Source organism: Salmo salar, chromosome ssa15, assembly GCF_905237065.1.
Source record: "Salmo salar chromosome ssa15, Ssal_v3.1, whole genome shotgun sequence".
Lineage (NCBI taxonomy): Eukaryota > Metazoa > Chordata > Actinopteri > Salmoniformes > Salmonidae > Salmo > Salmo salar.
Window position 1 is genome coordinate 98,806,980 of NC_059456.1, and position 52,306 is coordinate 98,859,285.

Consider the following 52,306-nt stretch of genomic DNA (forward strand, 5'->3'; position numbering starts at 1 on the left):
CTGCCAGAGCTCCAGAGTTCCTCTGTGGAGATGGGAAAACCTTCCAGAAGGACAACCATCTCTGCACCAATCAGGCCTTTATGGTAGAGTGGCCAGACAGAAGCCACTCCTCAGTAAAAGGCACATGACAGCCTGTTTGGAGTTTGCCTAAAGGATTCTCAGACCATGAGAAACAAGATTCTCTGGTCTGGATGAAACCAAGATTGAACTCTTAGGCCAGAATGCCAAGCGTCACGTCTGGAGGAAACCTGGCACCATCCCTACGGTGAAGCATGGTGGTGGCAGCATCATGCTGTGGGGATGTTTTTCAGTGGCAGGGACTGGGAGACTAGTCAGGATTGAGGGAAAGATAAACAGAGCAAAGTACAGAGAGATCCTTGATGAAAACCTGCTCCAGAGTGCTCAGGACCTCGGACTGGGGCAAAGGTTCACCTTCCATCAGGACAACGACAGGGGCGGAAATCGCGGGGAGGGACGGGGGGACACGACCCCCCCATCCTGGGAAAAATATGATTTGTCCCCCCCAATATATCACTGAAACATAACTATGTAATTTAAATAATATTAATAATACGCAATGAAAGCAATTGTGCTGATTATAGATACTTAATAGCGCGTTTTTAAGTTTCAAAAGATTGCGACCCCCCCCACCCTTTTCCTCACAATGGTTTGATCCACTGGCAAGGTAACAGAGGGGTCGTATCTACTGTCTGAAAGGCACTCAATGAACGTAACTGACGTGAGGTTAATCCAGTCAATCGCGCACACACACTAGCTGAATATGCAGAGCTAGCGCGCAAATATGAACTATTAAGCTAGCTAGTACCTATTCCATTTATGTGGCGTCGTCAAAGATGGAATCTTTGCTATCGTCAATTTATTCCGAGATCAGCATGCAGATGATGTAAGTTAGTGCTTCCACGTCCCTGTGATAAGGTTAGCGATAAACTGAAGTCCAAACTGAACAGAACTACACTCTCTTCTACCATTGTCTTAAATATATTTAATGGTCTCGTTGCAAAAGCTAAATTATTTATTTATTTTATTTAACCCAGGTAGCAAAGATTATAGCAAACACCACTGAAACTGAATTGGTGCTCGCTAGCTTTGCAAATTCAGCTATTGTTGGAAGCCAGCCAATATGAAACAAACTATTAAAATTACAAAAGGTTGCAGCATATGTTGTGTAAATGGTGAACTCATACAGCTGTCAACTCTTGTCATTTTAATCCGTTTCACATTTGCTAGCTACCTTTTAGATCGAAGCCCAAATAGAATGATAAAAGATAAGATGATAGAAGCCTACTGTAAATAACCTACACACTGTGTGTGTGTGTAGCCAGCCAGCCAGGTAGAAAAATGGCAGAAAAATAAAAGACGGACATCAGAGTATTTTTCAGTACACCAAAACGCAAAGTAAGAACCCTAGTAGCCTAATATCTCAAAGACTAGTTGATAAAATGTTCATAAGAAAGAAATGAAATTCTAATGGAAATGTTTCACAATGATGTCATTAGGCAGAGCAGGCAACAGATGGCACACAGACAGCAGAGTTGGGGACAGATATGCAGGGACAGACTGGCAGAGACAGGGAGTCTCAGGTAAGTTTGTTGAGTCTTTGTTTGGCAACATTATGAAAGGTTCTCCATTTTTTTTACTTGTAAAATAGGAAAATAATTGGAAAATGCCATGGATACCCCCACTCTCAACTTAAACTGGTGACTGAACTAAGATTTGTTAAAGGCAATGGTATTGCTGTTGAGAGTAGTTGTGTAGTTTTGGGTACCGGTAGTAAGGACTACGGCAAACACCTTATTTCTTTGGTTCCTCAATATACATTTACCATATTACAATGTAGGCTATGTGTTACAGCACTACTTTTGGTGTCCCCCTCAGGAATTGCTCTTGAGAAAATTTCATGTAATTGTCCCCCCCAAAGTTGATATCAGATTTTCGCCCCTGGACAACGACCCTAAGCATACAGCCAAGACAACGCAGGAGTGGCTTCGGGACAAGTATCTGATTATCCTTGAGTGGCCCAGCCAGAGCCCGGACTTGAACCCGATCTAACATCTCTGAAGAGACCTGAAAATAGCTGTGCAGCGAGGCTCCCCATCCAATCTGACAGAGCTTGAGAGGATCTGCAGAGAAAAGTGGGAGAAACTCCCCAAATACAGGTGGGCCAAGCTTGTAGTGTCATTCCCAAGAAGACTCAAGGCTGTAATCGCTTCCAAAGGTGCTTCAACATAGTACTGGGTCTGAATACTTTTGTAAATATGATATTTCCGTTTTTTATTTGTAATACATTTGCAAAAATGTCTTAAGAACTGTGTGGATTGGTGAGGGAAAAATACATTAAATACATTTTAGAATAAGGCTGTGACGTAACAAATGTGGAAAAGTCAAGGTGTCTCTATAGTTTACGAACACACTTTAAATGGGAATCTTTCAACCAGGACAGATTAGCCATAGGTCCAGGGAAGATAGTACAGCTCAATGACATGAGAGAAGGTCCTGAGATTGCTACTAGATTGAATGTCTCAGTGCACACAAATGTTCTTTCAGTGAAATAGTTAAAGCACCAAGGTGCTGACTATCGCCTTAGCTTGATCGTATGTGTTGAAGTAATCATCGACGTGCCATTGTTTTACAAAATCAAGTACATTGTTGTGAAAGATGAGCGACTTCAATTGGTTGGCTCACCACTTGAAACTCTTTGTTTTGATGACCATTTCCATGCATTCAAAGTTGTATGGAAGCGAAGTGGGCTGTGTACTTGATGTCAATGTCACACCCTGATCTGTTTCACCTGTCCTTGTGATTGTGTCCACCCCCTCCAGGTGTCGCTTATTTTCCCTGGTGTATTTATCCCTGTGTTTCCTGTCTCTCTGTGCCAGTTCGTCTTGTATGTTCAAGTCAATCAGCGTGTTTTTCCCTGTGCGCCTGATTTTCTATTCTCTTCTACTAGTCCTCCCAGTTTTGACCTTTGCCTGTTTTCTGGACTCCATTCCCATCTGCATCTGGGTCTCGCCTTGTGCCCTTATAGTCAATGACATTTTGTACTATAAACCATTTGATTTACCGATTGCTTATGGATCAAATCATTTTTGGTACGTGGTTCCATACTGTCACCTATTGCAACTTTGAATAGGTTGCTTTATCCTCTTAAGGATGTAAACATGGTGTACAGTACATTTGTAGTTGAACTGAAGATGTCCAACTCATATGCAACTTTGCTTGTTTTTTGTTAAATTCAGTCTTACTTTGCTTATTGCTGAAATTAAACCATGTCCTGGGCTTGTTTTATTCATCAATGTCTTATTTGTCCAGTGCTTGTTATTTGATTTTTGATTTACTGTTTATTTTATGAAATATAAACATGTTTAGTTCATAAGGTAACTGCCCAGTATTTACGGATTAATGAATTTGAGTAAAATAGTTTCCAAAACCTGGTAATTAAGAATGTTAAAAGCAGCTTTTCAATGTTGGAATGTTGGGTACATACCGGTCATTACAACTATTAATGGAAGTGAACTGCTGATTGACTGGAGCGCATCCTCAGTAACAGTCCATCCATCATAGCAAGTGTTTTGTCACGTCCTGACCAGCATAAGGGGTATTTGTTATTGTAGTTTGGTCAGGGCGTGGCAGGGGGTGTTTGGTTTGTGTGTTTTGGGTTTTTTGGGTTATGTTCTATGTTAGTATATTTCTATGTTTATTCTAGGTTGTCTATGTCTAGGTTGGGAGTGTTTGGGATTGGTCTCTAATTGGAGGCAGCTGTATCTCATTGCCTCTGATTAGAGACTATATTTAAGTAGGGTTTTTTTCTTCATTGTGTTTGTGGGTGGTTATTTTCTGTTCAGTGTTTCATGTACCTGACAGTACTGTTTGGCTGTCGTGTTTTTTCTTGTTTTGTTTAGTGTTCTAATAAAGTAAATTATGAGCACTCAACCCGTATACCAGTCTACTCCCTTCGAAGGCCTTTACAGTTTTATGTTTTTCTCTCCAATTTATGCTTTGGCCACATACCAGTTTGGATAAGTCAACATCATTATTTTGGTGTGAGTTAACAGAATATGAACCTTTAAAAGTAAAATTTTCACTGGGCAGTTACTTTAAGTGAGCCATTCCAGAATCCATGTCTCTTGACATGACAGAATGCCTTTGTTGTTATAGTATGTGCTAACATTGTAACACATGCCTAATTTGATATTTGAAGCAGTAAGTAAATATTTTTGGGACATGATGCATCATTATTTTGTAATTCCAGAAAATCATTGTTTTTACACTGGACAGAGTAACCAGAAGTGTAAATGTTAACACTAATAAAGAGTTAACTCTAGATTAACTAGAGGTGTTGAATAGAAATTACACTGTGAGTGTTAATTCCTCCCAAGTGTACATTTGAATGACACTGTAACGGCTGTCGTAGAGAGGGGACCAAAGCACAGCGTGTTGAGTGCTCATGATGAAATTTATTATAACTCAAAAACACTAAAGAAAAAACAACAAAGAGAAAAACGACAGCGCACAGTTCTGTCAGGTACATAGACTAAACAGAAATACAACTACCCACAAACACAGGTGGAAAAAAAACCCTACTTACTATGATCTCCAATTAGAGACAACGAGGACCAGCTGCCTCTAATTGGAGATCATCCCAAAAAAACAACAACATAGAAATAGAAAAACTAGAACTTAAACATAGAAATACAAAACATAGAAAAACACAAAACACCCCCTGTCACGCCCTGACCTACTCTACCATAGAAAATAACATCTTACTATGGTCAGGACGTGACATACACTAGGAACTGTAATGCAGTGTTCGTTTTTTACACTACTGAGTTTCACATTAACACAAAAAATGTAACACTATAATCAGAGTACTTTTTAAACTCTGTAGAGTGGGACTATATGTTATCCGGGGTAGTATTAAAATGAACTGATTTAGTGCAGTGTTGTTTTAACACTGCAAAATGTATTGTGTAGAGCGAGCTTGTCAATACCAGAATGGGCACATTCTCTATAGGCTACCTATGCTATGTGACAAAACTATCAGTAGGCCTGGAGTTGAAAATGCTATGGAAATACATTTTACTTGTGTTTTTTATTCGGTACATGGGAATGTAACCTCTAATTTATTCACAGACTTTTATCTGCAACAAGTCGACTTGATGGAAACACAACTCTGATGGCAATTGCCAGCTTTTGGCCAATTAAAACATTTAAAGCCGATAAATAAAATTGTAGCAGGCCATATTATCCAGGAGAGGCTGTCTATCATGGCCTACACCCCGAATTCACGATTCATGCCTTGCGCTCATGTGCGCCTGATGCTGGGGAGAGAGAGAGCGAATCAGGGGACTTGACCTAGGCTATCTACCATTGAATGCGAAGATGGAGGCCTTTTTCATTGAAGTAAAACAAAACGTAATAAAAAGTTAGAATAAAAGAGTATGGCTGTAGTGAAAAGCACACAAGGGGAATTTAATATAAGTTGTAATATTGTAATAGACTAAGATGAGAAGAATGTTGGCACGACCAAACGCAGGCTACTGTACAACTCTATTCAGGAAGGATGCATTTTTGGAACTTAAATTAATTTCGATCTGTCTTTTTAATTGTGTGGTCCATATTTAGTTTAAGATATTCTGTTGTAAAATAAATAACATTAGCCTATTTCTGCCATTTGTTGGGTACAGTAGGCACTTGCCTTTGTTGGTAATTGCTTCAATATAGTCTGTTTGAAACATTCGTGAATGTTTAAACTAGTTCGCAAGTGTTTTGTTTCATTCTGTTGAGACGTTTTCTTTAGCAAAATTAAGTTCCAACTGTAATGCTGTGTTTGCCGCATTATAATAGCCTGCTCTTATTTTCCCTATAAACAATGACTTGACATACTTTTGATATTACCCTAATAAAGTTTATAAAACGTTTGTGAAGCTTTGGTCTGGTGTGGCTATTATTTAGCTTTAGCTACTGCAGGCCTATGATATGAAGGCAGTGCGCACCAGCGCTCCAACTGACTCCGACAGTTGAACTTGAGATGAAGAAGAATGTTCCAGGCCTGCCAGAGTTACTCCTGAAAAATGAGGTGGACAACTATTGTTTTAGGAAAGTAGCCTCAAAACCAATAAAAGCAAAGGCTGTAAAGTTTTGCATAAGCTTAGGGTAGGTTGCATGCATGTCGGTGCTGATGGAGGACGATAACACCCAGCAACAGTCAACAAAGAGCTATTTGAAAGTTTAATGCTTAAAACCAGCAAATCAAATTGTTTGCCACTCCCCCACCTTTGGAAGATCTGTCTTGCCAAAAAAGTTTATAGAAAGGTTAACATCAGTATTTAAAACATTCTATCTTAACCACGTCTCAGTAATGACCAACACATCTGGATTGGAGCTGTGAACCCACACTTTCAATTGATCCATTTTAGGTAATAAGCTTCTAGTGTTAATTTGCAGAAAACCCAGGCTTTTATGAGAGCTGAAATCAGTGAACCAAATATCAGAGCACAAGTCAGAATTGGGGCAAGCAACAGTAGATGGGCCAGGGTGTACATGCACATTTCCAGATATCATCAACATTTATACAGTCAAGGCACGGCAGAGGACAGGGAGAGCTCTGCAGTGCTGATTTATGACATCTGAATGTGCATTAGATGGCAACAAATTCATATTATACAGCAATTTCATCAGGTAACATGAATACAAAGTGGGTGAGAGGTGGTTAGAATAGGATGAGAGGCCAAAAGTCTGTGTAACTTTGATTATGCCTGATCATCATGAGCCACCAGCCAAAAAAGCTTGCAAGAATTTTACTTCAACTCCCCCTAGAGGATAAGCATTTTTTCATCTGTAGCTCTGTAATGTGCCTGTATCTATGTAATTGTATGTGTACATTAGGAAATTGTCAAGGCAAGCATTCGGTACTGGGTAAGCCTACAAGGTAGGAAGGGATGTATTTTCTCTTTGTTGAGATTGACATAGTCTATTTATTGGTGAAAACGTAAACCATGATATTGAAGTGCCCAAAGTAGGTATGCTTTGTTTATTGGTTGTGTGTTGCATTGGCACAGAAACCTGTTGGTGGAAAATGTGTTGCATATATTTTATATATTTACAAATATGGCATCAAAATGTTGAAAATCTGATTTCCCCCAGTGGCATATATTCATGGCTGCCAAGGGAAGCCAGGCTTCCCCAAACAATGGAATGCCCCAAAAATGTAATAATTTATATTTTGTCTCTCTGTGTTTCATAATTTTCCTTCAATTCACAAGAGGCTGAATGTAGCTCACCGGGAAAGCATCTGAGTGAGCGAAACTGCACCTCTGTCTCAGTTACGTGTAGCCCATCTATCTGATGCTGTTGGGTCAAAATAAGTATGACATTGTTGCCGCCCGTAGCATTGAATGCAAGGGAAGCCAGTGAGCATTTGGCTAGCAAAAAAGTATAAAATAATAGCCAATCAGCGTTGACCTAAACTGACTGAGCTCAACTGTGAATGGTTCTGGTGCACCCAAAACAATTGTCAAGGGAAGCCAGTTTGGATTTGGCTTCAACTGAAAATAAATCTTGTCTTTGTCCTCCGGTGGCTAGCTAGCTAGCTAAAATCGGCCCTTTCCTAAATTAGTCATGGATGGAGATAAGGATTTAGACTTGTGGTTTTACTTAATTCTCCGTAATGGCCAATGATTATAACTGTGATTCTGATCCAACCATTAATTCATACACTGTTTCTCTGGCCTGAGAGGATGGAAGATGTAGTAGTCTATACCCACCTAGCAAAATGTAGTTGAAAAGACGACTACGCCCGACGTCCAATCTCTGTTTGGTTTTGGTTGAAAGTTTCAACGACATGAAAACAACTTCATTTCAACGTACTTGCAGCCTATACACATGAACGCAGTATAAGAAAAATTGGTCTATGGACATTTTATTAACAATCATACATCACTCCAGTATTTACACACAGTATTTCTGTACAACATTTGTTCTAATTGTCTTTATTCCACCACTGACTCGAATCATCACCTGCTCATATTTCAAACATCCATTATTCCATGCCTTAACATTAAGTGAATTATTGCCATTACATTTTAACAAAGGCGATTCAATTCGGTTTTGATATTTCTTGTAACATTTCATGTAACATTTAGTAATCGTCATTATTTATGCAACCAACTGACTTTTGTTTTTTACAATTATATTGCTTACAAACAATGGAGTAAAACAAGTTTACATTTTGGGTTGGATATTGCATCATATTCTTACTCTTTTAATCAATGGCAACAATATATTGCAAAACTAATGAACCCAATGATCGACCAATCAACACTCTTGCAAGACTAATGAACAAATATCTGCAAAAGCTACGTACATCTTGGTCCATCTTAGAATGAAAAACGGTACAAATTCAGTATATCTTCCACTATGTCAAAATTGTGCGTGGTATATAAGTTTAGTATCACCTTTTAACCAATCCATTGCATTTTTGTTGAAAATGTTTTTTTTTTGTAAATCAACAATATGTCAAAGGATTCAACTACTGAAAACTGAAACAAACAAATGGATCAAACAGATCAATCCCACTTTTCAAGCCTGTTGAAGGCGTTTGGTGGTGGTGTGGTAAACACCATCCCACAGCTCTGCGTGACATGTTCTGTGGCCTTGCTGTTCCATTTCTTGACTGCCCCTGCAACACAGAAATAAACACATTTAGTCATGTTATGTATGTATATAAAACACAGTACTGGACATGGAGCATCAGTTACACCCGACACTTATAGGTGACTTTTGTCATCCGATCACTCAAAGCTGCATTAGATCTGGATGCACGAAAGTCACATTGTGCTCGCATTAGGTTCAGATCTGTCAGGATGGGCATTGTGTTCAGAATTTGACATAGTCTGGATGCAATCAGGCCACCAAATATGTACAAGCAATGTAAAGAGATGGGGTGAATGAGTGGTGAAAAGTACACTCTACACAAATCACTTTCAGAATAACAAAGAACAAACGTGAGTGCCTGAGAGGAAATAAACTGTGAAAAGGGGAGAGAAACTACGTTAATATCGGTGGACCCTTTTCCACTAATGTAAATCAACATAGATGATCGAACATATTCCCTATTGCTTACGTGATATACATATTTACCATCTAAACCATGTGACCTCTCACCTCTCTGGCTGTAGAAGTGTCTCACTGTGCTCCACCCTCGCTGGGTCCTCAGAAGAGATGAAGGCTGGGATGGGATGGAAGGATGAATGGATCAATCATTCAACAAGTCAATAAAATAAAGGGAGTGTTGATTAGCTTAAATATCCATCTCCCACCCATGGAGAGACCTACCTGTGACATAACAGGGGGTGAGGAAATAATCACTGGTTCATACACACATAGGACAGGGACAATGAGCCTATTTAATACAACACTACTATAGAAAGAAATAGCAATGGCGTCTTTTTGTAGGCACTAATTCCACCATGGTTCGTTGGACAAAGCCTATGGGGAAATGAATGGCTTTTTGGTAGGGTTTTTTAATGAATCTAGAAAATAAGGTCTGTGTCACGTCCTGACCAGTAGAGGGAGTATTAGTTATTGTAGTTTGGTCAGGACGTGGCAGAGGGTATTTGTTTTATGTGTTTCGGGGGTTATGTGTATTGTAGAGGGGTGTTTTATTTATGTGTTCCGTGGTTTTGGTGTATGTTCTGGTTTTTGTATTCTAGGGTTTTTCTAGTGGTTATATTTCTTTGTGGTCTGTGTGGCTCTCGATCAGGAACAGCTGTTCATCGTTGTTCCTGATTGAGAGTCATATTTAAAGAGCTTGTTTTCACTTGTTTGTTTGTGGGTAGTTGTTTTAGCACTGCTTTTAGTTAGCCTGCTAAACTGTTCCTGTCGTTCTTTGTTTATTGTTTTTTCGTGTTCACTTTAATAAATAAGTATGAGTATTCACGTACCCGCTGTGCCTTGGTCTCATCTATACGACAGCTGTGACAGAACTACCCACCAAACACGGACCAAGCAGCGGAGGAAGGAGCAACGGGTGGACTGTTGTGAGTCATGGACTTGGGAGGAGATTCTGGCCGGAGAGGGCCCATGGAGGAAGTCTGGTGAGGACCGGCAACGCTACTGGGGACCACGGCTGGCGAGGAAGCCGGAGAGGCACCCCCAATAAAAAAAATTGGGGGGCACATGGGTAGTTTGGCTAGGCCAAGGGTGAGTCCTAAGCCAGCTCCCCGTGGTTATTATGGGGAACGTATGAAGTGGAGAGCGCCGAGGTATGCTGAAGTGCACACGATCTCGCCCATACGCACGCACAGTCCGGTGCGAGTGATCCCAGCCCCTTGCAAATGCTGTGCTAGAGTGGGCATCCAGCCTGGTAGGAGGATGCCTGCGCAGCGCATCTGGTCACCGGTGCACCTCCTAGGTCCAGGCTACCCTACGCCCGCTCTACGCACAGCAACCATCAGGCCCCTGCACAGCCCAGCTCGCCCTGTACCAGCACTCCGCTCGTACAGGGCTACTAGTTCCATCCAGCCAGGACGGGTTGTGCAGGAGGTGCGATCGAGACCGCCTGTGAGTCTTCACGGCCCGGTATATCCACAGCCAGCATCACGCACCAGGCCTCCAGTGCGTCAGCTCAGTCCAACTCAGCCTTTTCCCGCTCCCCGCACTAGCCCTGAGGTGCGTGTCCCCAAACTGGCACTTCCAGCACCATGCATCAGGCTTCCAGTGCGGCAGCCCAGTCCAACTCAGCCTGTTCCCGCACTAGTCCTGAGGTGCGTGTCCCCAGGCTGGTACCTCCACTACCATCCCACGCATCAGGCTTCCAGTGCGTCAGCCCAGTCCCGAGCTGCCGACGACAGCGCCCTGTCCAGAGTGTACGGCGACAGTACCCCGTCCAGAGTGTCCGGCGACAGTACCCTGTCCAGAGTGTCCGGCGACAGTACCCCGTCCAGAGTGTCCGGCGACAGTACCCCATGCAGAGTGTCCGGCAACAGTACCCCGTCCAGAGTGTCCGGCGACAGTACCCCGTCCAGAGTGTCCGGCGACAGTGCCCCATCCAGAGTGTCCGGCGACAGTGCCCCGTCCAGAGTGTCCGGCGACAGTGCCCCGTCCAGAGTGTCCGACGACAGTGCCCCGTCCAGAGTGTCCGACGACAGTGCCCCGTCCAGAGTGTCCGGTGACAGTGCCCCGTCCAGAGTGTCCGGCGACAGTGCCCCGTCCAGAGTGTCCGACGACAGTGCCCCGTCCAGAGTGTTCGGCAACAGTACCCCGTCCAGAGTATCCGGTAATAGCGTATAGCCCGGAACCGAGTGAGACGGCCTACAGTTCGGAACCAAGAGAGACGGCCCACTGTTCAGAGTCGAGTGAGACGGCCCACTGTTCAGAACGGAGTGAGAGGGTCTACAGTCCAGAACCGAGTAAGACGGCCTACAGTCCGGAACCAAGTGAGACAGCCTACAGTCCGGAACCAAGTGAGAGGGCTTACAGCTCAGAACCGAGTGAGTCTGCCTACAGCTCAGAACCGAGTGAGTCTGCCTACAGCTCAGAACCGAGTGAGTCTGCCTACAGCTCAGAGCCGAGCTCGTCTGCCTACGGTCCGGAGCCGAGCTCGTCTGCCTACGGTCCGGAGCCGAGCTCGTCTGCCTACGGTCCGGAGCCGAGAAAGTCTGCCTACAGTCCGGAGCCGAGCGAGTTTGCCTACGGTCCGGAACAGAGTGAGTCTGCCTACAGTCTGGAGCTTCCAGAGTCGGCCTACAGTCCGGAGCCCCCAGAAACGCTATACAGCCCTGAGTATTCTGCAGGGGTGGACAGGTTGGGTGGGGGTTGTAGACCGGAACCTGAGCCACCTCCAGTATAGGTGGGTTGGGGAGGGGGGTGTAGCACAGGAGCCGTCGTTGACGGCAGCCACCCTCCCTTCCCTCCCTTTAGTTAGGGGTTTATTATTATTTATTTTTTGTTTAGGTGCATACGGGGTCTGCACCTTTGGGGGGGGGGGTAATGTCACATCCTGACCAGTAGAGGGAGTATTAGTTATTGTAGTTTGGTCAGGACGTGGCAGAGGGTATTTGTTTTATGTGGTTCGGGGGTTATGTGTATTGTGGAGGGGTGTTTTATTTATGTGTTCTGGGGTTTTGGTGTATGTTCTGGTTTTTGTATTCTAGGGTTTTTCTAGTGGTTATATTTCTTTGTGGTCTGTGTGGCTCTCGATCAGGAACAGCTGTTCATCGTTGTTCCTGATTGAGAGTCATATTTAAAGAGCTTGTTTTCACTTGTTTGTTTGTGGGTAGTTGTTTTAGCACTGCTTTTAGTTAGCCTGCTAAACTGTTCCTGTCATTTATTGTTTTTTGGTGTTCACTTTAATAAATAAGTATGAGTATTCACGTACCCGCTGTGCCTTGGTCTCATGTATATGACAGTCTGTGGTAAAACAGGCTTAGGAGTTTTGTTCTATGAGATAATCATCAGCTAACATCACTTTTTGTGAATTTCAAAGCATTTATGTAATCATAAAAAGCACATAAATGCTTCATAATTCATCAATGTGATGTTAACTGACTGATATTATCTCATAGAACAAAACATATATTTCCTAAGCCTGTTTTAACCTCAGACCTAATTTTCAGCATTTATCCTAAAACCCTATTCTTTCACCATAGGAATGTCTGAACAAACCAGAGGTAACTCATTTCCGTTTTTTAGGACTACAATCTGGTAAGCTCTATAACATGCCTTCTTAACTGCCCATGGTCAGCTGAATTAAGTTGTGATGATTTTAATTAAATATAAAACTTCAGTCTCACAGACAACATCATGTTAATAAATGTAGTGTATAACAAGAGGTGGTCCAGCTCTGAGTCTGGGTTTGATTATGATAATGCTATCTCTTACCTATCCAGCTCTGAGTCTGGGTTTTATTATGAGACTACTATCTCTTACCTATCCAGCTCTGAGTCTGGGTTTGCTCATGATTTCTGGGCCACTGAAGCAGACTGGGATGTTACTGCCTGAGAGGTTAGTCTGCCCTTTGACCTCTTGAGGAAGATCCAATGTCATCAAGCGGCTCTGTTTCTTCATCAGACAGTGGAGTCATACGTGAGAGGAGCTCCTTAGTCTGCCATTCCTGAGGGAGAGAAACACAGGACTGATTACAAGGCAGCCATAGAGTACTGTAGAGGTACATCTCAATAGTCTACAGTGGCTTCCTCTATCTGCTTTCTTTCATTGTCACTGATCTGAACAGGAGACAGGTGAAATCATTATGTTGTTTGCTTTCACCCATCCAGTTCTTTCAGATCAGGAGGGCAGGAAGGCATGGTGGGACAGGGGGAGCAGGATCTGCCTTTGTCATATGACTAGGAAAGTCCCTGCAGTTTTTTTATGAAACGTGTTAGGCAAAGAATGGAAAGTACACTATGCTTGCAGGCTTAGATTTACATTCTGTTTACCATCTGTCTAAGTAGTCTGACAAATTCATCATAATAATACTGCTAAACTGCAAATAGTTGTTAGATTAATTTAACTGTAAATACATTTGCCCATTGATTGTAGAGATAGAAAACAGGAAGGGGGGGAGTTTTATGAGGAAGGAAACCTTGACCTATAGCTCAGAGTGAAACCAACATGTACAGTTGTATAACAGGAAATGTTAGGGACGTTTTAAAAGTCTATTGCTCTTTTATTTGTTCAGTTCGATAATTTGCATCTAGTCGTATGTTATGACTATGTGTTTTGTGGGGGATTGTAAAAGACTGTCAACTGTAAATGATATGTCTACAGTCATTCAGTAAAAAGGTGCTTTTGGGTGAATGTGTTTCCCACAGAACTGTGGATAGAAGTGTATTTACTTGCTGGTAGAAGAACCGGTTTCACAAGGGGGAAAAAATAAGTGATACTATCTAGGCTACATTTTCTAGGGCCAACTCAGCATTTTTGAATTCATGCATATTGTGCAGTTGAAGGTCATGCTGACAACCACCTTAATGATTAGTACAACTTGTATTCTAATGTTGTATCGTACAGGAACCACGTGTGGGTTCAGTGTATCGTACAGGCGCCACGTGTGGGTTCAGTGTATCGTACAGGCACCAAGTGTGGGTTCAGTGTATCGTACAGGCACCCCGTGTGGGTTCAGTGTATCGTACAGGCACCACATGTGGGTTCAGTGTATCGTACAGGCGCCACGTGTGGGTTCAGTGTATCGTACAGGCGCCACATGTGGGTTCAGTGTATCGTACAGGCACCACGTGTGGGTTCAGTGTATCGTACAGGCACCACGTGTGGGTTCAGTGTATCGTACAGGCACCACGTGTGGGTTCAGTGTATCGTACAGGCACCACATGTGGGTTCAGTGTATCGTACAGGCATCACGTGTGGGTTCAGTGTATCGTACAGGGTCCACGTGTGGGTTCAGTGTATCGTACAGGCGCCACGTGTGGGTTCAGTGTATCGTGCAGGCACCACGTGTGGGTTTAGTGGCCTTTTAGTGTTCCTTGTCCTTTCCCCAGAGTTCCCAGTTTTCCACAAGTTTACTTGTTTAACAAACACAATCACTGAGATGTCTTATGTTTAAAAGCAGGACTTGAAGTGAGGGGGGTATGTGAGGATATAGGCCTAACTCCTTATAGAGAAGGGCAAAAAGCATATGCTACCCCTTGTTTGCTTAGCCTTAGTAAAAACAACAGTCCAGATTATGTAAAGCGATATAGTCTATAACAATGATGAATTACACGATTCTTTCTGCATAGTCCACTAGACTATCGAAGGTCTTGCTCACCCTCAACATGGGTTCTTGGTAGGCCTAAGTCTCCGCAATTTAGAATATTATTATGATTATACCTTTATTTCAACTAGGAACATAGACTGAGACCAAGGTCTGTTTTACAGCTGGGCCCTGCGTATATATGTTTACACATACAGTTTAGGTACAATGACTAAAAAACTAAACAAGATAAAGAAAACGATCACAGATAACACAAAAAAAAATACAGCAACAGATTACATTTACACATAGGTTATTCTACTAACAGCACAAGAACTTGCATTACCCGAAACAGTTACAAGCAATACAAGAATAAAAATGCTCCAATAAATATTTAAAATGAGCAAGGGGGACAAGAGCCTCAAGTTTAAGTTTAGTCTGCAGGCTATTCCATAGGCAAGGAGCGTAACAGGAAAAGGCAGCCATACCCAACTCTGTGGAAATCACATGGGCATCAAGTGTAATCCATGCTTGAGACCTGGTTTTAGGAATTATAATTCTAATACTGATGAGTGATGATAAATAAGAAGGTATCTTATTCAGAAGTGCTTTATAGACAAACACGAGAGCATGTTGTTCTGGTCTCACGGACAGCGAAGTCCAACCCACATTTTGATATAAGACACAGTGGTGAGTTCTGTAGCTAGCACCCGTAATTGTCACGTCCTTACCAGTAAAGGGGTCGATTTGTTATTGTAGTTTGGTAAGGACGTGGCAGAGGGTATTTGTTTTCAGGGTTTTGTGTATGGGTTTAGATAGAGGGATATTTTGTGTAGAGTGTTTCTGGGGTTTATTGGTGTAAGTGTCGATGTAGAGGGGTAGTTGATTTAGGTGGTTCGGGGTGTGTGTGTATTGTAGAGGGGTATTTGATTTATGTGTTCCGGGGTGTTGGGTATGTTCTTGTGGTTGTATTTCTAAGGGGCTGTTCTAGTTTTAGTATTTCTGTGTTGGCCTGGTATGACTCTCAATCAGGAACAGCTGTACATCGTTGTTGCTTATTGAGAGTCATACTTAGGGAGCCTGTTTTCACCTGTCACTTTGTGGGAGGTTATTTCCGTGTTTAGCGTTATGCCTTACAGGACTGTCTATCGTCGTTGTGTTTTTGGTTTCCCTTCTTTGTCCAAATAAAAGAAGGTGAGTGTACATATACCCGCTGCGTTTTGGTTTCAATCCTACGACTACCGTGACAGTAATAAACCTAAGTGCGCAATGATGAGTAGCATCCAGCGATTTAAGTGTTGATGCCGTAGCATGCATGTAAATAATATCCCCATAATCTATAACAGACATAAAAGTAGCTTGCTCAATTTGTCTTCTATTTGTAGAGGACAAACATGTCCTGTTTCTATAGAGGAAGCCTGGCTTGATTTTTAGCCGTTTACAAAGTTGGTCAATATGCATTTTAAAAGACAGTTTATCATCCAACCATTTCCCTAAGTATTTATATGCAGAGACTTGACTAATTTGAGAACCATCTAAGCTCGTAAGTGCAAGTGTATTTTCAACCAACTTTTTGAACCTATTAAAAATCATAAAATGTGTTTTCTTTGCATTTAAAACAAGTTTTAGCTGTATAAAAGACCCTTGTAATATCTTAAAATCTGTCTCCAATAGTGATAATGCTTGGTCAGATGTTGAAGCGATAAAGTACATGACAATGTCATCAGCATATAAATGAATTTGACACTTTCTTATCTCATCACCGATATTGTTTATGTAGAGAGTGAACAGTAATGGACCAAGTATAGAACCTTGTGGGACCCCTTCAACCAACTCCAATGGCTCTGACTGGATGCCGTCGACTCCAAAAGCCTGACTTCTATCCTTTAGATAGTAATGAAACCAACGACAGGCATCCAATCCCAGTCCTATTGACGACAGCTTACCCAAAAGTATCGCCTGGTCTACAGTGTCAAAAGCTTTAGATAAATCTATGAACAAGGCGGCACAGTACTTTCTATTATCTAGGGCATTAGTAATATCATTTACAACACGTACAGTGGCCGTAATAGTACTGTGTTTAGGTCTAAAGCCAGATTGATTACTAGAAAGAGTATTGTTAACAATTAAAAAAGATTGTAGTTGCCTATTCACCAATGACTCAAGAATTTTAGCCAAACAGGAGAGCTTAGAGATGGACCGATATATTAGTGGTAGGCTATGCCTGTAGAAAAAGACCAAAAAGATAGAAGTGGTATTTATAGACTAAACAGTTTAACATATTTTTATTCAGGAGAATCAGGCTATTGAATCAGGCTATTCATTTCAGTGCAGCTGCGTTCTTATACATAACCATAGCCTAAACAGAACCGAAAACACTCCCGCCTATTTTGATCATGACAAAGCCTGCACATTTCAGCTATATTTCTCATTGATATAGCCAACTATTGCCTACAGATTTGATACACATGAAGCCCTATATTTAATCTGGATTTCACAAAAAAATAGCCTGACTAGGACCCTTTGACTTCTCCCCACCCCATATGTGTTCCCAATTACGCTAAATGTAGTCCTATTAATAAGCTTTGAATGTTTTCCTACTCATTTGCATTGGTTAAAAGGTGTCAGAGGAAGGCCCTAAAAACTGTCAAGGACTCCAGCCACCCTAGTAATAGACTGTTCTCTCTTCTACCGCATGGCAAGCAGTACCGGAGCGCGAAGTCTAGGTCCAAAAGGCTTATTAACAGCTTCTACACCCAAGCCATAAGACTCCTGAACAACTAATCAAATAGCTACCCGGACTATTTGCATTGTCAACACAATATTATTAATCAACCAGGTTGTCACCGAAATAATTATAATATAATAGTAGCCTTACCTTTTCATTTCATTGCTGCCAATACTGTTTTCTATGTTTGTTTTCACTTAATACACTGCTCCAAAAAATAAAGGGAACACTTAAACAACACAATGTAACTCCAAGTCAATCACACTTCTGTGAAATCAAACTGTCCACTTAGGAAGCAACACTGATTGTTATGCAAATGGTATAGACAACAGGTGGAAATTATAGGCAATTAGCAAGACACCCTCAATAAAGGAGTGGTTCTGCAGGTGGGGACCACAGATCACTTCTCAGTTCCTATGCTTCCTGGCTGATGTTTTGGTCACTTTTGAATGCTGCCGGTGCTTTCACTCTAGTAGTAGCATGAGACGGAGTCTACAACCCACACAAGTGGCTCAGGTAGTGCAGCTCATCCAGGATGGCACATCAATGCGAGCTGTGGCAAGAAGGTTTGCTGTGTCTGTCAGCGTAGTGTCCAGAGCATGGAGGCGCTACCAGGAGACAGGCCAGTACATCAGGAGACGTGGAGGAGGCCGTAGGAGGGCAACAACCCAGCAGCAGGACCGCTACCTCCGCCTTTGTGCAAGGAGGAGCAGGAGAAGCACTGCCAGAGCCCTGCAAAATGACCTCCAGCAGGCCACAAATGTGCATGTGTCTGCTCAAACGGTCAGAAACAGACTCCATGAGGGTGGTATGAGGGCCCGACGTCCACAGGTGGGGGTTTTGCTTACAGCCCGACACCGTGCAGGACGTTTGGCATGTGCCAGTGAACACCAAGATTGGTAAATTCGCCAGTGGCCTGTGCTCTTCACAGATGAAAGCAGGTTCACACTGAGCACATGTGACAGACGTGACAGAGTCTGGAGACGCCGTGGAGAACGTTCTGCTGCCTGCAACATCCTCCAGCATGACCGGTTTGGCGGTGGGTCAGTCATGGTGTGGGGTGGCATTTCTTTGGGGGGCCGCACAGCCCTCCTTGTGCTCGCCAGAGGTAGCCTGACTGCCATTAGGTACCGAGATGAGATCCTCAGACCCCTTGTGAGACCATATGCTGGTGCGGTTGGCCCTGTGTTCCTCCTAATGCAAGACAATGCTAGACCTCATGTGGCTGGAGTGTGTCAGCAGTTCCTGCAAGAGGAAGGCATTGATGCTATGGACTGGCCCGCCCGTTCCCCAGACCTGAATCCAATTGAGTACATCTGGGACATCATGTCTCGCTCCATCCACCAACGCCACGTTGCACCACAGACTGTCCAGGAGTTGGCGGATGCTTTAGTCCAGGTCTGGGAGGAGATCCCTCAGGAGACCATCCGCCACCTCATCAGGAGCATGCCCAGGCGTTGTAGGGAGGTCATACAGGCACGTGGAGGCCACACACACTACTGAGCCTAATTTTGACTTGTTTTAAGGACATTACATCAAAGTTGGATCAGCCTGTAGTGTGGTTTTCCACTTTAATTTTGAGTGTGACTCCAAATCCAGACCTCCATGGGTTGATAAATTGGATTTCCATTGATTATTTTTGTGTGATTTTGTTGTCAGCAAATTCAATTATGTAAAGAAAAAAGTATTTAATAAGATTATTTATTTCATTCAGATCTAGGATGTGTTGTTTAAGTGTTCCCTTTATTTTTTTGAGCAGTATACTTTGGGATACTAGTGCACAAAAAACATTGACAAATACAGTGTTTTACTCCACTTTGGCAACCCTTATAAAATCCTACTTAGCAACAGTAATATGCCAGAAACCAACTTTAAGAAACATTTGAATGTAGATAACATTTACCACAGTGTACAGACTCTGGACGTACCTCAGGTAGCATTTGTAATGATGAGTGCGGTCAGAGCTTGAATCTGTGGGAGAATAAACCAGTAATGAACAAGGACCGTGTGAAAGTGAAGATATAGTTTCATAGTACTTTGACCATATCTTAGTTGTCATCATTGCATTGATAAGGTGAAGTAATAGAGCATACACCTTTAGTCATACGGCTGAAGTTCTTGACAACTCACCATTTACAAAACCAGCACCTGCAAGATGCTGTACTTTCTTCTGTTTCATTGTACTACATTGCTTGGTGTTTCCTCTAAATCTGATGATGCCTAATAGAAGGAAACATATTAGTCAATAAAACATTTCTAGTTGATCCCAGAGTAAGTAGAACAATAATAATATCTGCTCAGCTAACCTTAGAACAGTGACTGTTCAACATGTAGATTATATCAACATACCTCTACAGCATTTACTGTCACTGGAGAAAAAGTCACTGTTGTTGGACTTTTTATCCTCCTTAGAATTATATATCCTCTTCTTCTTCTTCTTCTTCTTATTATTATTATTGCAGGAGCTATTAGGACTGATGCCACAACAACACCAATGATGATTCCAGTTTCTATTTGTGAGGATTGTGGTCCACATTCAGAATTGGACAAATTAGTTCCTGGTCTAAGTTCTTGAAGACCTAAGGATTTACACCTGTAACACATAATATAACAGTCTGAGACAGCAGTTTGATCATTCAACTTTCCGTTTTGTTGTAGATTTGTAGTTTAGTATATTGTATTATTTATCTTACACTTTTGATGTATGTAAACATATGTGAACTTACTGTGTGTATGTCTGGCAGGCTGTTAATGATCCATCTGAATAGGTATCACCAGTACCGTCAGAACACACAGTATCTGTAGATGTTGTTCCTGCATAAATACATGTTGAAATCTTAATGAAAAGTTGCATTTCGTTTTTCACCTACTAATTTAATTCCATGAACTGTTAATGATTATTCACACTGAAGTTACCAACTTGACTAAATTGACAGCATAATTAGCATTATGACTGAGAGAAGACCAACCTGTGTGGCTGATGTATTGACCAGGTTTACAGCTGCTGTGTCTCTGGGCTGCTCTACAACCATCCTTAGTTGGGTCTAGACAGTAGAACCCCTCCAGTGTTCCACAGACAGTGTCTGATGAAGGTCTACATGGCTGCTTTACCATCAAACCCAAACCTATAGAGAAAACATGTCACCTGGTATCTGAAGCTAAATGTAAAGTATGTTGTATTTCATTAAAACAACAGATGATATAGTAAAGTAGCTCAGTGATTATGCCCAGAACACAGAATTCTCACCTGGTATCTGAAGCTAAATGTAAAGTCTGTTGTATTTCATTAAAACAACAGCTGATATAGTAAAGTAGCTCAGTGTTTATGCCCAGAACACAGAATTCTCACCTGGTATCTGAAGCTAAATGTAAAGTCTGTTGTATTTCATTAAAACAACAGATGATATAGTAAAGTAGCTCAGTGTTTATGCCCAGAACACAGAATTCTCACCTGGATCACATGTGGTACAGTTGTTGCATGTTGTTTTACCACTGGGCTCATCAAGGAAGGTGGAGTCAATACAGGCCACACAGAAAGGTGTATGTTTAGATTTAGTACAATGACTATGTACACGATTTCCTGTTGAAAAGAGAACCAGAAAATAATGCAGTTTTGGTATTATTATTATAATTATTATTATTGCTGTTATTATAATTAACCCTTCATAAATATACACAAGGTCCTTACCAGGCCTACACATTATGCAATCTCTATCACCTATTTTATAGATGGCTGGATCATATGTGGAACAGGGCTCAATGTTTAGAAGTATAAAATGTATCTGCAAATAGAGAAGAAATAAAATATCACCATCAGCATACATTACATTTAAAGATGTGACACCAAACCCAAGATAACCTGTTATCTGAAAATTTAGTCAATAAATGTTAATGAAATGCATTTCTCTCCTCCATGTTTTTTCTATAAGGTTCTCAGTCAAATTGAAACTAAGACTATATAGTAGGCTAATAATAACTCTGATTCATATTTCATGGAGGAAATATTTACATTGATCATTTGTTTTGTGAAACATGCCAAACCACAAAATGTGCAAATCAGAAATGTTTCACTTACAGTCCATATCAAGCTTTCAAACTGTGCCATAGTTCCTCAATCCTCACCAACTCACTGGAAGACCCACACACTGGATTTGTGACGATCTTAGGAGTTTTGAAGTATCGAGATGAACAGACCTGTAGACTTAATGTATTTTAGTACATGTATAGTAAGAATAGCGCTATTATATTCTGCATAAATATTGCATACACTGCACCGTTAATAAATATAATATAGTAATATACTTTGGCTGGCCACCCCTGAGTTAACAGTCACCACCATCAATGTGAATAAAAGTGAACTGAATCATAATAAAATGTAATAACCTTTCAATTTGTATATTATGATATCTTGCTGAATTCAATCACAGGAAGAAAAAAAAATGAACAAGCTAGTTATCAACTTTGAGAAGTATGAAACAGAAATTGGCAAATAGTTATTAGAGAATGGTGCTCTCTTGTGGTGAAGTAGCCTTGTACATTGAGCAAAGTCCATTCTCCCAAAGACAGTATAGTATGAAGACAGACTAAAACTGATTCACCAATAGAAATCCTCGATCACACTTGTAGGTGATGTCATGGCGAAGTTGGCTAGCTCAACTCATGCGTAGAAACACGTCAATGGTCGTCTCGAGATAAAATGCGCATGTGCAAACCGTAAACTCAAAGGCACTTCAATATAGGTTGTTTTTGACGAAAATGAAAACGTGTCAATTTGTCACTATCAGGTAGGAATAATAACATGTTCAACTACATAAGACATTGGCTCCAATCTAGGTTGTGCCTTTAGATTTCGAGAAAACTTCATTTCTTTTTCAAACCCTGGCCTGGGGCCTCATTTATAAACCGTGCATATGTACAAAATGGACCCTAAAACATGTGTGAGACAGTTTTCAAGCAAAAGTTGGCATTTATAAAAACTGAACTTGACATGAAAATGTGCTCACCTTCCCACAAACTTTAGACCATGCCTATGGACAGTTTCTAGTGGCTGAAGTTTAGCATTGAAAACAGACTAGTATTTTGTACAAATGGGGGATATGATGGACAGGCTTATTCACAACAATAAACAGGTTAATAACATGATGCAATCATTTGCCATTAGTGAGAAGAGAGAATCTATTTTCTATAAATCTATAAATCTATTAGGTTGATTTTAGTGTTTGCTTTTCATGCATTGTGTAATTGATGTGTGTATATAGTGTAGTTGCTGTTTATTGATGTTTATGCAGGGCTCATCTGCGAAAGAGACCATGGTCTCAGCATGACTCCCTGCTTAAAGAAACGTTAAATAAGTGTTCTTATTGATTTTCATGATCATTGCATGATAAATTCCTCACCTTTTCAGTGATCTTTTAATACTCTCGAGGTAGCATAGGGCCTACAACAAGGAAGCCATTCATCCAATCTCTCATTTAATTTGACCAACTTCACAGTAGTAAACAGACAAGCTTTAACAAGTATTTTGCTCTATGCAATTGATCCTGTGGAACAGAAGGTTACTTCTGTAGCTTACGTCTGAATACAGTAATGTAACATTTATTTAGTAGACAATATTACATTTATACACAATCCATATTTTCATAATTATTGCAGAATACATAGCATATCTAATATGTCCAATTAAACGAGAGATGCGCATGGTAATTTGTTGTAATCTATGGCTACTTTGGGAGTATGAACCCATCATGGCTGGAAAAGGGGACGAATTGATGCTGCAATGATTATGGAAATGTAATAAATAATAGCCTTGGAAATAGATGCCTATTGATAATTATTTTCAAATGCAAAGAAACTAAATAGATTTTCTCACCTTTCACTAAAAGCAAATGATTAACCTGTTTATTGTTATGAATAAACCTGTCTAGACATTACATAATAATTCACCAAGATGAAAGTATGTCATTCTTAAAGTTAGGCTACATTCACAGAACATATAAAGTTGGCTATTTCTACGTAAACACGTAATATTTATATTACCCCAGCCTTGATCCCAGTAGTGTAGGGCCCTGGACAAATTTTACTTACTTTATGATCAGCGTCTTTGGGACTAATTAGTTGTTTCCATCGTTCCTAGATCAAGCACAGCTGAAGTCCTTTAATATATACTGTGACTTCTCTGTAAGTTGCCTTTATTTTCCGTTCTCCTACACGTGACGGTATGAGGAACTCATGATAATGCTGGAGGAGGAGAAGGACACCCTGATGCATGTTGGGACATGCCTTTCCTGTTACTTCATCAGATAACTTCAAATCAAATTTTATTGGTCACATACACATGTTTAGCAGATGTTATTGCGAGTGTAGTGAAATGCTTGTGCTTCTAGTTCCGACAGTGCAGCAATGTCTAACAAGTAATATCTAACAAGTTCACAACAAATACCTAATACACACAAATCTAAGTAAAGGAATGGAATATATAAAGAATATAAGAACATATAAATATATGGACGATCAATGTCAGAGCGGCATAGGCTAAGTTGCAATAGATAGTATAGAATACAGTATATACATATGAGATGAATAATGCAAGATATGTAAACATTATTAAAGTGACATTATTAAAGTGGCCATTGATTTCAAGTCTGTATGTAGACAGCAGCCTCTCTGTGCTAGTGATGGATATTTAACAGTCTGATAGCCTTGAAATAGAAGCTGTTTTTCAGTCTGTCTGTCCCAGCTTTGATGCACCTGTACTGACCCCGCCTTCTGGATGGTAGCGGGGTGAACAGGTAGTGGCCCGGGTGGTTATTGTCCTTGATGATCTTTTTTGCCTTCCTGTGACATCTGGTGTTGTAGGTGTCCTAGAGGGCAGGAAGTTTGCCACCGGTGATATGTTGTGCCGACTGCACCACCCTCTGGGGAGCCCTGCGGTTGTGGGCGGTGCAGTTGCCGTACCAGGCGGTGATGCAGCCAGACAGGATGCTCTCAATTGTGCACCTGTAAAAGTTTGTGAGGGTTTTCGGTGACAAGACACATTTTTTCAGCCTCCTGAGGTTAAATAAAAACCCCTATTACGTATTCCTGCGCCTGTTTCCAATCATTAGACAACATGACACTAGGGCAAGTGCATTGATTATGTCAAGCAATGCTTCAATGAGAAACCTCAAAGATTGATAAGTAATGTAAAAGAAAGGGTTTAGATAATGTATATTTTTTATTTTATTTAATCTTTATTTAACTAGGCAAGTGCCCCCCCCCAAAGTATTGGTCACTGATTATGATCCTCCAGGTTGTAGTCCAGCTGCAGGAGGAGGTATCCCAGAGGAAACAGGAAGTAGCTGATGTCAAAGGTTAGACTAGGCAGCTCTGCTTTTGCTCATGGATGTCTAAGTGCATTCATTTTGTCAATTGAGGAATGCTTCATTAAGGAACGTAAAGATTGACGAGTAAAATAAAGGGTGTATATGTACCTCCTGCAACACAGGGTTAACTGAAATGTAAAGGAAAGCATTGTGATCATTATCAAAAAGTGACCATCAACAAAATCAAATATGATTGGTTCATTAGACCTTATAGATGTATGGAGGTGCTGAATCCCTGCTTCTCCAGGAAGAGTAACTTGCATGATTAATCGCTCGTGGACAGACTACTTAAACATAGATGGTAGGGTTGGTCTATCATGATACAACAGGATGCGTGAGACAGCAGCCTTAGTTCCGGTGCTTTGGACAAATCACCATTTGTTTGGACCCCAGGAAGAGTCAGCAGCTAATGGGGATCCCTACTAAATACATTTCACAGGTGTTAATATCTTTCGGATTTCGGAAGGGGAAGGGACATTTGGCCCATAGACTTGCCGTAACTTGAAAAGAGGGAGGGTGGAGCTCTTTGTTCCGGTTCCGATTGTCATTCTCTTGACACGTATGTACCTAGAACTTAATCCAGCATCTGACCAATGACGCAAGATTTGAGTTCTGGGTTAACCTTGATTACTGCATGAGGAACGGCTAATGGGGATCATAATAAACTCATAATAAACTTCAATGAGAACCTGAAAGTGGTTGAGTAAAGCGAAGTGAGTCATAATAACCTCCCAACTTGTCCTATATTCCGACAGATTCCCCAAAAATATAATAATAATAATACATGGGATTTAAAGCGCCTTTCAAATTAAAAACAAGGACACTGTACAGCAAAGAGAATAAAACAAAGAACAAAACAATATAATTAAAACAGAAACAAAGCTACTTATGCTTGCTACATCTCCAGTCGAGTCATAATGTCCTCCAGAACAACATGAACATGTGTCACAATTAGTGATATTGTCAGCTGACTTTATCCATATCATCATGTCATCATGTGCTAGAATATAATATATCATCTGTTTTGATGAGTCAGAGCATACATCTGGTCACCGGCTAGGTTGTACTCTCTTGTCATTCCTAGTTGTTATCTTCTTCATGCTTCAAATTCATCTTCAAATGCAATGATGTAGTTAGCCAGGTGAATCATAACACCTTACATTAAGGCATACTTTAAGAAGAATTTATTCATAGAATTATACGTTATGAATCAGTAGTAAACATGGTTACCAATGAATCTCATTCCAGTTTAGTTTAGGCCTTGGGTTAGTTTCTAAGGTGAGGTTACACTGACTATACTGACAAACTGCACTGAATGGTAAACAATTTAAAACTCTTAATAAATGGTTGAACTTCATAAAAGCTATTGGCACCTTTAGAAAGCTGTGTGGATAAACCTGGTTCCAAGTCTTCCAGCATGAGAGGCTGACATTGAAGATCATCTAGGCTGTGTTCTCTTCTCCTGGAGCCAAACACCCCCAGACTGAAGTCAGTGATCAGGCTCTTCTCCCCATCATGCAGGTACCTCTATGGAGTAGTTTGATTGACATTTGATAAAGCTTCATCCAGGTCAATGTTTTGTACCTCACAGATAACAGATTCTCAAACAGAATAAACACGTAAATCAACTGGATACTACCCATGTAGTCAAGGTTGAATAAGTAAAAGACCAAATTGTCAAGTAATGCTAAAGTTTACCAATACATTACACCCATGACAATTTGGAAGATTTAAAACATAGCATAAAATACTGAATGTTTGTTTGTTTTAGAAAATCATTGATGACAGTTCAAAGTTCTACCAGAAACTGCAGCAGAAAGGAGAGAAAATCCCACCTGTTACTCTCATTGATGTACAGGGAGCTAAAGCTGAGTCTGGGGCAGTATAAGAAGCAGCTCCAACACCACAGAAGAAGATCTAATAGTGAAAGCAGTAGCTCCAACACCACAGAAGAAGACTTAATGTCACACACAAGTGGAGTAACTCCTGACAGCTGACAGCTATGGCGGTTCCGGACATGCGGGCGGCTCTGGCGGATCCGGACAGGCGGGCGGCTCTGGACAGGCGGGCGGCTCTGGCGGCTCCGGACAGGCGGGCGGCTCCGGACAGGCGGCTCCGGACTGGCGGGCGGCTCTGGCGGCTCCGGACTGGCGGGCGGCTCTGGCGGCTCCGGACTGGCGGGCGGCTCTGGCGGCTCCGGTCTGGCGGGCCGCTCTGGCGGCTCCGGACTGGCGGGCGGCTCTGGCGGCTCCGGACTGGCGGACGGCTCTGGCGGCTCCAGACTGGCGGGGGGCTCTGGCGGCTCCAGACTGGCGGGGGGCTCTGGCGGCTCCGGACTGGCGAGACCCACTGGAGGCCTGGTCCTAGGAGGAGGCACAGGACGGACCAGGATGGGGAGACCCACTGGAGGCCTGGACTGAGGAGGAGGCACAGGATAAAGTGGGCTGTGGGGGACCACTAGAGTTCTGGTACTTAGGCTATTTACCCACACTCCAGGCTGAATGCCCACTTTGGCCCGGCACGGGCGGAGCGCAGGCATTGGGCGAACTGGACCCTCCCAGCGCCCTGGAGACACAGTGCGCAGAGCTCCCTTGCCTCATACCAGCGCCTCTCCGCTCTCGCTGCCTCGATCTCCCACTGCGGGCGGCGATACTCCCCAGCTTGAGCCCATGGTCCTTTACCGTCCAGTATCTCCTCCCATGTCCACGAGTCCTGAACGCTCTTCTCCTGGTGCTGCTCCTTCCTCCGCTGCTTGGTCCTTTTCTGGTGGAGGATTCTGTAACGGCTGTCTGAAGAGAGAGTAGACCAAGGTGCAGCGGAGTTAGTGTTCATCTTCAGGAATTTATTAACCGTAAGAACACTATACAAAAACAAGAAAACCGACAGCCAAACAGTACTGTCAGGTGCAAACACGAACGAGACAGAAAACAATCCCCCAGAGTAAGTAGAACAATAATAACATCTGCTCAGCTAACCTTAGAACAGAGACTGTTCAACATGTAGATTATATCAACATACCTCTACAGCATTTACTGTCACTGGAGAAAAAGTCACTGTTGGACTTCTTATCCTCCTTAGAATTACAATTCTTATTATTATTATTACAGGAGCTATTAGGACTGACGCCACAACAACACCAATGATGATTCCAGTTTCTGTTTTTGAGGATTGTGGTCCACATTCAGAATTGGACAAATTAGTTCCTGGTCTAAGTTCTTGAAGACCTAATGATTTACACCTGTAACACATAATATAACAGTCTGAGACAACAATTTTATCATTTAACTTTCCGTTTTGTTTTAGATTTGTACTTTAGTATATTGTATTATTTATCTTACACTTTTGATGTATGTAAACATATGTGAACTCACTCGGTGTGTGACTGGCAGGATGTAAATGATCCATTTGAATAGGTATCACCAGTACAGTCAGAACACACAGTATCTGTAGATGTTGTTCCTGCATAAATACATAATTGCATTTATTTTTTCACCCACTAATTCAATTACATTAACTGTTAATGATTATTCACACTGAAGTTACCAACTTGACTAAATTGAATTATGACAACACAATTAAAATTATGAGTGATACAGAAGACCAACCTGTGTGGCTGATGTATTGACCAGGTTTACAGCTGCTGTGTCTCTGGGCTGCTCTACAACCATCCTTAGTTGGGTCTAGACAGTAGAACCCCTCCAGTGTCCCACAGACAGTGTCTGATGAAGGTCTACATGACTGCTTTACCATCAAACCCAAATCTACGGAGAAAACATGGCCTGTACTATCTGATGCAGATACAACTGACATATCATCATAGCATAACAACATAGACTAACATATCAGTGTTTGTGTCTGGGTTTCAGTACAGACACACAGCACCACTCTTACCTGCATCACAGTTGGTACACACTTTGCATTTTATGAGACCATTGGGCTCATCAAGAAATGTAGAATCAACACAGGGCACACAGTTGGTGCTGGTAAATTCAGTACAATGCTTATGTACATGATTTCCTGGGGAAGAGAGAATCACAATGTCATGTTTTTCTGTTAGTGTTGATGATGTATTAACGTCTGGTGATTCATATGATGTAAAGAGAGTGTCCTTACCTGGTGAACACATGGGACAACATTCATCCCAAATTCTGTACTCAGCTCTACCACATGCAATACAGCATCCAATGCTTACAAGCACCAATATAATAGGTATCTGGAAGTAGAGAAAATGTGAGAAAACAAATCACAAAAATCTAAACTCATGGTGTGTATTCATAAAACTTACAGAAGTAGTTAACAAAATTCTAACCCAAATATTCACATTTCAAATAAAATTATAGTAATTATGTGGGACCATTTTAAACAGTATTTTGTGAGTGTGGTGGCACCCCCTGGTGTGTTTTTATTTTGTCTTTAAAGGTGTGACACCAAACCCAAGATAATCTAGGTCAGCAATTCCCTAACTCGGTCTTGGGGATCCCAAGGGGTGAAAGTTTTGATTGTCGCCCTAGCACTTCATAGCTGACTCAAATAATCAAAGCTTGATGAGTTCATAATCTGAATCAGCTGTTTAGTGCTAGGGCAAAAAACTACATGTGCACCCCTTAGGGTCCCCAGGACCGAGTTTGGGAAACGCTGACCTAGTGAAAATGTACATCTCTCCACCACGTTTTTTCTAAAAGGTTTCATTAAAGACAGAACTAGTAGGCTAATAATAACTCTGATTTATATTTCATAGGGGAAATATTTAAATTGATAATTGTTTTTTAAACATGCCAAGCAAATCAGAAATGTTTCACTCACAGTCCATATCAAGCTTTCAAACTGTGCCATGGTTCCTCATTCCTCTCCAACTCACTGGAAGACCCACGTACTGGATTTGTGAAGTTCTTAGGAGTTTTGAAGTATCGAGATGAACTGACCTGTTGAATTCATGTGTTTCAGTAAATGTAAATCTAATCTTTTAAATTTGTAAATGATGATATCTTACTGAATTGAATCACTGAAGAAAAAATGAATTAGCTTGTAATCAACTTTGAGAAGTATGAAACAGAATTAGGCATGTAGTTATTAGAGAATGTTGCCCTCTTTGACACTTGATACAGCTACGACCGGAAGTGATTTTTGTAGTAGGTTAGGAGAGCATTTCCGCTAACCCTAACCCCTTTCCTAACCTTAACCTAACTCTCCTAACCTGCGGTGTATAACATCAGTAGTACACTATAGTACAGAGATTCCCAACCTTTACTGTACCAGTGAGTGAAGAAACATGGTCTTCCTCCTTTTTTAACCAGCTCTTTTTAACCAGCTCATGTTTAAAACAAATACATGTTAAAACACCACTGGAGTCTGGAGATACAACTCACCACTATAACTGGGCCTCTGAGTCTGTTTTATCCCTGTTGTGCTGTCTGTCTCTGCTTCTCTGCTGTCACTGTCCCTCTGTCTGTGATTCTCCTTGTTCTGATCTGTCACTCTGTCTGTAACTCTGTCTGTAACTTTGTTGTCAGTCTGTCAGTCTGTCTGTCTATGTTTCTTCTTGTTCTCCTCTGCTGTCACTCTGCCCTCCCTACCCTTTTGTCAGCAGGTGTCACAGCAGTTCTTCTGTCACCCTGTCAATGACATCATCTGTATCCAGGACCATAAGGATTTCCTTTTAAGTTTCCATCAGCATAATGCTTCCAAGTGATCGTATGATAGAATGCTCCTGAGTCGATGTTTTGTGAATTTGAGAGTTGAGAAGCTCCTCTCACAGGCTACCTGGGTGACAGAAAGGGTGAATAGGAACTTGTACCCCAGGCCTATAACATGGTAAGCCTCTGTCAACAAGATGTACCACCGTAAACGTTGATAACAACATACACAGTTCTTACATGCTGAACAACTTGTATTCATTATCTCCATTTATTCTTCATCATGTCCTTCTGCAGGATTCTCACTCAGTCCTGGTTGTGTACTTCTCCACTGCTGATATTTTCAGTCTCTCCCATTGACCGGCAAGACTAGTCAACTCACACTGCAAAGTGCTGACAGCTGCTCGGCTGTCAAACTCAAGCAAGAGTTCGCTTAGTTTCGCAAGTGATGTCTGGGGCAATCCATTATATTGTATCTCTGAGAACCTGCTGGAGTCCAGATGAGTAAGGTCTGTGTACAATGTGCCTTGTGTCAGCAAGAGCTGACAGATGCTCTCAGTGACTGTATCCATGATGACAGAGTGCACCTTAGTCTTGTAGACCCTCTCTGCATCCCTATCATGGTATCATGGCATGGTCTTCCTTTTTTTTGTTCTCTTCTGAGGCATCTCAGCTTGCACTTCCAGTTCGTTGTCTTCATCCTGTTCTTGCAGCTTGTCAGTGGACAAAGCTGTTTGCAGCCCTCTCCACAGCAAGTCCCTCACATTCTTTTGCAGAGCCTCGTGTTCCCAATACCATCCCGCTGTCAGGATGTCCATGCCACTGGTTTGTAGGTACTTGGAGAGAGGGGACATTTTCTCAAATATAGACAGACCTGTTTGGGCAGTGAAGATTGTGTTGTACCTTGAGCAGATGATGCCTCACAATTGACTAGGTCAATAAGAGGCTTGTAGTTTTGGACGTCAGAGTAAGAAGGGAACCTCTGCCTCCAGACTGATGCAGACTCATGCCATGGTGCCTGTAGAGTCGGCCAGCAGCGGAGAATATGCTAAACACCCTTTTGGCCACTCTTGTCAGGCTGGGCAGAGATGCAGAGTTATTTTTCAAAACATTTCTATAAGTTGGCCTAAAGGTTTTATGCAAAATAACACAATCAAGATGGAAAGCTCCTTGAAAGTGGGAATATGCCAGGCCTATTGGGCCAAAATCAATTATGGCCTATTGTATAGATAATAGAACGAATATGAATGAAACGTTTAAGAGATCTGATTTTTAGTTTATAAATACTTTGCTACAATGGCACACTTAGTTATCTACCCACCTCGATTCTTTCTTTTAGCATGTGCACGTAGCAAGTACACCATCATACTTTTGGAATAAGTGTCTTTTCAGATTTATTTTCAGATAAAGGATCATTGGATGCTTTAGTTGTGGATGTTTCATGTAGCCAGCCTGTAACAACGTCCATATCCTGCAACTAGAACTATGGCATCCGGTCTGTAACTTAACAGTTTAGCACCATACCAGCAGGTGGCATGCAAGCCTTAAACATACCAGTGGACACTACATCACCGCACTCCCTCTCTTGACCAAGAAGGAGAGTGATGATTGATTTAGTACCTGTGTTTTTTATCAGTTTCTTTATGAAAATGTATGAAAATATTTTGCGAACTCCATGACAGTAGCAAAAGCAAGGGACAGTAGCAGCACACACGTAGACTACATGCTGGGGAGGGCATGCCCCGAGCTCCTGAAGTGAGCACTGCTGGAGCGCTACTGGAGAGAAAATGGAGCGGGCAAGAAGATCAACGCTCCAGCCTTTAGGAATCTCTCTCCAGTCAAATTGGGCACGCTCTGCTCCGCTCACATACTCTGATCTGATCAAAAGAATATGACATGTCATACTTTTTCTGGCCAGACAATCAGCTATAATCAGCTACATGGGAAACAGAGGGGCGCTGTTTCGCTCGCTAGTTTCAGCACAGAGGGAAAGGTGAAGCAAGAGGACCCACTCTCGCCAAAATCTGTCCTGAAAAAGCCCAATGTGTTTCTATGTGCATAATATGCTTGTCATCTGCATTCCCAGCGTTGGGGGTGTAAAAAAATAAAATAAATAAGTGTTAAACAAATCAAAATGTAGCTTTGCACACTCTTGGCATTCTCTCAACAAGCTGCACCTGGAATGCTTTTTCAACAGTCTTGAAGAAGTTCCCACATATGGTGAGCACTTGTTGGCTGCTTTTCCTTCACTCTGCAGTCCAACTCATCCCAAACCATATCAATTGGGTTGAGGTTGGAGATTGTGGAGGCCAGGTCCTCTGATGCAGCACTCCATCACTCCCCTTCTTGGTCAAATAGCCCTTACACAGTCTGGAGGTGTGTTGGGTCATTGTTCTGTTGAAAAAACAAATGATAGTCCCACTAAGCACACACCAGATGGGATGGCTGGCATATCGTTGCAGAATGCTGTTTCAGCCATGTTGGTTAAGTGTACCTTGAGTTCTAAATAAATCACAGACAGTGTCACCAGCAAAGCACCCCCACACCATTACACCACCACCTCCAACCATTACGGTGGGAACCACACATGCAGAGATTGTCCGTTCACCTTCTATGCATCTCACAAAGACACGGCGGTTGGAACCAAAAATCGCAAGTTTGGACTCATCAAACCAAAGGACAGATTTCCACCGGTCTAATGTCCATTGCTCATGTTTCTTGGCCCAGGCAAGTCTCTTCTTATTATTGGTGTCCTTAAGTAGTGGTTTCTTTGCAGCAATTCGACCATGAAGGCCTGATTCACGTAGTCTCCTCTGAACAGTTGATGTTGAGATGTGTCTGTTATTTGAACTCAGTGAAGCATTTATTTGGGCTGCAATTTCTGAGGTTGGTAACTCTAAATTCTCCTCTGCAGCAGAGGTAACCCTGGGTCTTCCTTTCCTGTGGCGGTCCTCATGAGAGCCAGCTTCATCATAGTGCTTGATGGTTTTGAATAAGACTGCACTTGAAGAAACTTTCAAAGTTCTTGAAATATTCTGGATTGACTGACCTTCATGTCTTAAAGTAATGATGGACTGTCGTTTCTCTTTGCTTATTTGAGATTTTCTTGACATAATATGGACTTAGTCTTTTACCAAATAGGGCTTTCTTCTGTATACCACCCCTACCTTGTCACAACACAACTGATTGGCTCAAACGCATTAAGAAAGAAAGAAATTCCACAAATTAACTTTTAAAAAGGCACTCCTGTTCATTTAAAAGCATTTGTGACTACCTCATGGAGCTGGTTGAGAGAATTCCAAGAATGTGCCAAGCTGTCATCAAGACAATGGGTGGCAACTTTGAAGAACCTCAATTATGAAATATATTTTGATTTGTTTAACTTCTCTAGGGCCAGTGGGACGATTTCGTCCCACCTACGTAACAGCCAGTGGAATCCCGTGGCGCGTTATTCAAATACCTTAGAAATGCTATTACTTCAATTTCTCAAACATATGACTATTTTACACCATTTTAAAGACAAGACTCTCGTTAATCTAACCACACTGTCCGATTTCAAAAAGGCTTTACAACAAAAACAAAACATTAGATTATGTCAGCAGAGTACCCAGCCAGAAATAATCAGACACCCATTTTTCAAGCTAGCATATAATGTCACATAAACCCAAACCACAGCTAAATGCAGCACTAACCTTTGATGATCTTCATCAGATGACATTCTTAGGACATTATGTTATACAATACATGCATGTTTTGTTCAATCAAGTTCATATTTATATCAAAAACCAGCTTTTTAAATTAGCATGTGACGTTCAGAACTAGCATACCCACCGCAAACTTCCGGTGAATTTACTAAATTACTCACGATAAACGTTCACAAAAAACATAACAATTATTTTAAGAATTATAGATACAGAACTCCTCTATGCACTCGCTATGTCCAATTTTAAAATAGCTTTTCGGTGAAAGCACATTTTGCAATATTCTAAGTAGATAGCCCGGCATCACAGGGCTAGCTATTTAGACACCCACCAAGTTTAGCCCTAACCAAAGTCAGATTTACTATAAGAAAAATGTTATTACCTTTGCTGTTCTTCGTCAGAATGCACTCCCAGGACTTCTACTTCAATAACAAATGTTGGTTTGGTTCCAAAAAATCCATAGTTATATCCAAATAGCGGCTTTATGTTCGTGCGTTCAAGACACTATCTGAAAGGCTAAAGAAGGGTGACGCCCCCGATGCGTTTCGTGACAAAAAAAATCTAAATATTCCATTACCGTACTTCGAAGCATGTCAACCGCTGTTTAAAATCAATTTTTCTCGTAAAAAAGCGATAATATTCCGACCGGGAATCTGTGTTTTAGTACAAACAGAGAGAAAATAAAAACATGGGGTCGCCTCGTGCACGTGCCTCAGTCTCATTGTCCTCTGATAGACCACTTCAGCCAGGGGCTGGAATTACATCATTCAGCTTTTTCCCGGGCTCTGAGAGCCTATGGGAGCCGTAGGAAGTGTCACGTTACAGCAAAGATCCTCAGTTTTCAATAAAGAGAATCAAGAAGAACAAGAACTTGTCAGACAGGCCACTTCCTGTAAGGAATCTTAGCCCCTAGTCCTAACAGGTTAACACTTTTTTGGTTACTACATGATTCCACATGTGTTATTTCATAGTTGTGATATCTTCACTGTTATTTACAATGTAGAAAATAGTAAAAATAAAGAACAACCCTGGAATAAGTAGGTGTGTACTTTTGCCACGTACTGTATGTATCACTCTTTTTGTTACCCGTTTGACTTTGAATGTGTGCCACTTCAGCTCAGCTAATCAGAAAACCGGGCTGGACCATTTTGGGAGGGTGGGGCGGCCTTGCCTACTGGTCAGCCAAGTGCTCAATAACAGAGAAATTGAGAGAAATTGTACAAAAGTCATCGAAAACAGGCCCATGATCCACCCGGCATGTTTTTTGTAGAAATAAAACATTATTAAATGTTTTTAATTTTTCACCAACCCACCCCAATAAAAAAGGTTTGGCCTTTCTGCCATTTGCCAGAATTGTCAGACGTCCAATTTGCCCATGCATGGAGCAATGTCCTACACCTGGCAGCAGGCCAAAATAACGATGAACGCCTACACTCCAAAAATTAGCATTCCAACAAGCGTTCTTCTAAGATCCTAAAAGTTCCTCAGGGTTCTTGGCTCTGAAAAATGCCTCCAAAATGTTCTTCCAAGAACCCCAAAGGAGGTGGGGTCAGTCGAAGGAACCTCCTTAGTTGGTGGGGGTTCTTGCAGGAACTGCCCAACTGAAACATTTGGATTTGAATTTGAGATGACAGCAGGTGCAGGCACTTAACTAAAAATGTAAAGATTTCCTCAATATAAGGTAAGGTTTCTCCCTTGTAGGATCTAAATTGATATTGTTTGATGATCATACCCTCTATCTTTTCACATTTGTAGAAATGGCGGTGTTGTTTAACACTTTCTCCCTTTTAAAATTATGGATATCAAATCAACAAAGAGGTAAGAACATGTTGAAGGCTATAGCTGTATTGGGTGCAGATGACTATACCTCTCACTTGTGTGTGTGTGTCTGAGTCAGCAGGTATACTAACCAGGAGGTACACCAAGGTATGTACTATTGGTATGTTGTGCAGATCACATGTATCATCTACAGTTAATTTTGGTTTCTCAGTCACAGCAGCCTCCCTTACCTCTTCAATGATAATCCCAGAGGCCTCTACATTATGGACAAGGTATTTGTATAAAAACCATAATCAAAAGTGAACAGGTTTTTTTCATTCACATTTACCACAAAAACCAAGGTATGAATACTGCCATGCGCACGTTTTTTTATCATCTGTATAATTGCAATTTTTGGGATTTACACACTTCACCCTCCCTACACCTCTGATGAATAATACAACAGGAAACCTGTTCGATCACCACCATTCTGGCTGTGGATACAGAGAACATCAACACGACAGAGGACAAATCCATTGGACTTGGGGCTCGGCTGGGAATTTTCCTCATCTTTTAATTTTTTAATTCTGCTTCGCCACTAAATTCATAATAAACACTGACAACTAAAATATTGTGTTATTGTTGTTATTATTATGCGTATTATTATTAATAATATTGGAGGGGATTGTTCAAAAATGTACCCCAAAAGGTTATCCGAGGACGGATTAAAAGGGGTTCTTCGAAGAATTTATAGAGGTTCTCCACAGTTTCAATTTGAAGAACCTCTAAAGGATACTCCAGCAATCTTTTTTGTTTTTGTTTGAGTGTACAGCCAGGCCAAGTCAGGGCTTCTGACGTTCACTATATTATTTGGTCCGTTTTTTTGTTGTTGCAAATAAGAAAAATTGTAATTATATTTCTTTAAAAATGAGAAGGCCAAAACTTTTCATTTTTCAAGGACAGGGACAATTCGATTGAGTTTAGCACCACACTTTCAAATCAAAAACCAGTTGAGTCACACCATAAGCAGAACAGACATTGAAAACACAAGGAAGAGATCAGTCTTGTCGTAAAATTACAAATACAGCCATTAATCACGATTAAAATATGTCATTCTTTTTCAGTTACTTAACGGTACATGTTAAGTAGGCTATTTATACATATACACACATAATCTGAATCTTACCCCGTCTTGGTTCGCAGTTGAACTATTTTACTTTCACGTTGACTTTCCAAATAACGTTTGCGAAAGGTGGGAGGCAAATTAATGATAATCCACTATACCGTTTTAATTGATAATCCACCCCAGAAATACAAATCAATTTGGTGAAAGCCTATGTTCTATCAATTGGTAAAGTACATTTCCCCCCATGATTTAACTTGTAAATGGTCCGCCTGTGAAAATCTGGACATCGTGAATGAACGTATCATAGCTAGGCTATAGAATTATTGTCACTGGAGATACAGGATTGCACGCTGTCACATTTCATAACGCTTTCAAATCAATGACCTACACCCCAGACCGCCAAATCAGCCAATAGATGGTTTGGTTTCACATCCATCCGTTTATAATGTCATGACAAAGTATAGATTTCACTTAGATGTGCTCAATCTAAACAGTGTACCAATTTATTAACCTCCGTTTCCTCTTCAAGTACCATGTCACAATGTGCCGTGTCTGTAGGATAACCGAACACACTAAACTAATAATGGATGTAAATACCCATAAAGGTCATCAAAAGGCATAATGTTTATTCTGAGTGGATATTAGCACCATTTTAAATCCATATTACATGTATGTTTTCTTGTTTTTAAAGAACATTTAGCCTGCAATTTAATTTGATGATTTTGTTTTTGTAATCCCCACTGTTTTTACTACTTGTAACTCTAATAAAACATTTTTTTAAAACGAAATACAAACATTAACGAAGCAGTAAGGCATACACGGTTAAGGGCTGTTCTTAGAATGATGCAAAGCATGCTCATTCTCATTCATTCTGATTGTGTCCCTCAAATGCCATTGTTTAGATTGACATAATTTAATAGGATCTCTGCGGTAGGCTAACAACCATATAAATAGAATGAATATAATTGGCTTGGAACCTCTAATCCTGGCAATGAATTCTATTTCTATGTAACAACCACTCTATGACATCAGCAGCCATAGAGATAGAACTTGTTTCATCTCTATGATGGCAGTCTCATAGAAAAACTGTATTCTTTGAGATGTAACGTTTAAACCTTCTATGTAATAACCATAGAGATATGAAGAGGTGAAGAGGTGAAGAAAGACCAAGAGATCTGTGTGCTTCAGTAGGAGCTGACAGAACTGACCATTTCTCATTATGAGGATGTGGTCAGAGGTCAGGTAGGAAGTAGGAACTTCTCTGTACTGTATATTTCAGAGTTCTGTGAGAGTATTGTAGCTCATGTACTGAACAACAACGTGTGACCTTTGGTTTAATGGGTATATAGACATATACTGATTACTACAGCAGTGCTATAACTTTAACAGTGTCATCTATCCCTCTATCTCTGACCCTAACTACAGTATAAAAGTGATCTAACTATAACTGTGTCTTCTATCCCTCTTTCCCTGACCCTAACTACAGTATAAAAGTGATCTAACTATAACAGTGTCATCTATCCCTCTGCATTTGAACCGTAAAGGTTGACTAACATTTCAACTAAAACAAAATTAAAAAGAAACAAAAAAGAAGGTAAAACCTTGAAACTTCAGGTCACAAGACTGATACCAGAAACAACAGAGATCTAGAATTAGACTGTTGAAACTAAAACTGATACCAGAAACAACAGAGATCTAGAATTAGACTGTTGAAACTAAAACTGATACCAGAACCAACAGAGATCTAGAATTAGACTGTTGAAACTAAAACTGATACCAGAACCAACAGAGATCTAGAATTAGACTGTTGAAACTAAAACTGATACCAGAACCAACAGAGATCTAGAATTAGACTGTTGAAACTAAAACTGATACCAGAAACAACAGAGATCTAGAATTAGACTGTTGAAACTAAAACTGATACCAGAACCAACAGAGATCTAGAATTAGACTGTTGAAACTAAAACTGATACCAGAAACAACAGAGATCTAGAATTAGACTGTTGAAACTAAAACTGATACCAGAACCAACAGAGATCTAGAATTAGACTGTTGAAACTAAAACTGATACCAGAACCAACAGAGATCTAGAATTAGACTGTTGAAACTAAAACTGATACCAGAACCAACAGAGATCTAGAATTAGACTGTTGAAACTAAAACTGATACCAGAAACAACAGAGATCTAGAATTAGACTGTTGAAACTAAAACTGATACCAGAACCAACAGAGATCTAGAATTAGACTGTTGAAACTAAAACTGATACCAGAAACAACAGAGATCTAGAATTAGACTGTTGAAACTAAAACTGATACCAGAACCAACAGAGATCTAGAATTAGACTGTTGAAACTAAAACTGATACCAGAACCAACAGAGATTTAGAATTAGACTGTTGAAACTAAAACTGATACCAGAAACAACAGAGATCTAGAATTAGACTGTTGAAACTAAAACTGATACCAGAACCAACAGAGATCTAGAATTAGACTGTTGAAACTAAAACTGATACCAGAACCAACAGAGATCTAGAATTAGACTGTTGAAACTAAAACTGATACCAGAACCAACAGAGATCTAGAATTAGACTGTTGAAACTAAAACTGATACCAGAACCAACAGAGATCTAGAATTAGACTGTTGAAACTAAAACTGATACCAGAAACAACAGAGATCTAGAATTAGACTGTTGAAACTAAAACTGATACCAGAAACAACAGAGATCTAGAATTAGACTGTTGAAACTAAAACTGATACCAGAACCAACAGAGATCTAGAATTAGACTGTTGAAACTAAAACTGATACCAGAAACAACAGAGATCTAGAATTAGACTGTTGAAACTAAAACTGATACCAGAACCAACAGAGATCTAGAATTAGACTGTTGAAACTAAAACTGATACCAGAAACAACAGAGATCTAGAATTAGACTGTTGAAACTAAAACTGATACCAGAAACAACAGAGATCTAGAATTAGACTGTTGAAACTAAAACTGATACCAGAAACAACAGAGATCTAGAATTAGACTGTTGAAACTAAAACTGATACCAGAAACAACAGAGATCTAGAATTAGACTGTTGAAACTAAAACTGATACCAGAAACAACAGAGATCTAGAATTAGACTGTTGAAACTAAAACTGATACCAGAACCAACAGAGATCTAGAATTAGACTGTTGAAACTAAAACTGATACCAGAAACAACAGAGATCTAGAATTAGACTGTTGAAACTAAAACTGATACCAGAAACAACAGAGATCTAGAATTAGACTGTTGAAACTAAAACTGATACCAGAAACAACAGAGATCTAGAATTAGACTGTTGAAACTAAAACTGATACCAGAACCAACAGAGATCTAGAATTAGACTGTTGAAACTAAAACTGATACCAGAACCAACAGAGATCTAGAATTAGACTGTTGAAACTAAAACTGATACCAGAACCAACAGAGATCTAGAATTAGACTGTTGAAACTAAAACTGATACCAGAAACAACAGAGATCTAGAATTAGACTGTTGAAACTAAAACTGATACCAGAAACAACAGAGATCTAGAATTAGACTGTTGAAACTAAAACTGATACCAGAAACAACAGAGATCTAGAATTAGACTGTTGAAACTAAAACTGATACCAGAAACAACAGAGATCTAGAATTAGACTGTTGAAACTAAAACTGATACCAGAACCAACAGAGATCTAGAATTAGACTGTTGAAACTAAAACTGATACCAGAACCAACAGAGATCTAGAATTAGACTGTTGAAACTAAAACTGATACCAGAACCAACAGAGATCTAGAATTAGACTGTTGAAACTAAAACTGATACCAGAAACAACAGAGATCTAGAATTAGACTGTTGAAACTAAAACTGATACCAGAACCAACAGAGATCTAGAATTAGACTGTTGAAACTAAAACTGATACCAGAAACAACAGAGATCTAGAATTAGACTGTTGAAACTAAAACTGATACCAGAAACAACAGAGATCTAGAATTAGACTGTTGAAACTAAAACTGATACCAGAACCAACAGAGATCTAGAATTAGACTGTTGAAACTAAAACTGATACCAGAAACAACAGAGATCTAGAATTAGACTGTTGAAACTAAAACTGATACCAGAAACAACAGAGATCTAGAATTAGACTGTTGAAACTAAAACTGATACCAGAACCAACAGAGATCTAGAATTAGACTGTTGAAACTAAAACTGATACCAGAACCAACAGAGATCTAGAATTAGACTGTTGAAACTAAAACTGATACCAGAAACAACAGAGATCTAGAATTAGACTGTTCAAACTAAAACTGATACCAGAAACAACAGAGATCTAGAATTAGACTGTTGAAACTAAAACTGATACCAGAAACAACAGAGATCTAGAATTAGACTGTTGAAACTAAAACTGATACCAGAAACAACAGAGATCTAGAATTAGACTGTTGAAACTAAAACTGATACCAGAACCAACAGAGATCTAGAATTAGACTGTTGAAACTAAAACTGATACCAGAAACAACAGAGATCTAGAATTAGACTGTTGAAACTAAAACTGATACCAGAACCAACAGAGATCTAGAATTAGACTGTTGAAACTAAAACTGATACCAGAAACAACAGAGATCTAGAATTAGACTGTTGAAACTAAAACTGATACCAGAACCAGCAGAGATCTAGAATTAGACTGTTGAAACTAAAACTGATACCAGAAACAACTTAGATCTAGAATTAGACTGTTGAAACTAAAACTGATACCAGAACCAACAGAGATCTAGAATTAGACTGTTGAAACTAAAACTGATACCAGAAACAACAGAGATCTAGAATTAGACTGTTGAAACTAAAACTGATACCAGAACCAACAGAGATCTAGAATTAGACTGTTGAAACTAAAACTGATACCAGAAACAACAGAGTTCTAGAATTAGACTGTTGAAACTAAAACTGATACCAGAACCAACAGAGTTCTAGAATTACACTGTTGAAACTAAAACTGATACCAGAAACAACAGAGATCTAGAATTAGACTGTTGAAACTAAAACTGATACCAGAACCAACAGAGATCTAGAATTAGACTGTTCAAACTAAAACTGATACCAGAACCAACAGAGATCTAGAATTAGACTGTTCAAACTAAAACTGATACCAGAAACAACAGAGATCTAGAATTAGACTGTTGAAACTAAAACTGATACCAGAACCAACAGAGATCTAGAATTAGACTGTTGAAACTAAAACTGATACCAGAAACAACAGAGATCTAGAATTAGACTGTTGAAACTAAAACTGATACCAGAACCAACAGAGATCTAGAATTAGACTGTTGAAACTAAAACTGATACCAGAAACAACAGAGATCTAGAATTAGACTGTTGAAACTAAAACTGATACCAGAACCAGCAGAGATCTAGAATTAGACTGTTGAAACTAAAACTGATACCAGAACCAACTTAGTTCTAGAATTAGACTGTTGAAACTAAAACTGATACCAGAAACAACAGAGATCTAGAATTAGACTGTTGAAACTAAAACTGATACCAGAACCAACAGAGATCTAGAATTAGACTGTTGAAACTAAAACTGATACCAGAAACAACAGAGTTCTAGAATTAGACTGTTGAAACTAAAACTGATACCAGAACCAACAGAGTTCTAGAATTACACTGTTGAAACTAAAACTGATACCAGAAACAACAGAGATCTAGAATTAGACTGTTGAAACTAAAACTGATACCAGAAACAACAGAGATCTAGAATTAGACTGTTGAAACTAAAACTGATACCAGAACCAACAGAGATCTAGAATTAGACTGTTCAAACTAAAACTGATACCAGAACCAACAGAGATCTAGAATTAGACTGTTCAAACTAAAACTGATACCAGAACCAACAGAGATCTAGAATTAGACTGTTCAAACTTAAACTGATACCAGAACCAGCAGAGCACAACACACATCTAGAATTAAATATAAAACCTGTCAAACTAAAATAAAACTAATGAAAAGACAAATGTATATAAAAAATAGTGAAAATGTGGTGCTGAAGTAACCTTCGACATCTCACAGACTTTTCTGTGTTTCTTTATATTAAACGTGGAGTTGATAGTGTGTCTGTCAGAGGAGGTCAGGAATCGGAGGGAGGTGGAGAAGGAGGTGCAGGAAAAGAGCCAGCATACAGCAGGATACAGCCAGGCTAGAAGAGGAGCTCCACAGGCTGAGAGATGCCAGCTCTGGGTGGGGTCCTGAACATGGAGGGTTCCTAGCCCTGTTGGACAGAGAAGCAACTCAATCTGAGACAGACACCAAGCCATACAGCATGAGGATAACCTTTAGTTAGGTCAGAGTTAGGAATTAATCATTTGTTAACATTTGAAATTGTTATATAGGCTGCATGTAATGTTATCTTCTGAAATTTGACCTAAAACTAATCTAATCTTGCATGGTGCTAGGCAGCATTATGAATCTTCTAGTATGTACGCATGGAGATACAGCGTCAAACACAGCTTTAGAGCCTAAACTGTGGGAGGATGAGCCCACAATCCCAAATCAACTCTTAGCACTCACCTCCTGAGATATGAAAGGTTTGGATAGGTGTGAACAATCATGTCAATAAAAGGTGAAACTCTTATTGTATGTTATCCCAATCAATACTGTACTCTGCAGGTACAGTGAGTTCCTTGTGAAGAACTCTGTCCATAAAGGAAGGAGAGCTGACCACTGCTAAAGGCCAGCAGGATGAGTTGAGACAACAGCTGAGGAACCAGTTGGACCAGCTATAGGCCATGTCCAGGAAGGTAGTGAAGGACAGGTTGGTCCAGCTACACACCATGTCCAGGAAGGTAGTGAAGGACAGCTTGGCCCAGCTACAGGCCATGTCCAGGAAGGTAGTGAAGGACAGCTTGGTCCAGCTACAGGCAATGTCCAGGACGGTAGTGAAGGACAGGTTGGCAAAGCCACAGGCCATGTCCAGGAAGATAGTGAGGAACCGGTTGTCCCAGCTAAAGGTATTGTCTAGGAAGGTATGAACATGCTTTGAGTGTGTAGATTAGGCTATATAGCTTTCTATGTGAATCAGACCTGGATCAAATATTTCAAATGATTTAAATACTTCAGGTGCTCATGATTTAGCTTAACTGGCAGGCAGAGTTTACACTTTTGGGTCACTTCTTTTGTTTCCATTGTGCCTAGATCGAGCACACCTAAAGTCCTTTCAAATACACAGTGGATGTAGCTTTCTGGGGCTCCGAGGGGTGCAGCGGTCTAAGCTGTCTAATGTCACTACAGACCCTGGTTCGAATCCAGGCTGTATCACAATCGGCCGTGATTAGGAGTCCCGTAGCGTGGCGCACAATTGGCCCAGCGTCATCTGGGTTTGGCCGGTGTAAATAAGAATTTGTTCTTAACTGACTTGCCTAGTTAAATAAAAGGTTAAAAAAACAATCTGTGAACTGCCTTTACTTTCAGTTCTCTTGTTTAAGTGAAGGTATGAGGGACTCGTGAGAATGCTGGAGGAGGAGAATGGAACTTGTGATCATTATCATGTGGTAACTTTGTTTATACTCTACACTTCCTCTTCATATTTTCACCTTCATGAACTATGATAGATAAGGCATTGGTCTACTACACACTTCCAACTAAGATAAATAGTTTAATGTCTAAGCGAAAAAGTACCAATGTCCAATTTTATAGGCTCATTAACACATTGTAAATAGATGAGTATTAAAACTGTCACCTGTTATAAAGCGAAGTGCGCTACATTATGCTGTTTAGGGAGAGGTAAGGATAATAAACACAGGCAACAGTGCTTTGTTTTATCCAGTTCATCACTAACAAAATGTACACCCATTACGTTCCTTTAATATGTAACACAGAGATTTACAATAGTCTCATATTTCCATTGTCTTATTTCTGTTGACAGATGTATTGGTGATTAGGTGATGTTGAAGTCACACAGCAAAATATTTTTTTACAAACTAAAAACTGTTAAACACTTTTTGAGTAAAACCAGTTGATTTATAAAGTACCAGTCTAACTCAATATTTCTGTAGCCTATGGGATACCCTCTAGAGCAGGTATTCCCAAACTGGGGTACGCGTACCCCCAGGGGTATGTACGCGCAATGCCGTCATTTTTTTATTCACATTTTCAAACAGGACATTAATATTTTCCAAATGTTTTCCATACATTTGGCTGAGGTTTTTTTCTCGCCCGAGTAGCCTCGTTTCACTGCCAAAAATAAAATTAAACCATCTAGTGTTCAGCAAAATAACAACACAATGTCAAATACAGGTAGCCTAGTCAAATAATGAACTTCCAATCACATTAACCGTTACTCTCTCGCGGGAAACCTTCACTCTTGCACAGACATTTATAAACAAAACATGACAATTGGAAAAATAAACCACGGGAGTTTTTTGAGTGAGATTAACCTCTTATGGCTAGGTGGCAGTATTTTCACGGCCGGATAAAAACGCACCCGATTTAATCTGGTTATTACTCCTGCCCAGAAACTAGAATTCGCATATAATTATTAGCTTTGGATAGAAAACACTCCAAAGTTTCTAAAACTGTTTGAATGGTGTCTGTGAGTATAACAGAACTCATTTGGCAGGCCAAAACCTGAGAAGATTCCAAACAGGAAGCGCCCTCTCTGACCATTTCTTGGCCTTCTTGATCATCTCTATCCAAAACAAAGGATCTCTGCGGTAACGTGAGATCCTTTTCTAGTGCTCCCATAGGCTCTCAGAAGGCGGCAGAACTTTGAATGATGACTCTCTCTCTGTGTAACGGCTGTCTGGAAGAGGGAACCAAGGTGCAGCAGAGGATGTGATCATCATTAGAATTTTAATTCCAAAAAAACAAGAGAACACTACAAAATGAACAAAACCGACAGCAAACAGTCCTGTTAGGTACAAACTAAACAGAAACAATTACCCACAAACCCCAGTGACAAACAACTCCTACATATGTGACTCCCAATCAGGAACAACGATTCCCAGCTGTTCCTGATCAGGAGTCACAAGACACACACCAGACTGCCACGTCCTGACCCCCAAACTACTACACCAGCTCCATCTGCTGGTCAGGACGTGACACTCTGGCTGAAAAACACTAGCGCATTTTGTAAGTGGTCGATCTGAGAACAATGAGGCTGGCGCGCGCTTGCCCGTGAAGAGTCCATTTTACTTCTTTCAGTCTTTGAACGAAAACAATGACTCCCGGTCGGAATATTATCGCTATTTTACGAGAAAAATAGCATAAAAATTGATTTTAAACAGCATTTGACATGCTTCGAAGTACGGTAATGGAATATTTTGAAATCTTTTGTCACGAAACGCACCGAGCGCGTCACCCTTCGTTACCCTTGGATAGTGTCTTGAACGCACGAACAAACGCCGCTATTTGGATATAACTATGGATTATTTTGAACCAAACCAACATTTGTTATTGAAGTAGAAGTCCTGTGAGTGCATTCTGACGAAGAACAGCAAAGGTAATCCAATTTTTGAGTTTGGAGAGGGATCAAACTTGGTGGGTGTCTAAATAGCTAGCCATCATGGCTAGCTATATCTACTCAGAATATTGCAAAATGTGCTTTCACCGAAAAGCTATTTTAAAATCGGACACCGCGATTGCATAAAGGAGTTCGGTATCTATAATTCTTTAAAAAATTGTTATGTTTTTTGTGAACGTTTATCGTGAGTAATTTAGTAAATTCACCGGAAGTTTGCTAGTATGCTAGTTCTGAACGTCACATGCTAATGTAAAAAGCTGGTTTTTGATATAAATATGAACTTGATTGAACAAAACATGCATGTATTGTATAACATAATGTCCTAGGAGTGTCATCTGATGACATTATATGTTAGCTTGAAAAATGGGTGTCTGATTATTTCTGGCTGGGTACTCTGCTGACATAATCTAATGTTTTGCTTTCGTTGTAAAGCCTTTTTGAAATCGGACAGTGTGGTTAGATTAACGAGAGTCTTGTCTTTAAAATGGTGTAAAATAGTCATATGTTTGAGAAGTTGAAGTAATAGCATTTCTAAGGTATTTGAATATCGCGCCACGGGATTACACTGGCTGTTGCGTAGGTGGGACGATTTCGTCCCACCTAGCCCAGAGAGGTTAAATGTGCAACCAGTGGGAAAGAAAACGCTGGACCACCTATACTCCACACACAGAGACGCATACAAAGCTCTCCCTCACTCTCCATTTGGCAAATCTGACCATAATTCTATCCTCCTGATTCCTGCTTACAAGCAAAAATTAAAGCAGGAGGCACCAGTGACTAGATCAATAAAAAAGTGGTCAGATGAAGCAGATGCTAAGCTACAGGAATGTTTTGCTAGTACAGACTGGAATATGTTTCCCGGGATTCCTCCGATGGCATTGAGGAGTACACCACATCAGTCATGGGCTTCATCAATAAGTGCATCGATGACGTCGTCACCACAGTGACCGAACGTACATACCCCAACCACAAGCCATTGATTACAGGCAGCGTCCACACTGAGCTAAAGGCTAGAGCTGCCGCTTTCAAGGAGCGGGACTCTAACCCGGAAGCTCATAAGAAATCGTTCTATGCCAACCGACGAACCATCAAAAAGGCAAAGCATCGTTACAGGACTAAGATCAAATTGTACTACATCGGCTCTGACGCTTGTCGGATGTGGCAGGGCTTGCAAACTATTACAGACTACAAAGGGAAGGAAAGCCGAGAGCTGCACAGTGACATGAGCTAAACCACTTATATGCTCACTGACCAACTGGCAAGTGTCTTCACTGTCATTTTCAACCTCTCCCTGTCCGAGTCTGTAATACCAACATGTTTTAAGCAGACCACCATTGTGCCTGTGCCCAAGAACACTAAGGTAACCTACCTAAATGACTCCCAACCCATGGCACTCACGTCTGTAGCCATGAAGTGCTTTGAAAGGTTGGTCATGGCTCACATCAACAGCATTATCCCAGAAACCCAAGACCCACCCACTGCATACCGCCCCAACAGATTCACAGATGATGCAATCTCTATTTCCCTCCACATTGAACTTTCACACCTGGACAAAAGGAACACCTATGTGAGAATGTTATCCATTGACTACAGCTCAGCGTTCAGCACCATAGTGCCCTCAAAGCTCATCAATAAGCTAAGGACCCTGGGACTAAACACCTCCCTCTGCAACTAGATCCTGGACTTCCTGACGGCTGCCCCGAGGCGGTGAGGGTAGGATCCGCCACGCTGATCCTCAACACAGGGGCCCCTCAGGGGTATGTGCTCAGCCCCCTCCTGTACTCCCTGTTCACTAATGACTGCATGGCCAGGCACGACTCCAACATCATCATTTCATTTGCTGATGACACAACACTGGTAGGCCTGATCACCGACAACGACGAGACAGCCTATAGGGAGGAGGTCAGAGACCTGGCCGTGTGGTGCAAGGACAACAACCTGTCCCTCAACATGATCAAGACAAAGGAGATGATTGTGGACTACAGGAAAAAGAGGACCGAGCATGCCTCGATTCTCATCGACGGGGCTATAGTGGAGCAGGTTGAGAGCTTCAAGATCCTTGGTGTCCACATCACCAACAAACTAGAATGGTCCAAGCACGCCAAGACAGTCATGAAGAGGGCACGACAAAACCTATTCAAAACCTCAGGAGACTGAAAAGATTTGGCATGGGTCCTCAGATCCTCAAAAGGTTCTACAGCTGCACCATCGAGAGCATCCTGACTGGCTGCATCACTGCCTGGTATGGCAATTGCTCGGCCTCCAACCGCAAGGCACTACAGAGTGTAGCGCGAATGGCCCAGTACATCACTGGGGCCAAGCTTCCTGCCATCCAGGACCTCTGTACCAGGCGGTGTCAGAGGAAGGCCCTAAAAATAGTCGAAGACTCCAGCCATCCTAGTCATAGACTGTTCTCTCTGCTACAGCATGGCAAGCGGTACCGGAGCACCAAGTCTAGGACCAAGCCATAAGACTCCTGAACAAGTAATCAAATGGCTAACCTGACTATTTTCATTGTCCCCCCAACCCCTCTTTTACACTGCTGCTACTCTCTGTTCTTCATATATGCATAGCCACTTTAACCTGTTGAGGGTAGGGGGCAGTATTGACACGGCTGGATAAAAAACGTACCCGATTTAATCTGGTTACTACTCCTGCCCAGTAACTAGAATATGCATATAATTATTGGCTTTGGATAGAAAACACCCTAAAGTTTCTAAAACTGTTTGAATGGTGTCTGTGAGTATAACAGAACTCATATGGCAGGCAAAAACCTGAGAAGATTTCATGCAGGAAGTGGCCTGTCTGACAAGGTGTCTTTATTCTTGTCTCTGTTTATTGAAGAGTGAGGATCTTAGCTGTCCCGTGACACTTCCTACGGCTGCCATAGGCTCTCAGAAGGCGGCAAAATGCTGAATCGTGGCTTTGCAGGCTCTGGCTGAAACAAAGTAGCGCGTTTGGGTAGTGGCTGGTTACAGTACTGTGAGACTCAGGCTCGTGCCCGCGTCGACCGAAAGCTTTGTTTTCTTTCCTCTGTTTAGCTAAATGGACATTCCCGGTCGGAATATTATCGCTTTTTTACGAGAAAAATGGCATAAAAATGGATTTTAAACAGCGGTTGACATGCTTCGAAGTACGGTAATGGAATATTTACATTTTTTTTGTCACGAATTGCGCCATGCGCACGACCCTGATTTACCATTTCGGATAGTGTCTGGGACACACGAACAAAACGCCGCTATTCGGATATAACGATGGATTATTTTGGACCAAACCAACATTTGTTATTGAAGTAGCAGTCCTGGGAGTGCATTCTGACGAAGACAACAAAAGGTAATCAAACTTTTGTAATAGTAAATCTGATATTGGTGAGTGCTAAACTTGCCGGGTGTCTAAATAGCTAGCCCGTGATGGCTGGGCTATGTACTTAGAATATTGCAAAACGTGCTTTCACCAAAAAGCTATTTTAAAATCGGACATATCGAGTGCATAGAGGAGTTCTGTATCTATAATTCTTAAAATAATTGTTGTGCTTTTTGTGAACATTTAGCGTGAGTAATTTAGTCAATTGTTAGTGAATTCGCCGGAAGTTTGCTAGTTCTGAACGTCACATGCTAATGTAAAAAGCTGGTTTTTGATATAAATATGAACTTGATTGAACAAAACATGCATGTATTGTATAACATAATGTCCTAGGGTTGTCATCTGATGAAGATCATCAAAGGTTAGTGCTGCATTTAGCTGTCTTCTGGGTTTATGTGACATTATATGCTAGCTTGAAAAATGGGTGTCTGATTATTTCTGGCTTGGTACTCTGCTGACATAATCTAATGTTTTGCTTTCGTTGTAAAGCCTTTTTGAAATCGGACAGTGTGGTTAGATTAACGAGAGTCTTGTCTTTAAATAGCTGTATGTTTGAGAAATTGAAGTAATAGGATTTTTAAGGTATTTGAAAATCGCGCCACTGGATTAGACTGGCTGTTGCGTAGGTGGGACGAATTCGTCCCGCCTAGCCCAGAGAGGTTAACCATACCTACATGTACATACTACCTCAATTAGCCCGACTAACCGGTGCACCCGCACATTGGCTACCCGGACTATCTGTGTTGTGTCCCGCCACCCACCACCCACCACCCGCCAATCCCCTCCTTTACACTACTGCTACTCTCTGTTTATCATATATGCCTAGTCACTTTAACCATACATACATGTACATGTACTCCTCCTCTGTTCCTCTGGTGATGTAGAGGTGAATCCAGTCCCTGCAGTGCCTAGCTCCACTCCTATTCCCCAGGCGCTCTCTTTTGATGACTTCTGTAACCGTAATAGCCTTGATTTCATGCATGAAGTGCTCGTCCCACATGCGGGATCAACATCCAGCGAAAAATCAGAGCTCCATATTCATAACCTAACCATTACCAAATTTTTTTTTTTTTCTTCTCAAACATAGGATTATTTTACATCGTTTTATAGATACACCTCTCCTGAATCGAACCACGTTGTCCGATTTCAAAAAGGCTTTACAGCAAAAGCAAAACATTACATTATGATAGCAGAGTACATCGTCAAAATAGCCACACAGCCATTTTCCGACCAACCACATGCATCACAAATAACCAAAAAACAGCTAAATGAAGCACTAACCTTTGACAATCTTCATCAGATGACACTCCTAGGACATCATGTTACACAATACATGCATTCTTTGGTTCGATAAAGTTCATATTTAACCTGTTGGGTCTAGGGGGCAGCATTTGCACGTCTGGATAAAAAAAATGTACCCGATTTAATCTGGTTACTAATCCTACCCAGTAACTAGAATATGCATATACTTATTATATATGGATAGAAAACACTCTAAAGTTTCCAAAACTGTTTGAATGGTGTCTGTGAGTATAACAGAACTCATTTGGCAGGCAAAACCCTGAGACATTTTCTGACAGGAAGTGGATACCTGATGTGTTGTATTGACTTTAAACCTATCCCATTGAAAAACACAGGGGTTTAGGAATATTTTGGCACTTCCTATTGCTTCCACTAGATGTCACCAGCCTTTACAAAGTGTTTTGAGTCTTCTGGAGGGAGATCTGACCGAACAAGAGCCATGGAACGGTGATGTCCCATTAGACACCTGGCGCGCTACTTCATGTTGGGTACCCTCGTTCCAATACGTTATAAAAGGCTATGCATTCGTCCACCTTGAATATTATTCATGTTCTGGTTAAAAAAGGCCCTAATGATTTATGCTATACAACGTTTGACATGTTTGAACGAACGGAAATATATTTTTTCCCCTCGTTCATGACGAGAAGTCCGGCTGGCTTACATCATGTGCTAACGAGACGGAGATTTTTGGACATAAATGATGAGCTTTTTTGAACAAAACTACATTCGTTATGGACCTGTGATACCTGGAAGTGACATCTGATGAAGAGAATCAAAGGTAATGGATTATTTACATAGTATTTTCGATTTTAGATCTCCCCAACATGACGTCTAGTCTGTATCGCAACGCCGTATTTTTCTGGGCACAGTGCTCAGATTATTGCAAAGTGTGATTTCCCAGTAAGGTTATTTTTAAATCTGGCAAGTTGATTGCGTTCAAAAGATGTAAATCTATAATTCTTTAAATGACAATATAATATTTTACCAATGTTTTCTAATTTTAATTATTTAATTTGTGACGCTGACTTGACTGCCGGTTATTGGAGGGAAACGATTTCCTCAACATCAATGCCATAGTAAAACGCTGTTTTTGTATATA

The 52,306-nt window shown here is 40.8% G+C and overlaps 1 protein-coding gene and 2 long non-coding RNA genes across 3 annotated transcripts; all 3 read right to left on the reverse strand.

Annotated features, from left to right (window-relative positions):
- Window positions 1-7,923: 7,923 nt before the first annotated feature.
- LOC106572770 (uncharacterized) lies at window positions 7,924-23,824 on the reverse strand. The gene is made up of 12 exons (XR_006759320.1): window positions 23,523-23,824; window positions 21,514-21,632; window positions 21,127-21,220; window positions 20,890-21,018; window positions 20,408-20,563; window positions 20,165-20,252; window positions 19,788-20,031; window positions 19,569-19,658; window positions 19,367-19,409; window positions 12,949-13,132; window positions 9,184-9,247; window positions 7,924-8,698 (listed from the first exon to the last, which is right to left on the reverse strand). It is a non-coding gene; the product is annotated as an uncharacterized lncRNA (long non-coding RNA).
- A 2,136-nt stretch (window positions 23,825-25,960) lies between these two features.
- Window positions 25,961-26,930, reverse strand: LOC123727353 (uncharacterized). Its single transcript, XR_006759322.1, has 2 exons — window positions 26,635-26,930; window positions 25,961-26,326 (listed from the first exon to the last, which is right to left on the reverse strand). It is a non-coding gene; the product is annotated as an uncharacterized lncRNA (long non-coding RNA).
- A 174-nt stretch (window positions 26,931-27,104) lies between these two features.
- Window positions 27,105-37,628, reverse strand: LOC106572767 (tumor necrosis factor receptor superfamily member 14). Its single transcript, XM_045696403.1, has 8 exons — window positions 37,078-37,628; window positions 29,603-29,721; window positions 28,913-29,012; window positions 28,691-28,816; window positions 28,405-28,560; window positions 28,171-28,258; window positions 27,818-28,037; window positions 27,105-27,588 (listed from the first exon to the last, which is right to left on the reverse strand). The coding sequence occupies exons 2-8, from the start codon at window positions 29,630-29,632 to the stop codon at window positions 27,277-27,279; spliced, it is 1,032 nt and encodes a 343-aa protein (XP_045552359.1). The 5' UTR covers window positions 29,633-29,721; window positions 37,078-37,628; the 3' UTR covers window positions 27,105-27,276.
- Between the last annotated feature and the right edge of the window lie 14,678 nt (window positions 37,629-52,306).

Coding starts and splice junctions, on each gene's coding strand:
- LOC106572767 (XM_045696403.1), bottom strand. CDS start 29,632: ATGGCACAGTTTGAAAGCTTGATATGGACT. Junction 28,561..28,690: donor GTGTACCAACTGTGATGCAG/GTAAGAGTGGTG, acceptor TTTTCTCCGTAG/ATTTGGGTTTGATGGTAAAG. Junction 28,038..28,170: donor TCCTGCCAGTCACACACCGA/GTGAGTTCACAT, acceptor TATGTGTTACAG/GTGTAAATCATTAGGTCTTC.